This window comes from Rousettus aegyptiacus, unplaced genomic scaffold, assembly GCF_014176215.1.
Source record: "Rousettus aegyptiacus isolate mRouAeg1 unplaced genomic scaffold, mRouAeg1.p scaffold_m13_p_2, whole genome shotgun sequence".
Classification (NCBI taxonomy): Eukaryota; Metazoa; Chordata; class Mammalia; order Chiroptera; family Pteropodidae; genus Rousettus; species Rousettus aegyptiacus.
This window is the reverse complement of record NW_023416295.1, coordinates 161,083,304-161,145,818: the sequence shown is the minus strand read 5'-3', so window position 1 is coordinate 161,145,818 and position 62,515 is coordinate 161,083,304. Positions and strand designations below refer to the sequence as shown.

Below are 62,515 nucleotides of genomic sequence, written 5' to 3'. Positions count from 1 at the left end.
TCAGGGAAAATGATAAGTTTATAGTATTGGAAAAGTCTGAGTTGTTTTGTAGGCATTTGCATAAATGGGTCTAAACTTCATGAAGCAGATCTTTTGAGTGGGATGACTAACATAACTGATTAACCATCCATGACCATTCCTCCCATCTTCCTTGCTAACAGAACTCCAATTTTATTACAGCAGTGATGAACCCAATTCAGGGAATGAATAAAAATTTGTTAATTCAACGATGGTAACCCCATTTTTCTTTGCCACTGGTTAGTCAAAGTTGCTTATATGGCCCATTTAAGGCAAGTGAAATCTGTGGGGGAACTTCTAGGAAAGATTTTTCTCCTTGATAAAATACAGAGGAGCAAAATCTCCCTAAATAGTACAGGTATCATCTGCACATTCCTGGTAATTGCAGCCACTGGAGTGGATGAGACCAGCAGTAAAAGCCTTGGGTAGAAGTTTGAAAAATACCAATGTGGAAAGGATGGAGGAGAGGGGAGTTTGCAAAGAGGTGTGAGAAGGACCAGCCAAGAGATGTTCATAGTCCCATATAACAAAAGTAACAGTATCATAATCTAGCAGCATCACAAGGAAATAAATAGATTACAAGAAATGTAACTGAAAACTGTTGATTAACTTTTTAATTGCAAATCTGTTCAAATATTTGGCCAAAGATACAGTGAAAAACAGGAGCCATAGGTTTTTATTTAAATAAAAGTTTGAGATCTTTTTTTAAATTCTGGAAGCTTTGTTTTTTTTTTTTTTTTCAACCTATTATTTCAATCGATAATTAGTTTGGAGTCATTCATTGATTGATTAATTGAAAATCTTCAAATTCCATGCTTAAGAGTTTTCGATGGGTTTTGGGTCACGAAATTCACTTGGCCCTAAGAAATTATTGCTTGTCGGATTGAAGCCAGGCTGATGAATAATTTTGAAAACACCACACACCAAATCAGTAAACTGGCCAACTTCAAATTTCTCCTCTAGCTAGTGTTTTTGCCCAGTTTTTCAATCGTGAATGCACATAATAAGGTTTTCACTTTTCCTTCACTTAGAATAAATATTCATAGACTCGCTGACATTACACTATCCATATAATGCCTTTATTCTTTCATTTTGCCATTCGTGATTTAAGGAGGATACTACCCTGCTGGGCTATAGCATAAAAGATGGGGTTAGGGAATACTTCATTTGAGATAATAGTGCAATTTTAGTAATGTTCAAGGTAAACTAATTTAGCACTAGGAAGAGGAGAGGACGTGGGAAATAGCTCTGGGGGTCAGACAGAGCTGGTTTTGGATTTTGGCACCACCGCTTAGCAACTGTGAGAAATTAAGCAAGTTGCTTACACTTTCTGAATCTGAGTTTTTCCTCTGCCAGATAAGATTAATAACGTCAACTCCATAGGGTTGTTCTGAGGACTAAATCACATCTGCAAACAGCTAGCACAGAGCTTAGCTTATTTGATAAATGACTGAAAGTTCTAAATCAGCACATTTATAGACCGTTTTTACTATTTAAAAGGTTATTGAGGCTACATATCTATTAACTATGTTGCAAAAACATTCTCCCAAGTAGTCATATATTTCTTAACTTTGTCATTCTTTAGGTTACATATATATATATGTAACCTAACGCATTCAAGTCTGTCCATTTCTTTTCTTAATGATTTCTGTATTTCTGTTTTGTTTAGGAAAATCTTTCGCATTTTTCAAGATTTAACTATGTTGTCATATTTTTTCTTAATACTGTCTTAGTTAAGTGGATGCAATTAATCTAAGAGTTAGTATAGATTGTAAATAAGCTTTTTTTCACCCTCCAAATCAATATCCAATAATCTCTCTTTTTCAATAATCTCTCTTTTCTCTTTTATTCTATTGGAATCATCTCTACCATAGATTAAATTCCATAAATGTATGTCTAATGTGTTTCTAAACTTGTCCTCTGTTTCATTAATTATCTATTTTTCATAAGTACCAACTTTGTTGTAATTAATATTGACATAGTACATTTCGACCTCTGGTAAGGCAAGATCCTCATTATTCTTTCTTAAAACAGTTATTATTCTTGCCCATTTTTTAAATCAGCGCAACTTTAGAATCAGTTTGTTAGGTTTCCTTGGAAAATCCAGCTGTAATAGTTTTTAGAATTGGACTGAATTGGCATTTTTATGAAATTCCATTCAGATCTATTTATTCAAAAGTTCTTTTGTATTCTTTAACTTTCTGTACATTTCTTGTTAAATTAATTCATGTATATATCATATATTTTATAGTTTTTATTGCTCAGTACAATTCTTCTTAAATCTTTTGATATACATTTCATAGTTTTATTGCTAATATAGAAAAATAGTTTTATTTTATATTTTCTAATTGATGATGATCAATTAGCTTTCCAAATATTGAAGCACCCTTGTACTCCTGGGATAAGCCCTACTATGGTGTAATATATTATTTTTCTACATCACTGGATTTAATATGCTAATGTTTTATTTAAGATTTTTAAAATACATTGATATATAGGAAAGTTATGGTTTCTAGCTTCTTGTGTGATCATGTATGCGATCCTCTGAATTTTCATATTAGTCTTGCTAGTTTTCCACTGTTTTCCTTAGATTTTAAAAAATAGAACATCGGGTTTTTATCAAAAGTGACAATTTTATCTCTCCCACTCAGATATTTACACTTCTTTTTTCTTGTTAAATTGTGTTTTTTAAGCCTATGACTGTTAAATGGTAACAGTCATGATAAATCTCCTTGTCTTGTTTTGTGACATTAGTAGAATTTTTTTCTGATGATTCACCACTAAGTACAATGATTTTTTTCTAACTCTAGTTTTGCTAAGAGATTTTATCAGGAACAGGCCCCGAATTTCATCACATGCTTCTTCAGTATCTACCTCATTCCATCTGTTAATAAATAGCTTTCCAAATATTGAAGCATCCTTGTACTCCTGGGATAAACCCTACTATGGTGTGATATATTATTTTTCTACATCACTGGATTTAATATGCTAGTGTTTTATTTACGATTTTTAAAATACATTTATAAATGGGGTGGACATAAATTTTCCTTGGTGTGTGTGTTCTCTGTACCAGTTGTTAGGTTATTGGCTCAGCTCCAAGCCCACCCTTCTGTACTTCGATTTGTGATGCTGGGGCTGGAACCTTGCAAACCACATATCTGCTCCTGGCAATACTTCTTCACCCAGGCAGCAGCAGTGTCTTCCCATGGCAACAGCTGAATCCAGTTTGTGGTTTTTCCAGGACTTGTAGAATCAGCCTCTGTGTGCTCCAGACCCACCTCCACCCCCTCGGACACCAGCACCGGTGGGCAGCAGCCTCTCTTTGGGGATCTGAGTTTCAGTTCATGGGGACCCTTCTCCAAACTTCTAATTTTTAATAAATTCAACTTCTTCTCTTTACTTCTTTATTCCTAACAACCCGAGGTGGAGACTTCTTTCTGCAGCTACTACCATTGTGACACCTTAGAGTTCTCTTTTTATCCTTTTGGTTACCCAGGTAACGACATTATATCTTTCCATTATTTTATCAATTTTTAATAACTGATGAGGTTTTTCTCTTACTAAACCATCATGGTTCACTATCCTTTTCTGGCTTTGATAACAGAGTCCTTTTCTAACAGAGTTAGAAAGCTTTCCATATTTTTTCCTCTATTAAGTTCATTAAAACTCATCTATGCATACTTGTAGGCCTGGTGCTTTCTCATAGGTATATAATAAAATTAATTTTCAATTTCTTCCATGAAGATAGGTCTTTTCAATTTTTCTATATCTTCTTGAGTCAATTTTGGTAATCTTGCTATATTTTCAAAAACAAAATATCCATACCAACTTTATTTTCAAATTTGTTCCTATTAAGCTGTTCACAGTGTTTTCTTAAAATTTACTATCACTCATATTCTAATTTTCCTGGTTACACAATTTTAGATTCAAAATCACATTCTTTCGGGCCTCTGAAACTTTGGTCTACTGTCCTTTAATATTCTGCCAATGAGAAGTTGTGTCTACTCAGCTTCCCTTTCCCTTTTCTTTTTTCTCCCTCTGTAGAATTTTTCTAATTTTTTTCTTTATTCTTTCAGAGTTTAGAATTTTTACAGGGTGGATGTGTTGTATTCACTTGGCTTGTAATTTGTTAAGCTCTTTCAATGTAAGAGTGAGTTGTCTATTCAGTTCCAGAATTTTTTTTTATTGCTTCAATAATGTTTGATAATTTTCTGTGTCTGGAAATCTTGTCAGATAAATATTAGATCAACTTCCACTTCTACTCAAAGATGGAGTGAGTAACAGGGACTAAATTTAAGCTCTTGCCTTAAACCACTAGAAAATGGGGCAAAAAAAAATGATACAATGGTTTTCAGATATTGGATGATAGAGTTTAGGACTGTCATCTCTGAGAAGAGTGAAACAGTTGAGTGAGCGTTATGACGGCTCAGCTCACCACTGAGAGGCAATTTCCCCGCCTCAGTGCAGGAGGGATGCAGCCTAATAGGACCCACTGGGTAATCTTGCTGAGTTGAGGAGACAGAAGTCGGAGTTTGGGGAGGTACCATTGCTCGGCTTTTGGATTGACAAAAATTTAAAAAATATGACCACAATTTCTATTGACAAGAACTATGGAGAAACAGGCATCCTCAGACATGCTGATGGGAATGCAAACTGATAAAACTCTTCAGGAAGGAAATTTGGCAATATGTATAGAACTACATATATATTTAACTTTTGAACCAGTAATCCCACTTCTGGAAATCTACCCTGAAGTACACCTTCAACTATATATATATAATATGGTTATTTGTTGCATCATTATTTGCAAATGAAAAATATTGAACCTAAATACCTAAATGGAGGAGACTGGTTGGATAAGCTATGATACATCCATACAATGAAACATCATGCTACTGTTGAAAGAAAGAAAGAAAGAAAGAAAGAAAGAAAGAAAGAAAGAAAGAAAGAAAGAAATAAAGAAAGAAAGAAAGAAAGAAAGAGGGAGGGAGGGAGGGAGGGAGGGAGGGAGGGAAGATGGATTTCTATGAGCTGATAGAGTAGTCTCGAGGATATAGTGCCAACTGAAAAGAAAGCAAAGTGCAAAAGAGTATACATAGTATGCTATCCTTCCTGTAGAAAAGAAGGGTATGTAGAAGATATGTACGTTTCTGCTCATCTGTGCAAAAGAAATGCAAGAAAAATAAACCAGGAACTAATGAGATAATATTATCTGTGAGGAGTGGGTGGGAACGAAGTGGGAAGAAAGTGGGAAGGGCGATGTAGTAGTAGGGATGGAGCGAGTAGTAACATTTCTCTGAATATGCCTTTTGGATAGCCTTGACTTTTAGAATCATGGTAACGTTTTATTTGCCAAAAAAGAATCGGTCGATTAACACCAACTAAAAGGGGTATATGCATGGAAGCATAGGGGTGGTGGCGGGCGGTGGGGGGGGGGTAAATGAAGTACAAAACAGTAATAAGTGAACTTAACTATATTACCAGTAAATAATACAGCCTCACTACACAGCAAAGACTGACTAGTCAGGCCTGCCAGGGCCTAACTTTGTTCTCATGCTCTTCCAGGCCTGCACATCTGGAGCCCTCCACTTGTTTTTACTGGGTTTTGGTTATTTGTCATCACCCTGACTGACATCCTTAGTTAGCAGCTAGAGAAGCCAAAAGCTTGGGAAAATATATAATTTTTATATTTGCTTCTTAGTTTTAGAAATATCTACTCCTGGGCCCACCACCATATCTTGCGAAACAACGAGCAGAGAATGAACGAGGCTGGCACGGTGGTGGTAGAATAGGAAATTCTTCTATTATGAAATAAAGGGCACTATGCTGGATGAAAAGATTTCATAATCATCAGTTTCTACATGACTTTCAAATGACCTTCGAATGCTCTTCATGCTCATTAACACAGAGTAAGCATAAGTTAGCCCTTTCGGTTTAATCAAAGTCAGAGGAGAAGCCACTAGTTTTAAAAGCCTGGTGAGAAACCGAATGAGCAAGTGCTTACACATTAAATTCTCAGCTGATCCTCATCATGTGTTAGGTATGACGCCCAAGAAATGATCAATAATCAAGGTCTTTTTTTACCTTTAAAAATATTGACCTGCTGATTTCACATTCAGCAATTTCTCATGAGGAAATCACAGAGACGCACACAAGCATTTACGTACAAAGACTGCAGCATTATTTTTCATAGTATGAAAATGGAGCACACCTAGATGTCCACAGTAAAAGCAATGGCTAAAAGACATTATGTTAGAACTGTTAAAGATATTTTTCAAAACCAGTTAACAACATGGGGAAACAATCAGAAGATTAGAAAATAATGCTACAGTTGCCTGTATTATGCTGCCTGCAAACAGAAAAATGTTGAGTAACGATAGCTCAGAAGTATTTTAATTTTTTTACAAAATTCAATAAAAATGTGTTGTGTGCAGTTAAAGCAAAATATGTATATGTTTATATGTATACATATATTGTTTTGTATATGTATTTTCATATTTTTGAATATATGTATGTGGACACACACACACACATACACAGGAAAGCCTAGAACAAATAACAAGGAAGAGAAAATGACTAGATACACATCAAACTGTTAACAGTGATTATCTTTATGTAATAGGAACTGTAGATAATTATTGTTTTCTTATTTATAGTTTAGACATTTTCTAGATGTTCTGCATTAAACATGAGTTACTTTTATTAAATATATTTTTCTTGTTGCTCAAGACAATAATCTTGACGTCATCTCAACCATTTTTCTCTAAAACCTCATACCCAATCCATCAGTAAATGTATTAACTTTACCTTCAAAAATGTCCTGAATCCATTTACTCACTTACTATGTCCCCATATTATTATGGTCCAAGTCCCCATCATCAGTTGCCTGGATTTCTGCCACAGCCTTCTTTCTGATCTGTGTCCACGTTGGCCCTCCCACACCCATCCTAGTCTCTAGAAGGACCAAAAGGAAAGATTATAAAAGAAAATTATGAGGTATAAAACAGAGTCTCACTTAGACAGCAACAAGCCAAAACCCAAAGAGGAGCATTTCTAAAGGGGGAATTGAAGAAATGAAAACGTTTGGGAAAACTTAACATGCCAGATGTATTTCAAGAAAAACTGAAATCTGACATTACATTTGAAGTTGTGTTTCTACCTATGTTTAAATAACACACTTCACCCACCATTATTCATGCAAAACGCACAGCGAAAATCTCTTGTCTGTAGTGACCTTGAGTTACTAGTGCTTTGGGTTGTTCGTGGTAAATCAATTCACATCTAGCACAGAGAAAGTAGAAGACAAGATGGCAAATGAAGAACAGGAAAGAAACCGGAACAAGAAGTGACCAACAGGAAGCCTCAGAAAGCTGAGGGTGGGGCACTGAGTTTCCCACAGTACATGCGATGCAGGCTTGAGCCGTTTTATTCTCATAGGACGAGAGAAGGGGACATCAGATGTCTGGGGAACTTCAGGACACCCACTCAGGCATTTATGTTACATTAATACAATGTCAGGAAAAAGGTGGGTTGGACAGATGCCATTTCCACATTTGTTTTCTAATTGGCTTCATGTGAATATCTTATGAGCGAGCAGAGGCAGTGTCTCGTTCACCTTCGTATGCCCTACACCTACCGCAGGACCTGCCACAAAATAGGTGGCAGAAAACAGTCATAAAATGGATTAGTGAATTAGGAAGAAGAAGAAAGGGAGGGAGAAAAATGAATGAATGAATGACTAAATTTACAGATAACAATACAAATAGCTACTGCTTCTGGAACATTTACTATACCAGGGCTTTCCTATATTAACTCATCAACTTGAGATTAGAATTTAATTCTCCCTGGCTTTATGTGCCTTGTGTATTTCCATTATCAGCTTCACCAGTGATCAGATTTACGGTTCAAAGAAATTCTTTAATGAGACTGATTAAAAAAGCAGATGTCCTTAATTAAAAAGAGGACGCTCATCAAAGTTGTTCTTATATAAGTTGTCCAGGTGTTGTTGTTGTCTTATGAAAATGCATGTGAGTACCAGAGGCCAGAAACTCTGAGGAGATGTCCTCAATATCCCATTATATGAACAACTAGAAATGACAGGCTGAGTTGAAGCAAAGTAATTATCTTGTTAATTCAGGCCTCCCTAAAAGCTGCCTGCCTCAGCAGTTGTCTTAGTTCACTAATAATAAACCTAAAAGAAAAATAATAAACTAAAACTAAAAATATTTTTATGTATTTTCCCCAAAGGTCTTTGAGTGCAATTCTCTTTCATTTAGTCATTTGACAAGTATTTATTGAACACCTACTATGTGCCAGGCACCATCTTAAGTCACTGTTCCATGGACTTCACATTACCTCACAATTAAGGCAGCAGAACAGTAATTCCCATTTTACAGAAAAGGTTGGGATTCGGAAAAAATAAGTGACTCTGACTATGATCAAAAAAAGAGATAGTGTTTTGTTTTCTCCTCAGACTGCAAAATATTTTGCCATGCGTCACATATACATTATAAAGGTTCTTGAGCACTACATTTCCTTTGTGTTGCTTAGGGAATTCAAAGGGGAGATTCCTGGTAGGAAAGCTATAGGCACTTTTGATTCTTTTCTTCCTCTCGAACCCCTCAGTAAATCCTATGGAGAACCCAACCTCTTCCCTCGATCTCCATTGCTACCACCCTGGTCTAAGCCATCATCTCTTATCTAGATTATTGAATTAAACTCCCGTCTGGTGACACCATTGTTCTCTCCTTTACTTGTCCCAACACAACAGTCAGAAGGAGCCTTTTAATATTGAAGTCAGATCTTGTCACTCCTTGGCCCCAAACCCTAGAAAGACTCTGTTTTACTGAGTAAAAGCCAATCGGCATTTTTACAGAGGCCTACAAGGCCCTGCGCTATCGGCCTCCGTTTCGTCTGACCCGCTCTCCTCCGCTCTCCTTTTCAACTTCCGCCATTCCTGTCACCCTGACCTTCTCACTGTGTCTCAAATCCAGGGCCTGTTTCTGCCTCAGGGCCTTTCCCCTAGCTCTTCTGTCTGCCTCAAACATTCCATCCCAAATATCTTCATCTTCAACTTCTTCAAGTTTTTTCTCAAGTAGTACCTTTTTAGTGAATACCCCAACCGCTCTCTTTGAACTTGGCACACTCTCAGATGTTTCCAATCCCCCTTGCCTTGCTCTATTTATTTTTCACGTCACTTACCACCTTCTAGAAAACTATATAAATTGTTTGTATATTATGTCATCTTTCTTCCCCCTACAAGTGCAGGAATTTCTCTTCCTTTTATTTATTTATGTATTTCCAGAAGCTAGAATAATGTCTGATACATGGTAGGCACCCAGTAAATATGCATTATCATTATTATTATTTGTGAATGTCAATGGGCAAGAACTACGAGGCCTTCAGGTTTTCTCACTTTAAGACACCAGACTTTAGAGAAAGATTAAGGATTTTCATCATCCAAGATAACTAGATGTGAATCCTAGCTCTGCCATTTACTTGGGACCCTGGGCGAGTAAGTTACTCGGCCTCTGTAGGTCTCAAGTCTCTTGAATGTAAAAATGGGAAAAGTAATACATATCTCACTAGGTTCCAGTACTGGTAAAATGATGTAATATATCAAACCTATCTGGTACAATCAGAGAACAATTAGTATTAATGCTCTCAAATTAGTAGCTTTGTTTTATTTGGCCAGATTCCTATTTAAGAGTGTGGTTTTGAACACATTACTTTCCCTTCTAGAGGCTCAGTTCACACAGCTCTCTCATGAACGTGTTCGTTGAGATGTTCTCTCTTGAGGGAGCCCATGACCCCACCGGCCTGGAGGGTTGCAGCGGGGCTGGTGGAAACCCGGGCCTCACAAGGCATTGCTTCACTCTTTCCCATGGGTTAGCTAATCTGCTGCTGTGCTGTTCGTTACTGAGCCCTTTAAAAGTCAACAGATAATAACATGAGATAAATAAAACCTTTGTCACTTACTGCTGCCTCAGTTTTACACAGTGCTGCCAAAATAAGTTGCAACAAGAACCTTTGAACACAAGACCAGTCAAATGGTATGTGCTGATAAACGTTTGTTTAGAAGGCAGGCTTTTCCTTTCCTGGAAATTCTCAGTAATTAACCAACTGCACTCAACAAGACCCCTTCAGACAGCTGTTTAGAGTACTTGATCCCAAACTTCCTACCACTACGCACCCCCTTTCCCCCCACAATCTCTCCCACATAAACCCAGTTTTCTGAAGTTTCTTCTGTCAAACAAACTATATACATCAAGTGATAATTCTGAATTTTTTACATTAGTCAAACTAATGAATAGTCAAAGACTTACACTCATTAGAACTTCCAGTGAGCATGAGTTGACATACTTTCACACTGCATGACTATTCTTCCAGCCAAAAACAAAGAAACTGATGTTTTAGATAGCCTGAGTGGCCTAACTGGAAGTATATTCATTTACGCATTTGGCACTTATATAATGAACACCTATTATCTGCCAGGCATGGTTCGAGGTACTAGGGATATAGCAGTGAACAAAACACACAAAAATTCCCACCCTGATGGAGCTTACATTTTAATGAAGATAGACAATAAGCAAGTATATAAAATATGCAGACAGAATAAGTTCTACGGGAAATATAGAGCAGGAAGAGAGATGGGATGTGCAAGACACGGTGGGGGTGCAGGGTGTTCTTTTCAATAGTGAGGTGACAGAGCGATCCACTGAGATCTCTGGGAGAAGAGGGAGCAAATAAGGGAACTAGCCCTTGACGCAGAAGCAAGCCCAGTATGTTTGAGGTTAAGCTAGAAGGTTAGGGCACCTGAGACAAAGAACAGAACCAGGAGACACAGGAGAACAGACTGAACAAAGTCTTGAGATTTGTGCTTTTACCATGGATTAGCTGTTACCAGGATGTGAAGGAAGACTTTGGAGGGTTTTGAGAAAGAGAATGGCATGAGCTTCCATTTTAACGGCATCATTCTCACAGCTGTGTGAGCCAATCAGATGTTTCTAGTAGTAGTCTTGAAATGTTGCAAAGTGCTCATGAAAGTAGTAAAGGTTGTCTCAAAAATTCAAGACTTCAGCATATTCATAACAGCCCCAAAGTAGAAACAACCCAAATGTCCATCAACTGATGACAGATAGACAAAATACGGTATATCCATACAATGAGATTTATTCAGCCATAAAGAGACGAAGTGCTGATACATACTACAATGTGGATGATCCTTGAAAACGTTACGCTAAGTGAAAGAAGCCAGTCACAAAAGACCATATATTATATGATCCCATTTATGAAATGTTCACAATAGGCAAATCCATAGAGACAGAAAGAGTAGTGGTTGCCAAGAGATGGGGAGAAGCGGAATGAGGAGTGACTGCTAATGGGTACACAGTCCTTTTGGAAGTGATAAAAATGTTACAAATTAGTGATGGTGGTTGTACAACTTTGTAAATATACTAAAAGCCACTGAATTGCATACTCTAAAGGGTAAATTTTATGGCATGTGAGTTATATCTTAATTTAAAAAATGGAGGATTTAGGCTCTTGGAAACTGCCAGGAAAATGGCTTCTCCCTATTCTTTGCCTTGTCATTCTCCTCCCCTCAGGTAACATATAACGCTAAGTCAAGTCTGTGAAACTGATCGATATAAACGTGCACCCAGAATAGTTTAACACAGGAGAGTAAGGGCACCCTTTTCTTCTCTCTGTGACAGTACTGGCCCAAGTCATGGGTTGTGACTTGCTTCCTTCTTCCAAACACCTCTTGCATCTTGGCTTTGTCCTCATCACAAGACCCTTTTCCACTTCACATAGGTAGATATGCCAGTGTGGCTGTGGTACCTACCCTTTTTCTTTTGCTGTCTCTAATCCTCAATCTTTTCTCACAAAACAATCATAAAGCACCCCTTTCATCACACCTGTGCCTCACTTAAGACTCTAAACTGGCTTCCTCGAGGCATTTCTCATATCACAGAATATATAGTCTGGAGAAAAAAGAGATCTAACTATGATTTTTATCTTGCTTCTGCCTTAGAAGTGGAGTTTGGATGCTGAAATGTTAAAAGATGTTTTGTTGGTTTATGTGGAAAATGGAATAAAAAGTTTAAAATCACAGCTAGCTTGGGAAATCCAGGAAGAAGAGACAATGCATCTACCAATTGCTTACTGAGTCCAGTTCACAAGCCAATTCTTAGTATTCATTCTATCACACTCGTCTCCTTCTCACCTTGCTCTTCCTATGTCCACTCTGACAGAGACAGCTTCTCCTTTCCCCCACCCCTCTAACTCTTACCTTCTCTTTAAGACCCAGCCCTGGTTCCAGCTCTTCTATGACACTTCCAGGTGAGGCCAGTGGCCATTCACTTTGGCTGCTCTTTGTGATCATTGGCATGACCAGTTAGTTGTCTGGTGTTCAGCCTGGGCATTCCTGCCCCCCTTGTAATGGTTCTAAAGGGTAGCTGAGCTTGAGAACCATTATTGTAGGCATACTTTCCTCCCTGTACACGTAGCAATAAACAAGACAGACAAAGCCCTACAAGTTCTTAGAGGACTTATATTCTACTTGGAAAATAAGCAATACCCATACTTTTAAAAAACTTAAGGTAATTTCAGACAGTGATAAATAAAATAGATAAAAAGCATGCATAGTAATAAAGGACAGCTAAGAAAGAGGAAGAAGCAACTTTAAATATTCTGAGGACTCTCACTTACGTGTGGAATCAAATATAGTCAAACTCATAGAAGCAAAGAGTAGAATGGTGGTTACCAAAAGCTGGTGGGGGGTGGCGGGGATGAGCAGGTGATGGCCAAAGGTGCAGTTTCAGTTACGCAAGATAAATAAATTCTGGAGATCTAGTGCACAGTGTAGTGCCTATAGTTAACAATACTGAGTTCTGTGCTTAAAGTTTGCTAAGAAGGTAAATCTTATGTTAGGTGCTCTTATCATACACTAATAATTAATAATTAATAATAATAATAATAATAATAAGGGTGTGAGCAAACTTTGGGAGGTGATAGAAATATCTATGGCCTTGATGGCAATGATGGTTTCACAGGTATATACTATCCCCAAACTCGTCAAATTGTATATATTAAATATCCACAGATTTTCACATGTCAATCATACCTTAATAAAGTGGTTTAAAAATTTTTTCAGTGATATTTAACTGAGACCTGAATGACAAGAAGGAGCCAAGATATGAGCAAGGAGCACTTCAGATGCAGGTTATAACAAGGTGGGGAAGTTTGAATGGCATAAAGGAGGGCAATGATCAAAGGGAAGAATGAACGATACAAGATTAAAAAGGGAGGCAGATGATGTCGGGAATTGTAGACCATGGTAAATATTTGGTTTTTATTCGAATTGTGATGAGAAGCTGTAGTAAATGGTTTGCAAAGATGACCACTACTCTCCTCGCTTCCCAATATGAATGTCTCTTTGCAATGTGACGTTAAAGCTCTTCCCATCAAGACGTAAAGTCTATCTTCCTTCTCCTTGAGCTGAGCTGGGAACCAAGAAAAGGTGGAAGAAGTGACATCGTGCGACATCTGAGATTTTGCCTCAAGAGCCCCTGAAGCTTCCACTTATGATGCTGCCCTGAGCCCACCATGTAAAGAAGCTCCCTCTAGCCAAGTGGAGGATGAGAGGCCACGTGGCAGAGAACCAGCGCACGCAGTCAACAGCCAACACCAACTGCCACGAGGCCATCTAGACCACCTAAACCCAGTCAAACACGAGACAACTGCAGTCATAAGAGCAAACCCAGGGGAGCCCAGCCCAAATTGCTGACCCATTGGCTATGAGCCAATAGTTTTGTGTTTAAAAAACAACAATTTAGTGGTAGCTTGTTATTCAGTGAGAAATGAGTAATGTAAAAATCTTTGGAGTTTTAAATAAGGAGTAAAATAACGTCTTTATTTTTTTTAAAAGGCCAATTTCATCCCAAATACATTGACAGTTCTCTCCATAAAAGTCATGGTCTGCAACCTTTCTTAAAAAGATAAAAATATGATGGTCTTCATCAGAGAGAGAATATCGCTCACAGGGCTATGTCAAACTACTTGGGCTTAAATTCTTCTCTTCAAAATGAAATCTTATCTATGAGCATATTAGAACTATGCAAAACCACAAACACTAGACAACAAAGAGATGAAAGTCATTTGACTCTTTACCCGATTTCGATTAAGAACAGAATGAGAAAAACTGATGAAAACCAAGATCGCATTTTAGAGGAGAATTCATTTTGAAATGTGTTCTGAAGAAGAGTAGAAGTATCCATGAACTCTAAACTGTGGAGTTTCGATTCCATGTTATGCTGAAATAATCAAGGAAGCATTACATCATTCTTAAAAACGATCTTTGAATACAGTCTTGGAAACAACTTGAAAACACCCAGCACTCTTAAATTATAAAAAGCTATTTTGTGAAAAAATTCTGTAATTAGTAAAAGCCAAGATGCTTTCTCTTGCTGTGCATAATTATTTGATCTGCAGAGAAATGGGATACATTTGGTTCTATAAATAGCATTATTTTTAAATGGTTCTGTAAGTGATGGTTATTTATTCACAGTACTCCATAGTATTTTCCATTAATTTCTCAAGGATGTTAATGTTATCTTCCTGGAGTGTTCATCATCATGCTTTATTATATATTACGGTTAGATATTATATGCCTTGAAAGGAAACTACAAAGGTACTTCCTAAATGAATTTATTTCATTCTAATTATCTTGCAGTCACTACTAAAAATTATGGGAAAATATGGCAGAGAGATAGATTGGAGAAGTTCTCACCTACCCGACCACCCCACCACTCCAAGCCAGGGGCCCTCAGTCAGTCTATAAAGAAGATATCTACTATAGTAGATGAAGAAGAAAGGTGACATGGAAAAGGACAAGAAAAAAGAGAAAAAAAAATCCAAACGAAGGAAGGAGATGAGGGAAATATGGTAGAGAAAAACAAAAGAAATTAGGTGAGGAAAAAAGGGGTGATGAGAAGGCCAGATGCCCGAGCCAGAGAATCAGCCTTCCACGAAAGGCATCTCAAGCAATGACTACAAAGCTGTCACATAATTAAAAAGTTTCCTTCAATTTAGCACACACCTGTAGCTCATTCTGGGCACATCTTAGCCTCTTTAGGATCATTGACAACTTAGAGAATATGACAAAAGCAAAAGCAATAAAAAAAGCGGAGATAGACTCTCTCTCCAGGTAAAAGTCACCACATACACTTACCGTTTAGTTCATATTTCCTGGAGTGTTCCAAGGACTTCAAATTGAGAAATTTGATGGTCTTGCCTCAAGGTGCCCAGGCAGCCACTCCCACACCGAAACTACCCAGAAAAAAGTGGCTTCAACCAGCTTTAGGATATGACTATAATTGTTTCTCATTCTTTGTGTTACTCTCTTCACATGAAATGTGTGGCATAGTTAGAACTTGACCAAAAAAAAAAAAAAAAATCTCAGCCTCCTGGCCTAGTTTAGCTCAGAGAGGTTAGTTCTGCTTTGCCCCAAGTGCTAGCTGAAACGTGGTTCTATCCACCCCACCGGAGAAAGTCGAGAAGGAAAAACAAGTGGATCCACCTGGCAGCAACTCTCAGGCGAGTTCACCATGATTCTAGAAATGCTACCAGACAAATGGCCAGAAAAGTCCAATGTCTCTCAAGTTAACAGTATGTCTTAGTGATTTGACTTAACTTGAACTTTATTTCAGAATCCAGACCTTAGAAGTAGATATGTAATGTGGAGTGATAAAGTTAACCTGTATGTCAGAACCCCAAAAATGAAGGCTGCCTCAGTGGCCTGGCCCACATCACAAATCTAAACCTAGGTCAGCCTGCACTTACTGGAAACACCTGTCAAGGAAACCAGATATACCCAATCACAATCTAATGGCTCAACTTTAGCTAGCTAGCTTAACTTATCTTAGAAAACAGGGCCTGCTTACCTTATAAAACAGTGGTGCCCAACCTTTCTGGTAACAGGGACCAGTGCTCCTATGAGAATCTAATGCCTGATGATCTGAGGTGGAGCTGAGGCAGTGATGCTAGCGCTGGGGAGCGGCTGCAAAGTGAAGGTTCGCTCACTTGGCTGCCTCTTGCCTCCTGCTGTGCGGCCTAGTTCCTAACAGGCCCCAGATTGGTACCGGTCTGCAGCTCTGGGGTTGGAGACTCTATTATAAGGAATTCCCCCACCTACCACACTACCATGCCCTGTTTCCACCTGTCCTCTTCTAATATTCCATAAACTGATTCTTGCCTAAAATCCCTCAGGAAGAGTGGGCCACTGCCAGTGAAACGTTGTACTCCCCCAATTCATGATTGTTTTCCCTTGACTAAAGGACACTGACTTCATTACTAAATTGTTTTAGTTTTGTCATTTGATAGAAGAGAGATATAGGGACAAGAGGGGAGTGGAGAGAGAAGAGAGACAACCTAGTACCTTGTGCTAGTTCTGTGTTTGAAGCACAGTTGATCCTTGAACAACACGACTTTGAACTGCACAGGTTTACTTACACGGGAATTTTTTTCAATAAATAAAATCAGCTCTTCCTATCCATGTGCTTCACATCTGCAGATTCAACCCACTGAGGATTTAAAACAGTATTTTCACATTCCTGACAGCCGATTCCCTTCCCCAGATGAAAAATACTGTTTATGTGTGTGGTTGGTTGAATCCGAGAATGCAAAGGGCCAAGTGCAGTTAAGTTTTGGGGGAGTCAAAAATTATACTTGGATTTTCCACCGAATAGATGGTCGGCATCCCTAACCCTCTGTTATTCAAGGGTCAACTGTACTTTAAGCCGTGAAATTTTAGTCATCTATCCACTTTAAATGTAACTATTTGAAGAATTGCATTTCAAAGCCACCTTGAAATTACTTTTAAAACAGCTGTGTTTCTGCATTACCTGTTCTGTTATTTTTGCTAATAAATATAACTAACCAGTTACTTATTGAACAATAAATACTATAGAAATGGAAAGCCATGTTAATTTCCTCTTGAAAATAAAATTTTCTCTCAGAAATAAAATCAATGTTCATAATCAATTTTCATAATAGTGAAAATTTAGAAACTGCCTGAAACATCTCACTGGTCTAGACACATAATATGAAATAATACCGTTCATCCATTTAAAGAAGCATGTTCTCATTGGCAATGATATGGAACACTGAGCACTCATATTCATTGATGGTAGAAAAGTAAAATGGCACAAGCGTTATATAGAAAGTGTTCAACAGCTTCCCACAAAGTTACACATATAAACCTACCGTATGATCCGGCAATTCCACTTCAAGAGAAATAAAAACATCTGTCCACAAAAAAACCAAGAATGCTCATAGCAGCTTTATAATACCCTCTCCCCCCAAGTCAAAGTGGTCATAAATAGAATGGATGAACAAATTTTGATATGGCCATACAATGTAATATTAGACAACAATAAAAAAAAAGGAATTACCACTAAACACAATAACATAGATCAATTTTTTAAAATATACGAGGGAAAGGAGTAGAATTCAAGAGTCAATTCTGTATGATCCCATTTATGTGAGGCTCAAAAGTAGGCAAAATTGACTCACGAGATTAGAAATCAAAATAGTAGGTACAGGAGGGAGTGGTACACAGGCGTACGTATACATAAGTAAAAATCAATTGATCTGTAAACCTAAGATTTGTGCTTTTTTCTGTATGTAAATTATATCTCAGTGATAATTTTAAAATCATGTTCTTAAAGAATATTTAAAGGCGTGAGAATTTATTATATAAGGTTATGTGCAAAGAGCAGGTTATAAAACTATATATTACAGTACGATCCCAAATTGTTCAAGAATATATATGTGTAGAGAAAAGACTGGAGGTACATGTACCTGAATGTGAAGAGTAATTAAATCTGCTGTAATATTAGGATAATTTTATTCCTTTTAATATATATTTTCTATATTTCAAAATTTCTATAAGAAGTGTATTTAATTTTTAGAAAAAAAAAGACTTTTATGAGTTTTCTATAACTACCCTCTCTTCCCCATTTCCATTGCTTGAATCCTGACTGTGGCCCTCATTTCTAAGTTATTGTAATAGCTCCTCATTGACTCCCCAGACTCAAATTTCTGTCTAGCCCAATTTGCTTCTCTGGATATTTCTTCCATTTTTAAAAATAGAATTCTATTTTTTATATCACACATGAAACATCTTTCCTTCTCTCTTAAAGTTTATTCTACTCTGTGTCCTCTGGTTTCTTTCAGGTACCTTCCTTCCTGTCTGTAATGCTCTTTGTCTTTCATGGGGGAAATCTCCTGAACTCTAGGCAATCCTTGGCTATCTACTCATATATAAAAGCAAGACAATTAACCCCTTATTGAATCATATCATGCCCTAAACTTAACCCTAACTCTAACCCCTCCACCAAGCCTTTTTTTCCACTTGGCCACAGGTCACCATTCTCTCTGGATCCCTCCTTTATTTAACCTTCCCTCACCTCTCCCCATCACTTTTCCATGTCTTCTATTGATTTCTTCTTATCTTCCTGATCTGTCTATGTTGGAGTGCCCTTAGGGCTCAGTCATGTTCAATCTTGACAATCTCATCTGGTCTCATGGTTTCAACTACCATCTATATGATGTGATGATGACTCACAAATCTACAACTTCAAATCTGACCTTTCCCCTGAGTCCCAGACTGTATTTCTACTGCCTACCTGATATTATTGCCACTTAGATATCCACAGGCAAGTAAAACCAAAATCAAACATATCTCAAATTCCTGAGTTCTTCCCCCCACAAATCCTGATCCTCCCCAATCTTCTGTCTCTCAGTAAATGTTCCATCGTCCTTCAAAATATGTGCAGAACCTGACCACTTTAAGGGATTTGGCATTCTTTAAATGTGCCAAGTGTGTTCCCACTTCGGGACCTTTGTAGTTGCTTTATTCTGTTCCTGACACTCTTTGCCCAAATATGCTCTTGATTTGTTCCGTCGCTGCCTTCCGTTCTCTACTCAAAGTTGCCTTTATCACTAAATACTTAACACAGCACACCAGTCCCCACATACCCTATCCCCTTTACCCTGTTTTACGTTTATTCTTAGCACTCATCACTCTCTGACATTCTATGTACTGGATTTACTCCTCGACTTGCTCATTTTTTGTGTCTGGGCTCTAGAATGTAAGCTCCGTAAGAGCAGAGACTTATTTTATTCACGTATTTTCTATCCCTAGTGCCTGACCCATTATAGGTGTTCAATCACTGAGGTGCTCATTTAAGGTGTTAAATAATTGTAGAATGAATGAATAATGAAATTTCTATTCCCATGGGCAGGGCTTGGTGGAAGGCCTCCAGAGGGAACAATCTGGCAGAAATCCATTTATTTTGATGAGGAAACCCCCGAATGTCAATGGCTATAAGCCTTACTCTTAGTGAGTCCCTACCCCTCACCCCACGAATCCTCCAATCCTCAGCCCAAGGAATAAGAGCCCAACTGCCAGCACTTTGGAAGCTCAGCCATGAAGGCAGCTGGAAGTTTCCAGTGTTCTGTATGCAAACTTTTCATTTCCCTGTGTTTAGTAAGGTTCATTTATTCATTTGACAAATATTTACCAAGTGACTATTAAATTCCAGGCACTGATCTAGGTACTTGAGATACATCAGTGATCAAAATAGACTACAATCTCAAAATTTTGGAAGTCATATTCATCATTGACAGGTATTCTTGAATCCAGAGACCCCCTTGTCCAGAAAATAAACCTTCTATTTTCTACTAGGTATGGGGAGGGACACTTTCTTAGTTGAGCAGGGTGGGGAGAGACCCTGGGGTTATAACTGATCCTTAGATGCATCTTCAGCAGGGTTGCTAATCTGGCAACTCTAACTTTCAACCATTCCTTGTGTTTTCAGCTCCCGTTCTCTAACCTCTGTCCTCCACTGGTACCTGGTGATGATGCCTTCAATTCTGTAGCTTCCCTGGGTTGCAGTAACACAAAACAGCTTTCTTCTTTTCTTACTCGGTTCTGCTGAAGTCAGTGAAGACTGATGTATCCTCCTTCCTCTTTGTCCTGGAAAGTTTATGTATTCTTTTATTCCTTTATTATAATTGTAGAAAGCAGATATAACTAACTACATTTAATCTCCATATTTAAGCAGCTAACCTAAATGTCATCTCCAGCATCATCTTCCTTAAACACAATAATATATTTTAAAGAACATACCCATTGAGCACCTATTCTGTGCAGGACATGTGCTGAGCATCCAGACAGTGTTCGTACCTCCCAATCTGTTGTGCCTGGGAGAATTTCAGTCCTCTGGCAACCCCCCCACGCATACTCACCAACATACACACACCCAAGAAACATTGGATTCAGCCTTCCTATCTTACTTAGTCTGTGTAGCCAGGGAAAAAGGAAAAATATAGAGGTCTTTGGTTCTTATGTCTCATTCAAGTCCGGCAGTTGATGAAGAGAGGTTCATTTGGTTTTTCACCTGTCCCTATACTTGGTTCTGTACCAAACTGCTATGGCTCATTCCATCAGTTCATTCACACTTTATTGAAAAGACTAGGACATTCTCCTAATTTTAAGAAATACATTTGTCTGGAATTATTGCAGCCAGAAGAAACAGTGAACATATTAAGAATTAAGAATTAAGATTAAGATTTAACTAAGAAATATTTGAAAAGATGCTCAACATCACTATTACAAAAATGCAAATCAAAACCACAATGAGATATTATCTCACACCTGTTAGAATAGCTATAATCAACAGGACAAGTAATAACAAATGCTGGAGAAGATGCGGAGAAAAAAGAAACCTCATACACTGCTGGTGGGACTGCAAACTGGAACAGCCATTATGGAAAACAGTATGGAGGTTCCTTAAAAAACTAAGAATTGATCTACCATATGATCCAGCAATCCCTCTATTGGGCATTTGCCCCAAAGACCTGAAAACCCATATCCAAAAAGGTATTTGCACACCTATGTTCATAGCAGCATTATTCATAGTGGCCAGGACATGGAAGCAACCAAAGTGTCCTACAATAGATGATTGGCTAAAAAAGCTGTGGTACATATACATAATGGAATATTACTCAGCCATAAGAAGAGATGAAATACTGCCATTTGTGACAACTTGGGTGGACCTCTAGATAATCATGTTAAGTGAAATAAGCCAGACAGAAAAGGTTGAAAATTACGTGATATCACTTATATGTGAGATATAAACCCAGAAGCAACAAATGAACAGGACAAATAGAGACTCATGGACATGGATTATAAACTAGTGGTTACCAGAGGGTAGGGGGTGGAGGAGGAGGGGAGAGGTAGATGGGATAAAGGGGGTCAAATATAGAGGGGTAGGGGGACGGTGAAGTGGGTAAAAGAGATCAAATATATGGTGGCTGAAGGAAACTGGATTTTGTGTAGTAAACACACAATAGAATATACAGATGTCAAATTATAATATACACCTGAAAATTATATAATTGTATTAGCAAATGTTACCCCAATAAACTTAATTTAAAAAAAAAGAATTAAAATTTAAAATGGCCATGAGAATCTTGAGTTTTAGTTCTGCTCTGAAACACCATTTATTTATTTCAGAAATACTTGGGAATACATAGCTGAACCTTTCTCATTGGGTTGCCATGAGAATTAAATGAGATCACATATGGAAAGGGCTTAGCATAAGATCTGGAACAAAGTAATACATGAAATCTAAAGAAAAGTTCAGCTTTCCTGGCCCTTCAAATTGGTCCATGTGGTTATTAACTCACATTTGAATCAGGCCAGAATCTATTCTGCTCTACTGAATTGATTTCTTTGTGGTCAAGCCTTTCTTGTCTCAAGAATCCAGCACCCTCAGGCCTCTCTCACTTTACTAGAATCCATGGTTTGCCTCCAAGGGTTGATCTACAAATGGATATTTGCAAAAAGTATACAATGACTTGCAAAGTGCCTATGCCTGGTGTTCAACTGTAATTATCTGTTCAATACCCATCAAAACAAAATAATGTGCTTTTTAGTTTTTAACACCATCATCTAAGACTCCGTTTTTGTTTGTTTGTTTGTTGTTTGTTTGTTTGTTTTTAATACTATAAGGGCAAGTTACAGGTACTCTAAATGCTTTGATTTACCAAAATGTGGAATTTCTGCATATCACACTGACTTTAAATGTTGGAGTAAATAAAACTCAACGTCACAATCTAGAATATTACCTGAGGGATTATCATAAGGATATTTTTTAATAGTTATTTGACTTTATTAACAGAAGGAAAAATAAAACACTGGCTATGATAAATTTCTCATTTTTTTACTTAGTAAACAGCACGACTTTCACAATAAATTCTGTGACTATTAGAAGAAAATAACATAGCATGCTTTCTTTTCAACTGAAAAGGTCCCAAAAGGCTAAAAGATGATAATGATGATGGTAACTAATGTTTACTGACCACTTTCTACATGCCAGAAACTGTTCTAAGGGACTTAAATAAATTCACTCATTAAAGAGATTCAAAGATATATGATAACATAAACTATATACCAATGACATAAAAATATTATTTAATGGAGAATCAGGCAATTCTTTTTTTTCTCCTGATAATTTTTCTTTTTATAAAATACACTACAACTCTGCTGGTACAATTAGGGATCAGAAGTATATATATATATTTATAAATATATATATATTTATGGGAGAAATTAGGAAAAAACACTTTACAATAATAAACTACAAGTAAATCTATAATTTTTCCCCCACAATATTATATTATTCTCCTGAAAGTAAAAATAAAATTTTCAGAAATAATAAACAGGAAAATAATTTCATTTTCAAACAACTCCTTACATGCCAACATTAAACTTTTAATTATTAAATTTTAAAATATATATTAAGTGTATCCATGTTATTGCCTTATGCAATCAAATTTTTCAACAGTATGAGTCTAATTGTCCCAGACATTTCACTCTAGTATTTTTCTGTAGAACTACTGCTATATTATTGTGATTTCCCTATATATCATTCCAAACACAGTCATTAGGAATACTTCAACCACAATTTTGTATGACTTAATCAAGCTTCCTAATATCACCAGCTGAAACAGCTAAAGACTTTATTTTTTTTTTAAACAGAAGACTCAGAAGAATTTTGCCTAATAAAATGCATAAACCAACTTCTTAAATTATCAAATGTCTTCAAGATTTTTAAGTAATGTGGGACATTATTTAACAACATTCTTGATATTCTGAAGAACTGAAATTTAATAGCCAAACCTTTGTCTGCTTCTTAGCCATTCTGATTATTCAGATATCTGAAAATTTGCTATCCTGCTTAGCTTTTTCTTTTTTTAACCTCTGAATGTCTCATGCAGTCTGTGACCCTTATGATTTAAAAACTGGGAATTCACAGAATCATTTGACTCTTCAGATCATATAGGAACCTAGTGGTCTTTGAATCCAGCCCTTCATACAATGTTTGAATGCTCTCTGCCACATCAACCCAAATGTTTCCCATTTCTCCATGCCTGCCAAAAGAGGGAATTATCTAAAGATAACCCACTCTGTTTTCAGTTTTCACTATTAAAACTGTCTTCCCTATCCTGAGGTGACACTGTCTTCACCAAAACTACTCCCTCATTTGGATCCCACCCATCTCCTCACTGGCCCCAAGAGAATGACTTCGGGTGAATCCATCTCTTCTTGCTTTACTTTCCTTAGTTGTAAAATGGAGATAAGGAATGTATATCATATGGGCGTGGAGATTAAATGAGCGTGTTTATAAAGCGCCTGGTGCAACATGGGGCTTCTGCAAGCAGTAGCCTTTATTAGGAGTAGGAAACCTTCCTCTGCGTGGCTATTCTCAGAGATGTAATGGCAGCCGTTGTCTTCTCTCCTCCAGGCCAAATAGCCCCATGTTCTCCCACTTTCTTTGAAAACCATGGTATTTTCTCTCTTATTTTTCTAGTCATTCCTTTCTGAATAAGTTTAGTTCTTTGAGAGAAGAATCAACTGCTAATCAAAAAAAATTATATATATATATATATAATGTCAACTTAAGACAAGTCTCATACCCAGACGTGTCATTGCAAGACAATATTTCTCTCTTCTCTATTGCTGATGAAATCTCTTCTCCCCCTCTCCCACCCTCAGTGTCTCCATATATGACCCCCTGGCAAGCTGGGCTATGGGGAAGGCAATAGGTATGGGTACTTTCTGATTCAAAGGTGGCAAGAAGACAGAAGTGCCCCTAAGACGTTAAGATGTATCTGGGAAGTCTCCCTCTTCATTCTGGTAGGATGTCAGCTCTTCCTCATCGAGGGTCACTCCTCTCTGTCCTCTCCATTCCTTCTTCCGGACTTCACAATTCTGGGTGGTGGCTCCATATGACATCTTCTTTTGGGGACTTGCAAAACTCTCGTGGTTGAGTTCTGTTTCCTCAGCTAATTCATCTTGGTCAATGATGCCACACTTCTCCTCGGAGAGATTCTCGGGGTCAGCCCACTCCTGTTTCTCCCCAGAAGCAAAGACCCCATAGAAGATGACACCACTGTAGTGGACCAGGGCAGCTATGAGGAACACATTCTGCCATTCCTCACGGGTCTACAGGAGGAAACACAGTACCAGTTAATATTTTAACCAAAACCAGAGATCAACAGCATGTTCTGGCACACAAAAAAGCACCAGGTTCACCCCGAAGGCAGCACTCTGCTTCTTGGGAACACGTGTCAGAAGAGTGCTGGGAATCCAAACAGAATTTGAATGTTTAAAAAATGAAAGTTAAGACTACGATGAATATGCATTTTTTAATTTAGAGAGATATTTTACAAAATAAACATCACGTAAAACACATACAGCACCATTTCATAGCTCTTCTAAATACACTAACGGGGTTTCCACTCACCTATTGGGTTAAATTAAACTTGCTTTAGGAACTCATCATTTTAAATATTAGTGGTCCCCTTCTTGCTTGCTGTTGGATACATAACAATTCGAGCCATGAAAATGCTCAATCTTGACTGTCAGTAGCTTATTTACAATCACGTTTTCTGTGTAAAATATAGTATCACAAAATAATGGCACGTGTGTTTAAGGTTAAGGGAAGATAGTATCTGAGATTTAATAGTCATGTTACCAATCCTATCATCTCATGAACGGAGAGGGGAAAACATCGATCGTCTGCCTATAAAAACCCCCAAATCCCATCTTTCTTTTCTATCAAAAAACATGAAAAGTTGTCCCACATTTTCTTCTCCAGGAAGTCATATTTGTAATAGGCAATCCAATTTAAAAAACAATAGTTAGTTAAAAACACCAAAATATCAAAAAATTTGTATTTGCAGAAAGCAGCGTCCTGAAACTTTATCAATCACAGAGATGAAGAAACCAGAGATCAAGCATCCTGTGGTTGAATGCTGGATGGAGTTGGGATCCTCTTCTTCCACCCACCCTCATCTAAATGCATAAAGGTTCAATAACAACTAAGTGCCACACCCTGGTAGGTTCTTATGGAGGGTCACTGATGACTTGTTTATTTCTTCATAATACGGAAGTGTAACAGCACTAATATTTTTATGCCGGAACATCTAACCAATAGATTGAAATGGGTTATAAAGCTTAATTACTTAGAATTATAAAATGATTTTGAGTACTTTTTTATTTCTCCTGAGTTGATTGCCTCAGTTTCTTACTGTGTCTCGAAATGGTGATAAATTGTTTGCCCCCACTATACACACATTTTATTTCTTGGTTGAGGAAGTATGAAACCCAAATTAATCAGCCCTGTTGCTATCAATAAATGTTAATTTAAAAAAAGAAGAAGAAGAAGAAATAGAAAAGAGAAATAGAAGAAGCTCAAATGATTTAGCCAAGGTCAAGGACGTACCTATATACAGGCTGGGGCAGGGCCTTGAGATTTCAAGTTTATAGAGTATTTCAGTCCTTTGATGCTGTAACCCACAGCCCCAGAGGAGACCATTACCTTGTGCTTGGTCATTGCACCGACAATGAGGGGACAGACCATTCCAGAGAGGGTCCCCACTCCATTTGAGATGCCCATGAGAATGCTCGCATAGCGGGGAGCAATATCCAGGTGATTGACATTAAAACCTGCAGTGAAGCCAAAACCTCAAAATCAGAGTCAAGAACAGAATTCCAAATACAGTTTGGAAAATACTTAGCTTCCCCCCAATGCTCATCAATCTATGTAGCTTCTTCTAGCACATGACTAATGGATACCTCTACCGAGAGGGCCGGGTTGAGGATTGCCAGGCTGTGATTGATTAGCAGTGTCTACTCTGGATTTTCTGTGGGGTTCAGAACTTGGGGCAATACTGAAAAGCTAAAAGTCTGGATCACATTTATTCAGAATAAATAATCGCACAATCACATTTAGTGTGATTAGGACCAAACCCTGTCTCATTATATTATCCCTCCCAGCCCTCGACTTACCCCTAAAAGGCGACCACAGGTTAAGTGTGCCTTAGTGGCCACGTGGCATAGGGGACAGGGTGCTTTTTTGATAATAAACATTTGCACTAACATTGGCAGAATCCTCTGTAATTTACAAAATACTTTCACACACATACCTGATTTAGAATTTGTAAATCTAGATTTGAATCTTATTTCCACCACTTAAGTCATTGTTAGGCCTTTGTTTCCTCATCTCTAATATGGGGATAATATTACCTAAGCCATAAAGATGCTATAATATGAGAACCAGGGGAAGTACATAAGCAAGAGTTCTTGGCAAATAGCTAGACTCTACTAACTACTAACTACCACGACTACCACTAGCTACCACTATTACCAGTACTACCTACTCCTGCTGCTTCTGCTGCTGCTCTAAGCAAGCATCTTCTCTCTCAGAAGTCTTTTACCAAAAGATAATGCTGCTGGGAGTGGTAAAATAATAAGTCAGCAACACCTCACTATTCACCTGTTTATCTGGAAAAAAGAATGAGTGGAATGAAGGGGGAAGCTCTGAGAACCACCTGTTCAAGTCAATATTGCCCAGGGGTGATTTTAGAGTCAGGCGGACCTGCCTCTGGCAGCTTAATTGAGATGCAAATCTGGACAAAGGATTTGAACTTTCTGAACCTCCTGTTCTTTATCTATAAACTGGAATAATCATTCTTATAAAATTGTTGTAAGAATTAAGTTAAATGATGTATGTCCATTACATGATATACAGGGGTGAAAACCAGTATGTTCTTTTCTAGGTTATCCGTCTGTCTTATTTACCACTATCTCCCCTGAACTGTCAGTGTCTGGTACACAGTAGGCACTTGGTAAGTAATTGATTAGTTAATTACAAATTTGAGCTACGAAATTACAGCAGAGGGTTGTAACTTTTATTTATTCATATTTTTGTTTTCCTTTGTCTTGCTCTTTAATGCTCCATTCTGTGAAAAGAACATGAAAATAGGATGAAAAAAATTTTTTTTTCCAATTTGGCACATTGGCTGGTTGTTTTTTCCTACTTCCATTCAGGGAGAATTTAAAAAAAAAAAAACCCCTCTTTTATAATAAACATGCTGTCAAAGTGGCAGATAATCAGAATATGAAACAGCTGCAAAATTAATTAATCTTACTGTTGATTCAAATGCAATAAACACTTTATTAGAAAAGAACCCAGAGATAAGAAGCGATTAATATGATTGTTGAGTACTATATTCTGATACAAAGCTCAGGCATCTGCATTCAGCTAAAGATAATGTAAGAAAAGCCACTTAGGTTTCTAGCTGCACAATTCTAGTGTTCAGGGGGGAAAATCTATGAGAAACTGAGATATTGATGAATTATTTTTTGCAGCAGATACAAAAACAACAACAAAAAAAGAATTGCGTAACAGCTGGGAGAGTCTGTGTTCTCTTCATAGGACATTCTCAAAATAGGCATCACCTAACTGTTGTTACTTTCTAATTTCACCATTGTCAGCTTTCTTGTCGACTATCAGTTCCTAAATTGTGACCATCTTCTCTGGCCCCCCTACTAACTATTTATAAAGTTGGCAGATATTAGATCTGAGTTATTATTGTCCCGAAATCAATAGTATCACTGTTGGGTCGGACAAACTTGAATTCCAGTCCCAACCACTTAACTTACCAGAGCAAATTAAGTCACCTTTCCAAGCCTCAGGGTCCTTAATGGTAAAATATATATAGCAATACCCTTCTCACAGTTTACTACAGGGATTAAATTAGATCATGTCTGAAGAATAGTTAGCTTGGAGTAAGTGCTAATAAAAATAATGGCTGCCATTGTGATTTGGGGTATTGGATTTCTTTCCTCCTGATTGTCTTAATTGGCAATCTCAGGGAAATATGAACCTGAATATTTCAGGATCTTTGGGGACAAGATATGAATCTCTTTTGCCTAACAGAGCTATCAAAGAAAGGTAATCCTTAGCATCCTACTGGAAATAAGTTGTGATTGTTCTCTCCTCACTACTCAAAGTGTGGACCACTGGACAGCCGCAGCAGCATCGTTGGGGAGCTTGTTAGCAATACGGAAAGTCAGGCCCCACTCTGGACCTGCTGAATCTGAATCTGTATTTTGCAGAATCCTAGGATGATTTGTATGTACGCTGAAGTATGAGAAGCACTGGGCCAGAGTAAATAGTAATTGAACAATAATAGTGAATACTTATCAATTTTGCTATGCATCAGGTACTGGGCTAAGAGCTTCCAATGCTTTGTTTCCACTAGAATGTAAACTTTAGGAGGACAGAATCTTTGATTTTTTTTTCATTACCATATCCCCCACGCCAAGAACAATGCCTGGCTCATGGGAAGTGTGAGTGAATGCATGCATTATCTTAATTCATCGAGATTCCCAACAGTGCTATGAGGCTGCCATTGTATCTCTCTAGTCTCTAGTAGAAGATATTGAGGCTTGAGGATTTAAATAATGTAGTAATTGTTTTGTATAAATAGTAGGTAGCAAAGAGAGATCTCAAACCCAGGTCTAGGTACCTCCAAACCCAAGTCCTTAGCTGCAAGCTACTTTTACAGTCGACATTCCCCCCTCCCCATTTTTTCCTATTCATCAGGTCTACTGATAAGATCAAGCCCCTATTTTATGGTAGCTTAAGCCAGAGATTTCTATTCTGAGATGGGACCACTCTGTTTGATCTTTTAGGCAGCCTGGAATGGTGAAGAGAGCTCAGGGTTAGAGCCAGGCAGAATGGCCCTTTAGTTCTTCCTCTGCCACCAATTGTGTGACCATAGGAAAGTATCCAATTTTTATAAGTTTTATGTACCTCGTCAGTAAAATAGTGATATTACTACTTACTTCACAATGTCGTAAGATAGATGTAATGTATGTAAAGTGTTCTTTAAGTGATAATTTTCGTATTACAGTGTGTTTTGAAGGTAGAAAAACAACTGGGTTCCACTTTTTCACCCAGTTTTGCAAGGGAGCTTTTGAAGACTATAAGACATGATAGCGCTCTGGCCTCTCACACATAGTGGGGTTCTTTCTGCTCCTCTAATATGGAGATACTGATAGTACCTAGAGGAGCTGTGAGGATTACAGGGGTTCATACAGCCACAGGACATAGAGTCTGTGCTTGATCAACATTAGCTCTCGCCATCCCCATTATTACTCTTACTTCCTGTTCTAGCTTGTGCAGAACGTCACTTCCCTTCTCTGGACCTGCATTTCCTTGTTTGGAAAATGAGGGCCATGGAAGAGACAAAGTCTAAAGAAGCTTTCCACTCTAGAAAGCTTCTGATGCCACGACTATATGTCAAAGGACCTGATATTAGCTGTTCTCTCGTAGGTGAAGATTGAAAAGGTCGCAAAAGACTCGGTTAGGTAGGGTGATCTGGTGCCGCAGTGTGAAAGTGCCCCTTCACCCCAGACGCATGCTTGGGCCTCTGCCTGTGCCTCAGAGGGGTCACCCACACTTAGTGTCTATTTCCGAGGTGGAGAAATAAGGGGCAAGTCCAGCTTGACTGGGTTGAGGAACCCAGTGATCTTACAAAGCCATACCCCCTAAGTGACATTCTCTAGTCAGTGGCACTGCTCCGTGGGAATGACCTGGATACTACAGGAAGGGGATGCAATATCCTTTTCCTTCCTGCCTCGTAAGACTTGCTGGATCTATAGAAAAGATTTGGGAACCCAAAGGACATTTTACCTGAAATAGCAAAGCCACTAAATCCTACGGCAAGGATTAGAAAGGAGATAGCCACCCCCTTGGTATGGGAAAAGCCAACCACCAGGAGTAAGGTTGCCTCCATGCCAAAACCTGCAAACAAAACAGCAGGGGGGAGAAATGTCATTTTCATGTCAGTCACCCCAAGGTCATGAATTTTTCAAATAAGAATCGATTAATATTTCCATGGACCTAAGTTTTTTAGTACACACATTCTGGAACGGTGCTTATAAGGCATTCCAGGTGTTTCTTGACTACATGACTCTGCTACTGTTACCCAGGTGTTCTGTGAGTCTTCTGACACTCCCCTGGTGTACCTTGAACACAGAATGGTCCCAATAGGTTCCAGCAATGTTCCTGGGGTGAAGGATGTTTGCTATCAGTTGCTTCATGGGTGTTTGCTCTGTCGTTTCTAAATATTAAAACTCTCCTATATACTGTCAGCAAGTGCTCTTAGTTTACATAAGTTATGGCTTCTCACAGAAAAATAAAATGATGACACTCTTAATATTTATTGCCAAAAGTGACCTGAAAGCGATAAATGAATATCTGAAGCAAAAAGCAGCTCCTTACTGCTTGTAAAACATAAAGAAAAATTCTTCCTTTTCAGAAATTCACCAAGCTCTCAGGCCTTTTTATAAAAGCCATGAGATATTTACACAGAAAATACAGCAGGACAAATGTCCTTTCTGTTCCTTTCATTCAGAATAAGTGACTCCAATACAACAAAAAAGGACGAGGAAATTAGAAAGATGTTCTTTCTCACAAAAACAAAACAAAATACAAACATACATGCAGCCAACATTAGACAGAATGATGACATAAATACCATTTCCAGGTATAAAAGTGCCTTGGGAAATGGAAGATAACGATGCTTCATTCTGGAGACAGCTGATTCCAGACATCTCCACACGAATGTCCCATAGTTACCTCAAAGACAACATGCCCAAATCAAGTCTCTGTCCCCCTATTTTTTACTCCTAAACAAAGCAAATCACCGCTACCATCCTCTTTCTTCTTCAGCAAATTAATCTTTTATCCTCCTGTGTTTAGAAACTCGACTTTAGAGTCAGACAGACTTAGGTTCAGATTCTACCTCAGCATCACTAATTGTGTGACCTTGGATGAATCGCTTCACCTCTTAGATTCCTCCTCCTCAAAAATGAATCTAATAATACAACGTTATAGGGCGTCAGACGAACGAATGAAATTGGGCGTCCCTAGCACAGGAGAACGGCTCAACAAATGATAACAAAGATCCAACACAGAAATCTCAAAACCTCCCTCTTTCTCAGCTTATGCGTCAGAATCTGTGTTTCGACCTCAAAAATATCTGTCAAAACTGACCTTGCTCTCCCCAGAGGTGTTTTTTAAACTGTGGGTTTTATATCATTGCTACTTATTATTAATTCTGTTTCAACAATTTAAATTATACATGGGGCTAAATTGCTAGTGTTTTATATACTAACTATATTTTAGAAGTGGCCTGTCTTAAATAACAAGGCACATGGCTGATACTTCTTTTCTCTTAACATTCTCAACAAAGTTAATTCCCCTAAAGACTTAGAATGAAGACATTGTGTGAAGAATAATAATAAATACATTGGTTCATTTATGAGAAAAATATCTTTGCCAAACAGATTTCCAAAGAAGGAAAAAGCATTTAAGAGCCTAAATGATTCCTGTCTAAAGTGAAAATGCTAGAAATAGGATTGTGTATTTCAGGAGCTAAAGACAAAATTTGAACTTCAGCAGCAATCAAGAGATCTTTGAAAGTAAACCTATTCAGAGCCAACAAGAAAAACAAAACTAGGATTGAAAGGCCTGAGAAATTTTTTCATTTCATATTAAAACAACCTGAAGGCACGCAGACAACCAATTAAGCCAGGCTAGAATTTTTGACTTTAGTCACACTTTACACATACCACAGAGGGAGGAACAATAATTTGACAATTGTCCTTGAGGATCTTGGAAATGTGCCCTGATTTAGAATTAACTAGAATAGGTGATCTGTTTGCTTTTAATGATTCTAACTGTAAATATCCCTTACCTATGAAAGAAAAAGGAGGTGACAGACTCTAAGAAATGTGTGATCTTTCTCAGATGATAAATGTCCTCTACATTTCTTCCTAGAAAGTACAAAACCAACTAAAATCCTCTAGATGATCATAGATCTTACTAGTGTTTCATCATATCCAATTCAATCTGGCTTATCAGCAATGGCACAAAACTCTGTCTTCATGTATTTATCTCTAGTCTAGCATCTCTGCATTTAAGCAAAGTGAAATGACGATGGCCTTTTTTTTTTTTAATTTTCTAGGTAAAGCTCACTTTTTCTGTTGTGTCAAAATATAAAATGACATGAAAAGACATGTGAAGAGTTTTCTTGTTTTTTTGTTTTGTTCGTTTGTGTGTTTGTTTGTTTGTTCTAAGATGGGATTGAGGCTGAGGAGAGTCTATATATGCATTCTAGTTTCTGTGAAAAAAAAAAAGTTACTGTCAACAGGCACTTTACTAGCATTTAAAAATGTTTGAGAGTTCTCTCCACCGCCACCAAACACCAAAATTACCAATTATGGAGAAACAATGGCCACAGTGATTGGGGCAAAATTAAATATAAACAAGACATTCTTATAAAAATATGTTTAGTGTCTTCGAGGCATCTGTCTTCAGAAAAAAATTATGCACGTAACGTTTAAAACCAGAATTTTCCTTCAAGTTCCAGATTTAGAGGTTGCATATTTGGGGCCATGGGAAATATGATTGAACAGCAGATATTTATTGAATGCCTCCTTTGGAAAACTTCTGTTTTGTCAATGTTTCAACACAGAAAAAGAAAAAGCATTAACATGTGTTGGCCCCCTGCTGGGTGCATGTATATGGTGTCTCATTTTACCTTTATAACAACCATCTGAGGTAAATGTTATTAAAAACATTCGATTTAAAATAAGAAGAAATTTAAGATCAAAGAACTTACAAATCCATCCGCTCCCCTCCACCGCCATGGATACCACTTTGGTTCAAGTCACCATCTTCTCTTGACAGAAAAACTGAAACAGCCTCTTAGCTTGTCTCCCTGCTTTTACTCTTGTGTTCTGTGTTCAATTATCCAGATTTAAAAACATACGTCCGATCATATCCCTTTCCCTGCTTTAACCCCTCCATTTGCTTCCCAGTGCACTTCAAACAAAACCCAGGCTCTGCGTATGTCCACGAGGCTTCCCGAGACCCAGCCCCAGCTGTGCATTCTGATCACACCTCCTGTTACATTGTCTCGCTCACTAAGCTCCCACCACTCTGACTTTTCTTCCTTGTTCTCGAACATGCCACACTCATGCCTACCCCAGGGCCATCACATGTGCTACTCCCTCTGCCTAAAACACTTTCTTGCAAGAGCTGTAATGAGGTAGTACATGACGAGTTGCTAACCAAGTGTACGGATCGGAAGGAGCAAGCACTGGAAGCTGATGTAGCCTTAACAAAACACAAGAGGAAAGACGAGCCAATGCAGAAGGATATGTGGAGAGGACTGGGAAGCGAGTTGAAGGTGAGCAGGACTCACAGTAAAGAGAAAGGGAGTAAGCACAGACAGAGATGAAGAGATATTCAGGGTCTGGTGTGGGGGGCTATTCAGCTGGAACAGAATTTGATCATTAGAAGAGTGGGACTTGGTTACTGTATTAGTTTCCTATTGCTGCTGTAACAAATTACCACAGACTTAGTAGCTTAAAAACAACACATATTTATTATTGCCCAGTTCTGGAAGTCAGAAATGCGAAATGGGTCCCACAGAGCTAAAACCAGGGTGTCATCAGGCTATGTTCCTTTTGGAGGTTCTGGGGGAAAGTCTATTCTTGCCTTTTCCAGGATCTTTACATGATCTGCCACTTGAGCAAGTCCCCTTATTATCCCATAGTTTCCTTACTGCATTTGGATTTAATAACAGTACTTGCTCTGCAGGGTGGTTATGAGGAAAGAACACAATAATATGTGTAAAGAACTGAGCTTCATGTCTGGCACCGAAAGTAGTTAAGAAATGCTCAATATAAAAGCAAAAGAAAAGAGATAAGAAAGTGTAGAGTTTTTAAAAGGTAAGTAGTCAAACACCGTAGGGATTCACAATTAGTTTTATCTACCTCTTCTGAAAAATCACCCAACTTCCATTTCATCCTTGCAAAATCAAAATATAAGGCAGGAACTAAATAAAGCAGGAAAGAAGACGGTGTGTGTGTGTATGTGTGTGTGTACACCCCTATGCACAAGCATGCGTTTGGAGGAAAGAAGACCATTCGGAGAAAATGTTTTTCTTATGTTTCTTACTAAAATGTATATATGTAGAAAGGGAAGATGAAGACAAGGGAATAAACTGCATAAGCAAAGGATTATGTGTGTAGAAGGATATATGGGAAAGATAAATAATAAAAAGATTTGTAACAGGAAATCATGTTGCTTTGGCTTAAGAGCAGGTGAGTATAGATTTATCAACTAAGTTGTCATATCTCAGTTTGCACAAGTACAGGCTGGATGACTACTTGACAGGGATGTGACAGACACTCAAGTATTTGCTGGAGGATGGTCTTAGGGGCCTTTAAGACCCTTTCCAGTGATTAGACACAACCTCCAAGTACACTCTGCAATTCAATTTCATCTCTTTCTATACAAGCTACTCAAGCCACCTATGAAACCCACAGTACCTCCACAGTTCATGATCTTTCTGACAGCAGTTGTGGTCAAAATTTGTCTGCTTCTTAAATAATCAGCCAGCTGTCCTCCAATAGGTACAATGATGGTCATAACCATGTGTGGGAGTGCTGACAAGAGACCCACCTGGATGGAAAGAAACAATGAGCTATTTTTAGCTGTATTTCCCTAATTTCCTGCTCCCACCACCTACACTGCCACCACCAACCACATCACTAAATTTTATTATCTAACTGTATAGGAACCAGGTAGGACTGAGTTTTGTAATAAATAATGAATGAGTGAACGATTTTAAGGATAGACCTAATTGTCTCCTCCACCAGATTGGAAGCCTTTTTTTTTTTTTTTTAAGATATTTATGTAGTTCATAAAACAATCCCCCTAATTGCTCTCTCTCTCCTCTGGCTCTCCACACAGCCATTACATTAATGCTGACTGCATTCCCTGTGCCGTACTCCCCATTCCCAGTGGCCATCTATCAACTACTAATTTGTACTTCTTTAACCCTTCAGGTCATTCTTCCAGCCCCCCAACACCTTCTTCCCTCTGGCTGTCACCAGATTGTCTTCTATATTTGTGAGTCTCTTTTTGATTAGTTTGTTCTTTTTGTTCCTTAGATTCCACATGTAAGTGAAATCATAGGGTATTTATCTTTCTCTGTCTCACTTATTACACTCAGCATAATAGCCTCTAGCTCCATCCATGTTATTGCAAATGGTAGGATTTCATTTTTTTAATGGCTGAGTAAAATTCCATTGTATATATGAACTATAACTTCATCCAATCATCTGTTGATGGGAAATTGGAAGCTTAAGGGCAAAAATGACTTTTAGTCATCTTAAGGCCTGGCTCGTGGTAGTTAAACACTTGGCACAAAGTGAATGTTCGTTAATGGCAGCCACAGCCACCGTTACTTGACTGCATTAGCTCTTGCATGGTCACTTCGGAGAGTGCCTAGAGCTATGCAGACATCAACCTCTACTAGGCTTCTGTTCTTCCTCTTGGAGGAAGGAGGTTTAATTCTTTTATGATAATGGCTTACATTTTACCTCCACACCCTTTTCCCCTGAAATACAGGCAATCTAATGACAATGGCTGGGGACATTGATAGAGGCTCTTATACAAGGCAATGATCATTGGTGTTATAACCACCATTATGGAGAGTGGGGTGATCTGCAAAGTAAGCTTTAGGGTTATTATTGCTATCCACTGAGTAATTTATAGAGGGGAAAAAAAACCTCTCACTGTTAAATCTTTCTGTCCTTGTCTAATATGCCGTCCTCGAGTTAGCTTCAAAAACACTTTGGGTTCAGGTGGAACATAAATCTTTAAAAGCAACTTAACACAGCTCTGATCCTTACTAAGAAGAAATTAAATAACTATGTATACTATACACAGAATGTATGACTTGTCTGACCTACAGGATATTAGGTGTCATAACACTGTTATGAATTATGATCAGCAATTTAATTATTTTATCATAAAGAATTTTCTCAGTAGAAGTAAGAGACTTAAAGTTTGAGAACATTTGAAGCATCTATGTGTTTACCTTACTTATTGCAAATCCAAAGACCTCTTCAAAATAAGCAGGCTGACTTATTAACAGCAAATAAAAGGTCCAGCTTCTGCAAAAATTTGCCACAATGATTGCATAAACCGGCAGTGATGTAAAAAATCTTTTCCACGGTGTATTAAATTTCTAGAGAGTGAAAATACCGTGAGATTTTTAGTGAATATATTGACAAGTTATTTTTCTTAAGAGGACAACACAATCACTAAGAGAAATACTCATAAAAAAAGAGGCGAATCTTCATCTATCCATTGATACTTACACTTAGACTAACCAAGTTAGCTCCTTCTCCTATACTTGTCTCTATATAGGTCTTCTCCTCGAGGGATATTGTCGGGTGAGCTGCTGGGCACTCATAGGCCTGCAATAGCCAAAAGATGTACCAAATGATGCCGAACATACCTGCAGTTAAAAAAGAAGGGGCCAAATATGTGGTGACAGAAAGAAATTTAACTATGAGAGGTAAGCACCCAGTGTAAATATAGATATATAACTCACTATTAAAATGTACAGCTGAAACTTATTAGACTTCATTAACCGATGTCACCATAAAAATTTTTAATTAATTAAAAAATAAAGAAATAATTAAAAATTTAAACAAACAAACAAACAAAAAAGTCTTGATGATATGATCTCATTTCCTTTCATCTCTAAATTTTTCAATTTTCAAAATATTCCCAAACAGTACTATGTTCAGCTAGGAGAAAGTATTTTGTTGTTATTGCCCGGTATTTAAAGAAAGATAATGTTGTGCTTGTTAAGAAACTCAACTTTAATATAATTGTTAACTGAATCATAGGTAGACAAGTATTCCACTCATATGATAAACTTGTGTTAATAATTGCTATTTTCATATAGTAAATGCTTAGCTGAGTCCGTGAGTTACCCCTGGGAACTCACGAAGTCAAATCACTCACCATAAATATAAAAGACTGAGGCCCATCCTATGTACTGCACCAACACCCCCGCCAGGGGCATAGCAATCACGGCCCCCGCGTAGGAACCTAGAACAAGAAAAGATGGAGGGAAGTTTAGCAACAGTCAGGCAAGCCCTTCCAGCCCATTCAGAATGCATGTAGTAGAGCAGAGGATGAATCAGACAGCGCAGAAGTCAGAAAGTTCCCGAGCAGGACAGGCAGACTCCCAGTGTGCCTTAGTGCAGGGTTTCCAGGAGGAAAAGGTTACCAGGATGCCCTTGAACTTCATCCAGGTACTATGGAAGGATTCAACAGAGATTTCTCAGGCACAGCAATTTGAAGTTAATGACAAATTAGAATAAAAGGTGAGAATAATCTGGGAGAAAGTTGAAACATTCACAGCAAGAAAAGAAACGCATGGCCCTGCTTTTCAGATCTCACAGTTCAGAAGGCTTATCACCTAGGTTTTAAATGAAAGACTATTAAAAGCTCATGCTCGATTTTTTTTTTTAAATTAGGAAATGGTTAAATGACATTTAATTAAATGGCAGGATGACCAGGATGGCTGTTGTCTCTATCTACCTCCTAAATGGGTACATTTTTAAGTTTATTTCTTGCTTTGTAAATACTTAACCTTGTAAATACTTACCTATGTGTGGATGTTTATCTTGTCGAGACAAGATAACGAGGCAGAGGCAGTGACCTGGCCTCGCCTGTCTCCTGCAGCTCTATAATATCTACTGGAGAAACATAAGCCCTGCAAATTCCCAAGAAACTTGAACTGAATCGAGAAAATAACTAACTGAAATTCCCTCTGGCCTGTGAATAAAAAAATTCTTGCTTCAGAGAAAGTGAGCAGCCAAAGGAACTACTGTATCCCAGAATCCCATGTTAAGGAAGGCCTTTGGGAAGCAGGAGTTTGGGGATCTTCCAGAAAGAGAGATTAAACCCCATCTTTCCAAGCTCAGCCTGACTATGAAAGGCCCCACCGGGAATCCCAAATCCGAACATCATGACACCTGAGGAAGCCTCTCGCTCTCTCCAAACCATTTTTCTCAGCTGGAAGATGGGAATGAAATCTCTATCTCATAGGGTTGTTTTAAGGATCAAATAAATGACATCTGTGCTACATAAATGACAACTGTTACTGCTACTGCCTTGTGCAGAATAACAGCACACAATTTTTTTTTTTTTTTTTTACCTCAGATTTTCTCAAACTAATAAGGCAAGAATTCCAGGGCATATCATTTAGAAAGAGCTACACTCGACTCCACTGTGGGTGTGGAGAAGGTGGTCTTCTTCCCCAGGCCAGAGACCCCAGGAGTAGAGGGGAGAAGGCTCACTTTTAGGTGATGCAAAGGACTGCCCAGGACAGGGAAAGTAAGGGGATAACCCACCACAACTATGGTGTATTGGGGGCTTCCTGTGACCCCAGCACTATGCCGAGCATTCTGGATGCATAATTTTATTTAACCCTACTTTCAACCTGATGACGTTGGTACCAATATCATTCCCATTTTATGAAGAAACCAAAGCTGAGGGAGAGGAGATAAATTGCCTAAGGTCACACAGCTATGAGTGACGGGAACCCAGGTCTGTCTGTAGGGATCCAAAGGCTTTACCCTTACCTTTTAATAATTCAGGCCTGCCCCCTCCACTTGGAAACGCCCTATAGTTCCTCATAGTAGGAGGCATTCTTTCTCTGAGGAAATTTTATGACTTGAAACTGTCTTTCTTCCCTATTCAACAAATTCTTTATTATCCTCCACACACAGCTGAATATAATCTCTTATTGCACCCACCCACATTCCCTTAGCATTCGCCTACAGGCACTTCGTGACCAAATGGCCCTGGGACTGTCAGAGCCTCAGTCCCTCTGTGTGCTCACCACAGAGGAAAGAGGGGGCCCTCTGATGCTTGTTGAATGGCGTGGAGACTGGGGCATAGGTGAATTGGGGGTGGGAAGGTTCATAGTTCTGTCCTCACTAGCTGTGAGAATTTATTTATCTTTTGCCTCCCTCAGCTTCCATTTCCTCTGTAAAACGATGACTATAGCCAGATAGTTTCCAAAGTTCCCTGCAACTCCATTATTTTTGAAGTATAAGAACTGGTTAGCCCCAAGCCTGGGTTTCCTTCTAATGAGTTTCCCTTGGCTGTTCTTTGAAACCGAGGCCACATCTTAGCTGGGACATGTAATAAAGCCGGTGACTTTGATCGGGTAACTTCCCCTGAGAGTCAAACCATTTCTTGAATCAGCCCTTTGAGGGCTCTCAAGACACTAAGGATGGGGAGTGGAACTAGTCATTCTTGTTTTGCTGGCAAATTAAAATGAAAGGCCTTATAAATAAACCATCCAAGGAAAATAAGGTCAAGGATCTGACAATTCACAAGATCAGCTGGGGCAGAATATCATATTCTTCTAGAGTGGGTAGAAGGTCAGGAGTGGGGGTGGAGATGATCTTGAACTGCAAACACGAGGATACGAATGGTTTCTGAGGACGAGAGGCACTAAAGATGTGAAGACCTCTCAGCTGTGTGTGCAGTTCTGGACTACGTACAGAACAGGCACATTGGAGAATAGTACACACCAAATTCCCGTGGATGGTATTATTATTATTATTATTATTATTGATTATTAAAGGAGGTAGAGAGACTGAGGGAGAAATAAATGAAAGTATTCACAGAAATAAAGAGGCAGCTTTATTTCTTCCTTTAGCTAGGAATACAGGTTAGCTTCTCTTAGGAAAGGCATGCATTAGCTTCAAAAACTAGACAGATCTGAATTCTGATCCTAATTCTGCCCAAGCCCCATTGTGACTTTTGCAGCCTAAGGCACTTTATCTTCCTGGGCCTCTTCCCCCATTAAAAAAAAAACAAAACAAAAACAAAAAAACAAAAAAACAAAAAACTAGTTTCAACTGTGTTGATGGTGGCAGCATGTGCTGTCCTTGTTCAGTTTTTGACTGACACCTAGGTAAACCCTTCAGAACGCTGTTTACTCCTAGAGATATATAGGGATCGGTGCCAAAGGCATAGCTTTGAGTGAGGCAGCCTTAGCAAAGGTAAAGTTGGGAGACCCAGGAGTTAAAGTTACATCAGTATCTTAAGGGCCACTAATTTACTTTTAGGTAAACTGGATGATCTCCCCTTCGTTTTCACCCGGAATACAATGGGGAAAAGGAATGCAAAGGGCTGGATGACAATGTGCACATCGTAGTGTGTGGTGAGGAAAGGTCTGAGTCGAGCATCAGGTGATCTGGCCCCAGCTCCGAAACTTAGCAGCTGTGTGTGTGACCTTGGGCAAGTTTTTGGACTTTATTTCAGTTCAATGAAACTAAACTTTAAAGTTTCTCCATCTGTAGAAAGAAGAGGAGTAGGGGTCTCGACTCTCTCTCTTCTGTTTTTGACTTTGGGCAAATATCATTTGCTGGCTAATCCAACAACCCCTTTCACGCTCTCGTTTCTTACCTTTCTCTCCTAACAGCGCTTTGCTAGACTCTTGCTTTCCTAGCGTCCTCTGCAGTTAGGAAAGCACATGACACAATTAGGGCTAATGAAATATAAGTGGACGCCTGCTGGGGCGTTTTGGGCAAGTTTTTGCTTTCCTGATGAAAGGAACGGAAATGGCTAGGACGACCCATTCCCAAGTCTTCCTGCCTTGGATGTGGACTTGAAGCCTGGAGCTGTGACAGCCATCTTGCGAACAAGCATGAGAGTTAAAAACAATCCCTCTGAGAACAGTGGAGTAGAAGGTCGGAACACGTTGAGCCCCTGGATGGATCATTGAGCAGCAGAACCAGTACAGGCAACCACTCACCTGTGGACTTCTGTTAGGTGAAAAAATAAATGCTATGGTCTTTGGAAACCAAAAGCATTCCTAAATAAAACTCGTTATGATTATAATACACTTACCACAAAAAGAGGTTGTGGCCAGTCGGCTTCTCTCTAAAGGTGGTGCCCACTTACTCCACATCCCGTGGCAGGCTGGGTAGGTCACGCCCTGGCAAATGGTTGCAAATAGGTTATTTAATTTGACTCCAGTTTTTTTGTGTGTGTTTAAAAACACGTGGATCCTGATTCTTTAACACAGGTTACAATATAAAAGCTCAATTCAGATACTAAGTAGCACGTGTCAGCTATTTTGACTGACAGCACAGATGCTGAAACTTAAAGACCAGTTCCAACGTGAGCATAGCAGGGGATGGGGAAAGGGTTTATATTTCACATTATTACAAGGTATCGCTGTAGAAAGGGACTTCTGCAATCAGCGGGTCCATCCTCTCATCTAAGGCACAGAACCTGAGGCTCAGAGACACTAAGTAGCTAGACTCTATAGTCTTCACAGCCACTAATAGCATGTTCTTTCTACCACATCAGCATTGTCCAAAATGTGGTGTATGTCCCTCTAGAGTTGGACTTGAGATGCTACAACAACCTGCAGATTTTATTATAATCACGACAGATATATACTAATACGCTTTAGAAAAAAAAAAAATGTAACTAGCACATAAAACCCATGATTTCAAAGATGTTTTTGCTTATGATGAGGTTCTTTGGGTTTTTCTGGTTTTTTGTGTTTGAAGTGAATTAATCTAGGGGGAAATTGTCATTAAACAATAGTACGAATTGTACACGGACATGACAGAAGTGACAAAGTTTAGCAGTGAATGACTGTGTTTGGGAAATACTTGTCTACATCGGGGTTTGGAAAACTATGGCCTGATTTGGCTCACTATTGGTTTTTGTACAGCCCTCGAGCAAAGAATAGTTTTCACATTTTTAAGTGGTAAGCAAAATCATTGAAAAAAAATTCTGTAGTATGTGAAAGTCACATGAAATTAAAATTTCAGTATCCGAAATGTTTTATTGGAACATAGCCATGTCCATTTGTTTACATATTGTCTCTGGCTGCTTTTGCAAGGCAATAGCAGAGTTGACTAGTTGTCTATGGCCAGCAAAATCCAAATATTCACCCTTTGGTTCTATATCATGCTACTTCCTTCTTCGAATTCAATCTCTGTGTAAGACTACACTCTTGAAAATTTACAGATTTATTAAATCCCTTTAAGTTGTTTCAATGGACAAAGCTCTTGCTATGTGAACTGTAGATTTTGGGCTTTAGTTTCATCATTTATTAAATGAAAGGAGTTGGATTAAAGTATCTCCAAGGTCATTCCCGGCTCATCTGAAATTCTGTGCTGTATGAAGTGGTCCTCCACTGTGTTTAAATTTGGAAACACGCAAGGTTTTTAAATTAAAGTATTCATAATTGTAGCCATAATCATATAGCTAAGACAGCAAGACAAGGTAGAAGACAGGAAAACTGAGTCAAAGGGGTTTTCTTAAGCTGAATTTTCTAAAGGACCGCGATGTCTCCAATGATATCAAAAACTGGTAAGGAAAGAATCTCCTACCTCCACTAGACCTTGCAAAATTCTGACACACATGACACAGCCGTAATGCACTCTGGCTGCAGAAGGAATGAACATGTTCAAGGTCGATGTTAAGAAGATGGCAGCTCCAAAAACCCTGAGAGACCAAAACACTGTGTTATTAGGCAGGCCCGCTCACGGATGTGGCACGTCAGTTAAATATCAGAAATGGCCCTGACGGTTCATGAGAGATCACTATGCAAGTTCATAGAAAGAGAAATAGATGTTGTGTTAAGAGTCCAATGGGTCCCAAGCTAGAGTGTTAGGCTGTTTTGATTCCCGAGCTCCAGGGCCTGGACCAAATTACGGGCAGGTTTTTGGCAGTACAGGGGTGTCTGCTTAGATGAGGTCCTAAAGCTGGAGACTGACCAGCATGAGGTGAGCTTGCTGTCGACCCACCATTCTGCTTGGTTCTACCTAATTGATCCATTCTTTCTGACTATTACCTCATGACTTGTGCACACTCGGGTCGAGTCTCCTCCTTCACAGTTCTGCTGTCACTTTACCAGAAGGGGTTACTGGTAAAGTGAGAAGCATGCTCTGTCCTGGACCAGCCAAGCACAAGACAGGCCGTAGACCTGCCTCAGCCCCCAACTCTCTGTCCAGTGCCTCTTGCCTTCTCCTCCCTGCCTGGACAGAAGTGTCCTAGGAAAAGAGAATAGCCAGTATTTCCTTCCTTTCTCACATGCGTTAATGATGCTTTGGCCCATTTTCCATGCTGTGAAGTCATATTATGTGTGATTTCTTTTTAGGGCAGAAGCGTAAGCAATAACTCCAGAGACCATAGAAGCCAATATTTTATCACTTGTTAAAAAGAATGCAATGGGTAAGTGACAATAAATAAAGAACACAAATTAGATAAGAACATAAAGAAATACTATCTTGCTTATACATATTTATATCTTATGGTAGTGATTTTCAAACTTTTTTGAACTTGACCTAGAAAATAAAATATATTTTATACTGAAACCCAATACATACTCATATACACAAAAATAATCAAAAAGGTTTCAAAAACCAATACTTAAATGTGCAATGGACTGAGACATTTTCTATTCTTTTATTCTGTTTGATCATCTTCTATTTCTCTCTCTTTTTTTAGAAAATGTTCATTGGTAAATCATTATATTGGTTTCATTATCATCTAATGGATTGTGTTTTAGAGCTTGAAAAAACCTGCTTTATAAATGCACACTTCACAAAATCCATATATGTGAAGTCCCACAGGAAAGTCCCACAATTGTAAGGGACCTTGAGATACTTAGCACACTCCTTTTCTAGTGCATATATACCATACATCTCCTCCAAGTGGCCATCATCTTCTGCTTGAATACTTCTAGTGACAGAGAACTCATTGCTTCTTGAGGCAGTTCATTCTGTCTTGACCACTTTTAATTGTCCAAACATCTTATAGAATATCAAGGGCATTAAAGATACCTTGTAATCTAGAAGCAAGTCCCTACTACTCACATGACAAAAACCTGCACTGTACTGGATGATATTAACATAGTACAAAAGATCACAGAATGTCACTGGTCAAAGGGAGCTCAAACACAATCTAATCCATGCTTCATTTCACAGATGAGGAAACTGAGGTTTAGAGCAGGAAGAAAAGTGACTCAATAAAGGTCACCAAGTGAGTTACTTAGAGTCCAGAAGCTGCTTCTCCTGATTCTCAGTTAATTGCTTTTTATAGTACATAATCATTGAAGGAATTGCAAGATAAATTAGATTAAACAAAAAGGTAAATAAAAAAGAGACTCTTAAGAACAGGATCATATAGGATCATATGGGATCTGTGAATCACATCTATTGGAATGGCTCTTATCTTTCATTCTGTACCCCCAAATTGAGAGCCAACTATACAGACTTGGTAAAAGTAAAAAGCCATGTTATAATTTATACAGTGCTCATGTTCTATCAGTTTACCTTACCTGTTAGCAGCGAACTTGTTTGAAATGAAACCACCTGGAATTTGTGTCACAATATAACCCCAGAAAAAAGATCCATGGATAAGGCCCACCGTCTCTGGATCCCAGTTAAACTGTGCTGTCTGAAAATGAGAAGTTGGATACAGTTGTGTTTGTACAATAAATACTTGACTGCCATTTTTTACTAATGATCCTACATAATAACCGAAAAGTTCCTTCTTTCCTTCCTTTATGCAACAAATATTTATGGAATGCTTCTTATGTGCTTGGGATATAGCAATGAATACAACAAAGTGCCTACTCTCATGGAGCTCACTTTCCAGTGAAAAAAAGGAGAGATTATGCACAAATTTAAATACACACACACACACACACACACACACACACACACATCCCCCTAATAATGATGAGCACTAAGAAGATATAAAAAAAACTTGTGAAGAAAACAAAAAATTAGTTCTAGGTTATTCAGATAACCAGTTTAGTGAAAGTGCAAAAAGAATGAGAGTCTTAAAAGTCTCTCGTTTCTTAACAAGGATAATAAAACCTATTCTACCTACCCATAGCATGTATGGGGATAAACAGCATGAATATTTCTAGTTGGTTATTCCTCTGCTTAGAGATTTTGCATTTAACACATTAGGATAATGCCTGGAGCATTGTGTAGACTCAAAAATGTTAGCGGCAATTGTTGTTATGATGATGACAATAGCAATAAAATAGTCTTCCACAACTCTTAAGTCACTGAAAATGTGATTTTCTACGACTGGAGCCCCTCTCCTCACTTTCTTCTCTAGGCAAAGTGATTCACTTTATTTTGGACTTCCTGCAAATGTCCCTTCCTCTGAGGAAGTCCCCCCACTCCCCAGAATTGATGTGGTCACTTCCTCCTGTGCTCGTCCCATGGACCCCTGTTCTTACAGCCATGACACCCACACCGTGCTGTTCTCAAACTAGTCATCCACCTGTCCACTTCCCACCCTGGGTGGCAAGCAACGCTAAGGTGGCATTCGTGTACTTTTGACTTTATAGTCTCCATACCTAAAACAAAGACCCGGAACAAGAAGGTACAAGGAAATATTTGCCAAATAAATAAATGGCTTTGGAAAGCATTGTTATCAAAATGCAAGGTGCGCCTATTATGGAGTAAGGGTTCGTAATTAGCAACATACTCTGTCAGTTTATTTTCCTCTCACAAATTAGTGTGCCGGTCAGGCGCCAGACAGTGTAAATACAAGCTCACATGCAAATTGCCTTTGCCTTCTTGATCATCACAGTCCAGGTAACGTTGGCCTGTACTCTGGGCGGTATTTCCCATTTTGCAGATTAGGAAGTTGAAGCTCAAGAATAAAATGGAACTAACAACCAGTAATTCGAATCAGCTCGTCAAATTTTTATTTCATGCTACTGTGTGCCACACATTGTTCCAGGCACTAGGGATGCAGCAGTGAATGACAATAGTCGTTGCTGTCCTCACGAAGATGCCAGCAGGGATGGCGGATAATAAACAAGTACAGAATGTGTTAGACGGTGATCAGTGATGAAAAGGAAAAATAAAACAGGGAGGAGTATAGGAAGTGTTGGGTAGGACTGTGGTAGGGTTTGATTTTAGATTAGAATGGCCAGGAAAGGCTTCACTGAGGAGATGAATTTTGAGTAAAGCCCTTAAAGGAAGGAAGGGAACAAGTTGTGTATTCATTATTTAAGAGGAGAGCTTTTCAGACAGAGAAATAACACGTGCAAAGGCCCTGAGGTAGGAATGTATCTTGCGTATTAGAGGAACAGCAGGATGTCAGTATAGCTGGAGAATACTGAGTGAGGGAGAGGAGAGTAGGAGTTAAAGTCAGAGGTTCAAATGATGAAGGGTGCTTTAAGTCATTATGAGAACCTTAGCTTTGGCTGAAAGAGAGATAGAAACCCTGGAAGCTTTGAGCAGAAAACGGACATGATTTTGTTAAGACACTTTCCACATATTTCCTCCTTTAATTCTTAGAACATCGAGAGGTAATTATTATTAACTCTTTTATTGTAAATGAGGAAATTGAGGTTTAGAGAGATAAATTTACTTGCCCAAGTTATACTAGTTACAAATAACTAGTTACAACTAGTTACAAGGAGAGCTGAGATCAAGACCTCTTACCTGCCTGACCCAAAACACTACATTCTTTCCATTGCTTGCAAAGACTTGAGTTTCTTACTAAGAAGTAGAGACTAGACTTCTTTGCCTTGAGTCACAGTATGATCCAAAGAACCAAGGATCAAAAGCAGAGGAACCTACTTCATCCAGTAGCTGATTGTCCATCACATTGTACCTTGCTCATGCCTTTCTCTCAGAGAGGATGGTGCTTCTGTTCATTTTCTGAAGGAAAAGTTATATGAAGAAGAGCACTTGGTCCTGCTAAGAACTGACTTTCAACATTACTTGAGCCCCATTAGAATCATAAACGGCCCCATGTACAAATTATCACAGTAAGCCAAGCACTGTGCCAGATACTGTGTTAGGCTGAAAAATGGCCCCCAAAAGTTATGCACACAAAATCCCTGGAATCTGTAAATGCTGCCCTTTTTGAGGAAAGGGTTTTGCTGATATGATGAAGTCAAGGATCTTGAGATGAGTTATTCTGAATTATCCAGCTGTGCCCTAAAATCCTATGACAAGTGTCCTCATAAAAAAAAAAAAAAAAAAAGGCAGAAGGAAGTTTGAGACAGAGGAAGAGGCCACGTGAAAACCAAGGCAGAGATTAGAGTTATGTGGCCACAGCCAAGCAATGCCTGGAGCCACCAGAAACTGGAAGAGGCAAGGAAGGATTCTCCCCTAGAGCCTCCAGAGGGAGTGTGGACAGGCTCACACCTTGATTTTGGACTTTTGGGCTCCACAATTGTAACAGGATACATTTCAGTTGTTTTAAGCCACTATGTTTGTGATAATTTGTCATGGTAGCCTTAGGAAACTAACAGAGGCGCTAAATATATTTGTACTAAATTATCTCATTTGATCTTCAAAGCAGCCTTTCATTCCCATTTCACAATAAGGACAATGAGGGTTAGCGAAGAATTTCTAGAAATGCTGATTCCTGCCTCCCTGCTCACATTTCCTTCTGAGAAGATTCCCCCCTCCCCTCAGCACCTAGGGTCTCTCCCCTGCTGACTGAACATCTCAATAGAGAACCAAGGCTGGTGTCTCTCTCTCTTATCTGTCTGTCTGTCTCTCTCCATCTCATGTGAACCCAGAGACTCTAGTTAAACAATACTGAACACTGGAATTGACACAAGTCATATCTGAGTCCGGGCCAGGGAAGTCAGCTCCCTGGCAAGGCAAAGGCTCAAAGATCTTCAGCAATGGAGGGCAGTGAGAACCCATGGAAAAAGAAAGACGGCAGTCCCTGGGGAGCCCAGGAGAATGAAGCCCACTCAGATGGAAGCAGAGGAGAAGCTACGAGGAGCGAGCAAGCTGGAGAGCTGAGCTAAACATTTCCCAGCTCCCGCAGGGTCAGGCTCCACTCTGCCCTTCCTGGCAGGCAGGGCCTCTGTTCATGCCTTGGAAACAGTTGCGTAAAGATTCCTTTTTTCCTCTCTGTGGTGAACAATGTAGATTTCAGGCCCATCTCCGGCTGTCTGCCCACCACCTGTCCAAGGCACAGACTGCACAAACTCCACAGCAGATCTGCTTCCTGCCCCTCACTTTCGTGAGGTCCCCAACAACCTTAACATAATCCCCTTTTTAACTCGAACTGGTTTCAGTGAATTTCTATTCTTTTGCAACCAGGAATCCTTTACCAGAATAGAAGAGCCAATAAATAAGAGACAAATTTGGAACCAGGTCTGGCCAAATCCAAAGCCTGTCCAGTTAGCCCTAAGGGCCCGCGACTCATGGGAAGGAGTCTCGGCGTTTCCTGAGGGTAATGAGAAACTATTGCCAAGTTCCTCAAACTTCGGTCTTTTATTGCTTACCATACGCCAGAAACTGTTCAAAGTGAGTCAAATGTTTTAAAACTCATATTACCCTGCAAACAATCATTCACACATCAGCTAAAATTACCCTTTATACCACCAGTAGAATATATGCCATATATTTGCAAGACCTACCTATTCATACTGCTAACTTTCCTCGTTCTTTAGAAAATGAGGGTTTAAAATTTTCTCAGTGCAAAATAGTTTTTTCCTCCCCGCCATAGAATGAAAAATCAAACAAACAAAATTACCAGCCATTCAGAGCCTTTCTTTGCCACCGGTTTGAACATGCTCAACTGATAGGTATGCTTTGTTCTGTTTGGATAAGAAAGAAATGGCCCGCTATAAATTAGAGCTGTGTTAGAGCTTCCGACACACTGAAATGACGTTAAGTTTCTCTAAGACTCCAGAGGGCAGGACCATAGAAACTAGAGAGCACACACTAGCATTGTTCCTCAGGTTTATCATAATGTCCTTTCCATATGACTCAAAGCAGACTCCGCCTCTTTTCAAGCAACAAGCAAATGCAAACCAGCATCCCATTTTGACGTGGGCCTCAGCAGACAAGTTTTAATTAGCTGGACTTGCTCACACAAGGCTGGAAGAACTCATGTGATACGCATCTGAAACCTCGCTAGTATACATCATTCTTTATTTTAAAAATGCATGACATGCCCCCCACTCCTCAACTGCCCCCCCCAAAAATAAACAATCAGGATACCCTTTAAAATATATTCAGCATCAAGAAGAGACTAGTTAGAAGAACCTCCATGCAAATCAGCCCTTGGCAGGAATTGCTCCAAGTAATGCTAATAGATAGATGTAGCATGAAAGAAAGCATTCTGCAATTGATTGCAGAAAATACTGCATATCGCAGCCTCCTCTCGGAGCTTCTCATAGGACAAAGCATGGCAAAGCCCCCCGTTTCACGCCATCGTCACAGCACAACCTACAGAACGGTGATGCGCCAGACCCCCACTTGGCAAACTCTGGTCTGAACGTTTCTGCCACAGTGGGCAGGGACCAGAGACGATCAGATGCCTCTCTGCGAATGGATGGATTTCATTCCAGTGCGTGTGTTCAATACAATGAAACACGTATTTCTTGGGGGATCTACAGGGCATATATTTTTGTTTTTTTCCACCATAACCTCAATACTTCTTTAGGCCTACCATTTAAGAAACAAACCAGATTTTCTTTTTCCAGCAATTCATAAAAACAATACCATTTAAGTCACATCAGAGGATGCTTGCTTATGACTACAACAACCTCTGAACTGGGAGTCTGGCTTGATTCCACTCACGTCAGTCCCAACCCATATGGAGATCACTGGCCAGACAATGATGAGTCTGGAGCACAGAACTGATCATATCACCTCCATCCTTAAAGCCCACCTGTGATTCTTGACGTGGTTTACCAGCCTTTACGTGACCTGACCTCTCTATACCTTGCTGCTCGATCCTCACTCCCATGCTCTACTGTTCTTTTATCGGGGTTCCTGACCTGCAGTCTGTGGATGGAATCCTGTAGCTCTGTGAACTCAGATGAAAAAAAAAAATCGGCATTTTTGTTTCTACTAACTGCTAACCAAAATGTTGCATTTTCTGCAATTATGAATGTAGGCAACAGATCACAGTTACATTATCAGGACCTATTACTCTATTACTAGAAGACAATATAAACACATTCATATCACATGACAGTTGTTGCCACTATTTCAAACTATGGTTTATAGTTCAAAATTCAAAATTATGGTAACTTTTAGATCCATCGCTACATTTTTTTTTATCACATTGATGAATGAAATGCAGTGCTTTCTCTCTTTCTTGCACGTAATGAAGTATTTACCCAGCTGTGGCCACGATAGACTGATACTGACCTGAATTTCCGGTTTTCCATCAACATAGACAGTGCTGTTATTGACCATTTCCACAATGGCAACTCCAAGATTACACCGGATCCCAAAGGAAATGCAGAAGCCCAGCCCACTCATGATGGCAATGATGTAACGCTTGGGGACGCCACAGCAGGGGCAGTCCCAGCGTGTGGGGCTCTGCCCGGACGCCCGCACCGGCCGTCCTTCCTCGTTCAGCTCAATATTGTTTTCCTCCTCATTGGTCCCATCAATTTTTCTGCAGCGGAAAAAAAGAATGCACAAAGAAGAAAGGCCAGGATTGGGGGGGGGAGGGAGGGGAAAAAGCACTAGCCAGAAAGAAAAAGTGTATCAACAAAAAAGAAAGGAAAACACAAAAGATAAGGCAGCCTGCATTTTTTAAAGTTATTATTACCATCAGCATCATTATTACTAAACTAAGTTATAGTGGCTAAAATCACTGTTGCTTCTCGGCCTTTGGGCTAAGATCAAGTGTAGTAAAATTACTGGTATTCTGGATTTTGTGTTGTACTTTTATAGGCATTTAGTCTTTTCAACCTCATAACAACCCCTTGAGGTGCACAGTGTTATCTTGCCACTTTACAGATGAGGAAACAAAGCCCAGGACCAGAGGCTGCATCTCGAACAATGAGCTTTACTGCATTTCCTCCCAAAGGGGACCAACCGACTTCATCCACATTGCGTCACCCAGATGGCTGTTACATTTGACCTTAATTTTAATGTCATTGGAAGCGTGCTAAAAAGATACACAGTGGGAAATTAATTTGTAGACTTTTTTTTTTCTCCCTCTTTTTCTAAGTCTTAACGAAACGCGGGGTGAAGGTCGGGAGGTGCGTTTTCTGTCACAGAACACACGCGGTTGGTGGTGCGGCCTTTCTTTCCTCCTCAGGTGTTTCTTCTCAGCAGGTGATCCTCTGGCATCTTTTAACCAGACGACAGGATTTTTTCATTGACTTCCGTAGGTTCAGATTACGATGTGTCCATTGCAGGGAATTCACTCTCTTCTTTTAAAAAAAGTAATTGAGCAAACTGAACATTATCTGTCAATTAGAAAAGGAACTGTTTACATCCACTCACAGAGTGTAACCCTTTGGATTATTTCAAAAAATCTGAAGATCTGGAATTATTAGGCCCACATTCTTTCATGGCTATAATTGGCTCTCCCGTTTTCAAAAGTCCCTATCACTCCCTATTGTCACCCCCAACACTGAACTCAGTTGCCATTTAACATTACAATTGCACTGCTGCTTTTCTTGTAGTTAAAATGAGAAGGAAAGGAAACATTTTTTGTACACATATTTCTATCAGGAGTAGAAAAACAAAAATTAGACTAGGAGCAACTACGCATAGCCAACCACCATTTATGGATGCTCAGTATCGTAACTGCCCTTGACCCTTTGGGTCCTCCCTTACCAGCAGAGAAAATTAGCTTTTCTATGGCGGCCATGATGTTGCTACAGGATGTGGACAAATCAGAAGCACTTGAGTGAGATTCAGAAGCTGAAGGAAGCAGTAAGAGGAGAATGCAGTATGAAGGGGGAAATGGCAATGCAAATGGTGGCAGAGGCATTGGCGGAGGCAACTGGTCCTCCCGTAGCTGTTGTGGCAGGGTTGCTGGACTGTATCATAATCAGTACTTAGAGGCACGCAGTGGTGGTGGCTGTGTTTGATCTAGAATCGTCTAGCGGTATGATAGAATATGTTCTCTCCTGCCTTTTTCCTAGTGGTAGATAGAGCATCCAGATCTGGTCCTCCCAGAGAGTCTGAGAGCTTCTCAACATGTTTCACTGGAAGTGGGGACTATTTCTATGTGTTAACATGTAAAGTGTGTCTTTGTCAAAAAAATAATACCATATGGCCCGCTTTGCACTCTAGGTATCAAGTCTATGGTCCCTGTGCTAAGCTTTAAGAAGCACAGAGAGGTTTGGTTATTGTAAAGGTATTTGGGGGAAATTGGAGAAAGAGAGAAAACAAAACACAGATAAGAAAATAGACTGCTAGACTAAGAGAAGACAAGAGATGGTTAGGAGAGAGAAGACTGAAAATCTAAAGCTGAGGGGTTCTGTGCCCTAGTTCTTAGGCAGAATCTCTGAGGTGGGGAGTTCTTAAGAGAGAGTTCTGGGAAGCAGATCCTACAAGTGAAATTTTAAATTTTATTTCTCACTAGCTGGCTGGCGATGAGGACTGTAGCACAGGTGGAGTGTTGACAGTTTCTAGCATGTGGCACCAGTGCAAATGCTTCCACCTGTGGTGAGCCAGGATGGACTGCAGGTGGAAGGGGATGCACCGGTTCATGCAGTATCTCTGGTTATCGGGGAGGCACGGGAGAAACAGTAATTTCTCCATGGAGTTGAGTGGCTTTTATTAAATGCCATTGATGCTTTGAAGAGAGAAAAATGTCAAGATTCAAGCAATCGATCGCCAATTTAAAGGAAAGTGGGATAATCAGTTGCTTCCTTGACACCAGCTAACGAGACCTTCTCTCCCGAAGTTAAGACAGCAGGCAGAACTGAAGATCATTGTAAAAACGGCAGAATTCCCTCTGAGTGTGGGCTGGACTTAATGACTTGATTCCCAAAAATGCAGTACAGGAAGTGGAGGAACCTGGCAAACACTTCCTTAACCAAGCAATCAAGGTTAGCATCACTAGTAATAAGTCATGTTGAGAGCATGTACCCCCAATAAGATGTAACAAGACAGACGTTTTGCCTTTGTAGTATTTCTCACAACCCTAGTCTAATCATAAGAGAAATATCAGACAAATACAAACTGAGGGACGTTCTGCAAAATCCCCAACCAGTAGTCCTTAAAACTGACTGAGTCATGAAAAATAAGAGAAGGCTGAGAAACAGTCACAGAGGAGAGGAGACTAAAGAGACATGACGACTAAATGCAATGTGGTATCCTAAACTGGACCCTGGAACAGAAAAAAATGACATTAGTGGAAAAAGCAATGAAAGATTAAAAAAGTGTCGAATTTGATTAGTAAGGTACCAATGCTGCTGTCTTAGTCTTGATAAATGTATCGTAGTAATCTAAAACGTTGACATGAGAGGAAATCGAATCAGGAGTATATAGAAAATCTCTGTACTACAACATTTCTGCAAGTCTAAAAATATTCCAAAACAAAAACTTAGCTTTGGAAACAGCAACGCTCCAGAGAAGCTAGAATTCTGAGCTTAGGTATGTCTCTTACACCAAATCCGAGATCCTGATAAAAGACAGGATCCTTAAAATTTAGGGTGGGAAGATATCTGAGACTTGGATTAGGGGATAGGTGCACTTGAACACCTAACGCCCTACATTCCTCGGAACCCCTGGACCTGCAGAAGTGGCCACTCCCCTTTGTTGGAAGATAGAGGTTTCTCCCCCTCTTACTTGAAAACTATGCAAAAGCCTCAAATATAGCAGGTGACGTACAGAACAATGCTGACACGCTTCGGGATCTGCTCCCACCTCCCTTTCTGACCAATAATTAGAACCAAATCCCAGATTGGGCACATGCGGGGGCCTGCCAATGGAAGAGAAGGGTGTACACCAAAAAAGCTGGATCTGATGGATATTTACCAGCAGGAAGCGTGAGTGCGTACCTGGGAACAGATCCTGAATGGGCTAGATGTGAGGGAGATGGAGGGGTGGTAAAGTTGAATGAGGGAGACTTTGTAGCTTGGATTTTGTCCCCCAAGAAGATATAGTCAAGTCCTAACCTCCGGTAATGTGACTGTGACCTTATTTGGAAATGGGATATTTGCAGATGCAATCAGGTTAAAATACAGTCATGTCGGATTAGGGTTCACCTAATCCAATGACTGGTGTCCCTATAAAAAGAGGGGGATTTGAATACACAGACACAGAAACTCAGGGGAGAAGGACATGTGACAACAGAGGCAGAGACTGGAGTAACGTGTCTCCAAGGAAGGCCAAGGGTTGCCAGCAACCACCAGAAGTGAGAAAGAGGCAAAGATGAACCTTCCTTCTGAGCCTTTGGAGACACGACACCTTGATTTCAGATTTCTGGCCTCCAGCGTTGCCAGAGAATAAATAAATTTAAGCCACCCAGTTTGTGGCCCTTTGTTGCAGCAGCCCTAGGAAACTGATGCAGGGGACATTCTCCCGTGACACAGGATTTAACACACTGGCAACGGCCAAGGAAATGGTTCTAATGAGCTGCTGGTGTGGCTCTTGGAAGCTTCGACGAAGTAGAGATACCAAGAGGAGCACGATGACTTCTTTTTTAAAAAACAATAATAATAATAATTGTGTACTAACTTCTGGTCATTATTGCATTAGGGCCAGATTATGGCACTATCACTTTTTTCTTTTTTAAAATAACTTGAGAGTTTCTCGTGGTTCAGTAACTGAGCAGAGCACATCTTTAAAGTGGATTCGACTATCGGTGACTTCTGCTTTTCAAATTGACCACGAGTGACTTCTGCCTTCAAATAAGGACCTGAAGATGTGGACCTAGTGAAGCTGTTTTGGTTTAATAAGCATATCCCAATATCATCCGTCTTGCTAGTCATATTTGTTTTGGAGAGAGAATACCACAACAGTATACTTCCTTGGGTCCAAGGGTCCACTTACTCTATTTTCCTTCATTGTCCAAAACACCTAAATTATAGGCCTATTTGTTTTTGAACACCCGTTGTAACAACTGCTGAATTTGAATTAGTGAGGATTAAATTAGTGAGGATTAAATTAAATTTCAATATCTGTTATTTAGAAGATAAAAATTCATGACATATTTTCAGTGTTGATCATACCCTTCAATAAAGAGGTCTCTCTTTAACTGTCTTGTTTTTTAAGAGAGATGCCAGAATTAGTACAGTAGGTAAGGCCCTAAGCAATGCAGTGGTGACAGGGCCACCGGAACCATTGAAGAGCTCAGCACTGGCTGTCGTCTGAAGGTGGCATCCGACAGTAGGAGGTGCTGTTCCAGAACTGGGTTCTCCAGTGGCAACTGGAATGAAAGAATCCTGGAGTAGCAGAGGCCGGCAGTGGCCTTTTAAGAATCAGAGACAAGGGCAGCAAAGCCAGAATTGCCAGTTGAGGGATCTGACTCACAGAAATCGAAAGACATGTGGATGAACCTCTGAGAGTGGACACAAGTGTGAGGTCTTCGGGTCGCACAGGAACACACACCAGAGAGCTTCCCCTTGGAGGGATCGCTCAACAGCCAATGCACGGGCTGACTTGGCTGATCGACGTTCGCCAGCTTCTGTCTTCAGACACCCAGTTCCAGAGCAGTGGGCTAGTGGAGTAACCATGGTAGCAGAGATGGAGGCTCTGCTTGGGCTCCCGCTCGCCAGGACTGACTTAGCTACTACTGTTGTCAGCAACAAAACCAATGCTGAGCCCTGATGTGGCACAATCCCTCGGGAGACACACCAGCCTCTTGGCGGCCAATTGTTTACATAACACTCCTTTCGTCCTAAAAAGGGTAGCAGTTCATCCCGACTGGGGGTGACATATATTCCACATACGAATTTGTCTTTTTAGTCTGCAAGTCTCAGGCAGCATCACTATCTGAGGATTAACAGAATCCTGAGTAGCCGACATGGGATCCCACACACCATCACCTAAGATGAAGACACACAGTTTATGACAAAGGAGGTACAGGACGGGCACGTGACACTGGGGTCCACCGGCCCTACCACATGCCATACCACCCAGAGCCTGGCAGCCTGCCAGAGCTAAGGAAGCATTTCAAAGATGCAGCTGAGGCATCAGCTTAAGGATGAATCCCGTGATAACAGGGTTCTATCCTTCAGGAAGGGATGGAAGTAGGAGGGGCCGCACTCCCCAGCACTCCTAGCAATCCACCGGAGGAATGTCGCATCTCTGCAACTATAGGTCTTGTGGCTCTAGAAGTGCTGACTCCCAAGGAAGAATTCTTCCACTTTGGGAAAAAAAAAATAGAAATCCCATTGGATATATGGCTATGACCGCTGCCTGGTCACTTTGGAGTCCTCATGCCAAGACCAAAAGGTAAAGTCAGGAGTCACCGGGATGGTGATCTTCGGGAGGGATAAGGACTGTGGCTTCATCATGGGAGCTCCCGGGAAGACATGTGTTTGGACCTCAGGTGATCCACCGGGACAACTCCTGATACTGCCTTGTCTAGTCTAACTCAAATACAGCAACCGCGACCTGCTAAGGATATATTAACTGGGGATTTAGACCCCTCAGGCATGAAGGTCTAGGTCAATGCAGCCGTCAAGCCAACAGAAGTGAGGGGACTTGAGAATGAGTGGAGAGGAGGGACCAGCCAGAGCAGTGGGAACTGGAGCCCATCCCTCCAACCCTTCTCTTGAAGGTTCCTCAGGAATCAGGACCACAGAGTCTTAGAACAGCTACACCTGGGTGGAGTGAGCTTAATGTGAGAAGCGAGGAGTCCTGAGTGGTACGATGAATGGGCTGCCACGGCCACTGTAATGCGCTCCCCTCTCATCAGGCCAGCTCACTTCTGGAGCTGGCAAGAGCTTACAACTGCTCCCTTCCTAGGAGAACTGCCAACTACTAAGTGGCCTCGATTATGAACCCCCATCCCTGCTGGGCATCCCACAGTCAATGACTGACTGATAACAGTGACATGCAAGGTTGGCCCCTTGGCTCAAAGGGATGGGTCAGTAACACCCCAGAGCCGCCCGTTGTGATTGGCCCCTCTGCGTTACCTGAGATCATGTCCTTGCTTGGCTTGTTCCTTTCCTATCCTGCTTTACTTCCTCCTTCACAATTCTTTCAGGAAGAGCTCCCCCCCAGTAAGTCACACTCTAGGCTCATCCAAATCCCTGTCTGGGTTTCTGCATTTAGGGAACCCTCCCTAAGATAGGGAATGAGTAAAAGGAGATGGGAAGGTCAGGAACATCCCTCCTGGGATAGTGACCTTTGAGAAGTGACTTGAAGAAAGTGAGGGACAAGCCAGCGAGCTATTTGGGAGAAAAACTTTCAGGGTGCAAAAGCTGGCCCAGGCGTGGGCCCGATAAGCATACAGCATGGGGCCGGAGCGGGGTAAGGCAGGAAAAGAATGTCACAGGTGGAGCCAGTGAGACTTCTCAAGGTTCTACAGATCACTAGGGTCTTGAGGGCCATTGAAAGGACACTGGCTTTAACTCTGAGTGAGGGAGAAAACCGTGGGGAAATTTTGAGCAAGGACGAGATGAGATTGACTTTGTTTTAATAACGTCGCCCTGGCTACAAGGGCAGGAGACAAGTCGCCTGAGGTTGTGCAGCAGGAAAGTACATGCTGTCGTAGCGATTGGAACCTCGGGGTCCCCTGATCTCAGAGCCCACGTGCACACCTCTGCCTTTGGTGGAGCAGACAGCGCACACACATCTGGCACAGTTTCAAACACAGTCGCTGAGTGCTGAGGATGGGCACAACACAGCTTCCACCTCCTTAGAGGGAAGATATAAACACTTATGAGACCAGATTCTCCCTCAATCTCTCTTTGGGAAAGTCTTCAATACTACAATAGATTAAGAGAAAAGCCCACATTTGCCTTAAGATCCAGAGGTTGCTGGCTACACTGCAGCCCAAGTAACTCCCAAACCTAAGTGTGTGGTTAAATTTCAAGGCAGAAAGTGGGAAGAACAAAGACACCTGATTAGGGAGGTAGCATAGTGTAATGATTGAGAATGGCAGGCAGAGAATGTCTGATCTAAAACCCAGCTCTGCCACTTACAAGCTGTGTGACGTTGGGCCACTCACTTAACCTCTCTGTCCTTCGGCCTCCACATCTGTAAAACTGTGATCATAATCGGCCTCACCTCACAGGGTTGTTAACAGGGTTAAATTGGTTTATGGTACATGGAGCAGTGTGTTTGTTACCACTTAATACACATTAAAAATTAGAGGATACTCATATTGTCATTTAAATTGGACAAATCTTTATATCAATTTCTGGACATTAATTTCCAAATTCCATGTCATCTGTTCCAGTACTGGACAATAAGTGAGTGCATCATCTTTCTTCCTAGACTTCTAAAATTATTATTGTATTTTTAGCTCATGCAATTGTTCAGCTGCTTTTTATCAATGACTTTGGAAGGAAGTCAAGTAACGCCTGACTGTAACCAGGGTCCAGTGGGAGCTTCAAACGCTTCCCTGTGCAGTTGCCACGCCCCTTCCCTCCAGGAATATTTGCTCTGCAATGAAAAAGCATCTTGAGAATTCTGTTCGCATGATGATCTCAGTCTCAGACATTATCAGATATCGATGATTGACACTGCCTGCTAAGGTAGAAAGTCAGGATTTCTAACTTCCAAATGTTCTTGTCCTTGTCCCTTACAGAACAGAAAACAGTGTTTTGTGACTTTTTTTCATACTGGATTCTGTCAACCTGCTTAATGTGAAACATCAACAAGGGGAGAGGAGGATGCCCATTACGCGCCAGGCTCTGGGCGAGGCACTGTGTACAGGATTATCTTGTAGACTTGAGGTTTCACACCACGCGTGTGGCAGAACTGGTCTCGCAGGAGGAGACCTGATTCTGGAGCTCTGCACAAGGACCCCCAGAGCTGAGGATCGACTTAGCTCGCTGGTCAGTTAACCCGTTTTTTCCCTTCCTCTGCTAATAATTTCCCTCTAGGGATCACTGAACGAAGGGGTTTAAGTTTAGCTTTATTTTTTCTAGAGTCATTCTACAATTGTGATGACAAGGATAACACCTAGCATTTTAGTGCATTCTCTGTCTCAGGTACTGTTGTTACCCGTTCTATTGTTCCATTTTTTAATCCTGAGGAACCTGCTCAGAGTCCTAAACACTGAGCTCAGTTTTGGGTTGAGGCTGCATCACTTGGATATGACTAATTTTGTTCTATCCCTAAGTAAACCAATCAGTAAATAAGAGAACTTTCAAGTGGGTCCACCAATCAAATATAACAAAACCAGCTCTCAGGATAAGTCTCTTATCTTATTTATTTTTTAAAATTAAATTTGAAAAAGCAAAATTTAACGTTGGAAATTTAAAGTTGGAAAATTTCTAAGCACTTTTTTTGTCAAGTATTTTATAAACTAAGGCACAGAGTTTGGGGATTATAATGGTGACCATGGTCTAAAGTCATAGTTTTTATCCCTGACTTTGTCAGGTTTCTTTGTCATCACTTAAAAATGCCAGTGAAGCCATTGTGCTTTCCTTTTGCATCTTTAATCAAATGAACACCACCATAATAAGACGTTACCCAGGGAGAGCTCAGCGGAAGGATGAAACACTCTTAAGAGAGTACATTATTATAACCACGTCCTGTGTTTGGCTGGCTTACCCTGCTTTCACCGAGCTATGTTTTCATATCTATACATGATAATTCACTGTAGGTCTGGTTCAAACCTTTTTGGTTTTAATCACTAAATTAATAAGGTGCCCAACCCAGTTCTCTCACTATTAAAGCTCATCGAGAGTGATACAATAAAAAATTAACACCGACAGGAGCCCCTGTGTCACAAAACACAAGAAATGGAATAAATCTCAGTCTGCCTAGAAATTGTCGTTTAAATGCTGAAGTTTTTCAATTTAAGAGATAACATGGAAAATTTAAAAGGAGATGATAACGGGTGGCATCTTCACTCATCATGATTAGAAATAATCATTCAAACACATAAAAATCTCATCAAGGACATTTCCCACATTTATTTATACCAGAAAGATTAAGGGAGTCATTTTACCTTGTACATAAGGACCAGTTATTAACTAATCTAGAAAACCTAGGGAGGCATTCACTATGTCTATAAAAAATCGCAAATTAAAATGTCACATCAATTCATTCATTTATGGCAAACTCTCCTTCCAATAACAGCATATTTTACTTCTAAAAAAAGATTTGTTTTTTGGTTTGGATAAAAACATTCAATTCAATAATAGTGCTAAACATTTTCCCACTGTAATCATGTCAAATTTTCTGCTTTAAAGAATACTAATTTTTTAAGTTATCTTCTTCAAACTATGGTGTAACTACCCTTCTGTTTATAAACCACACAATGAGGAACCACTTGTATAGTTTATGTAATAAGCTATACAATTTGCAAATATCTAATTTTCATTTATAGTGAAAAATGATGTAAAAAATTCTTTAAAAATTCAGCTCAAAGCATAACCATATTTTGTCATTCCTATTGTATTAACATGAACTATTATATTTCTAAATCTTTTCTAATTCAATGCCAAACACACAATAATGCAATATCACCATCTCTAGTTAAGTGGTAATCCTGCTGTATAAGCAGAATGCTTGTCTTGGTATTTTCTTAATTCAACTCTGTACTTCTGATGCACCTTCCCCCCCCCCCCCCCCGCCCCCAGGCATAGCCTGGAAGGGGCTCCACAAGCCACCTAATCTGACCCACCTTCTTATTATTAAAAGATGACTTTAAAAGCATTAAGCAGATTCTCTCAAACACAGGCAACGTGAAGTTACTCAGAAATAAACCTAAAGTTTGCATTCAAACTTTACCTTTGTAAAATCCCCAACGAATCTCCCACGGCGCTCTTCACTCCTTCCTTTCCAGGTTTCAAAATATTTTCCTTGAAGGTATTGAATGCTTTAAAAGGCATCTTGAATGGGGGGGCACCTCCGAGCTGTTAACAGTCAGTCTCAGAAACTGTCATCCTTTCTCATTTCCAGCATGGGGACCACTCTGCTTTCCTTGATGAACACCTTGAAGTCAGTTCTCATGAAGGGAACTCCTTAAAATCAAAAAGGAGATGAAACCCAGCCAAGATCTTTCAAGTTGAGACAACAACCCCCGCCCCCTCCAAAAAAAGAAAAAAAAAAAAGAGAGAGAGAGGCCAAGGAAGGTCTGGCTGGGAAATCGGCCCCTTGAAAAGCTACAAGCTCAGCAGCAGCTTGTGTTGCTGCTTCAGGCAGTCACTTTCAGGCTGAGAGCAGCCTCACTCCCTCCCTGGGGCTGCAGCTGGAGAAGCTGAAGTGGGCTCCAGCCCACAAGGTGCCCTGAGACCAGCGACAGCATCTGCGGCCTATCTCCAGCCCCTCCTGCTGCTTCTGACCACATCCCCCTCCTGCCTCACTCAGCTGGGCTGTGGCTCTCACTGAGTGATCCTTTCCAAGGTGATGCTATAGTAACCAGCACAATACCTGCCCCTCAGCCACTGGGGCTTATTAATAGGCTCTCAGCCCAAGTGGGCGCCCAGGATGGGGTATATGAAACATTTACGAGTCCTCTGTTTTTTTGAAGTCTGGCCCTGCAGTCAGGCTCTCAGCCACCACATTATGCCTCTTATATCCCTCATGGGAGCCACAAAACAGTTGTTCAGTCAGACACTAGGATGGTTGTGGTCTTTGGAGGAACACTTACTTGCACCTGAGGAGGCTAAATGCAAAACCCGAGCCACAAACATCCAGGAGGACAGTTATTTGCTCCCAATCAATGGAGCAAGACTTCTCTACATGAGGTACATAGGTGCCACTGGGACCATTTAATCCGAGCAGGTCTTGGACCTGCTTAAAACTCTTCACTGGTCCTCAATGAACTCAGGATAAATCCAAGTTCTATATCATGGCACACAAGGCCCTCCATGGAACCCCAGACTTGTTTCTTGTCACTTCCCTGAATTCGGCCAGTTCTCTATCTATTACCCTTGGGGTTTACTCTGTACCCTCCGCCTGGGTAACTTTCCTCACCCTTCATCTGGGTAACCTCAAGGGATTCTTAAGTCTCCCTGAGACATCACTTCCTCTAGAAGTGATGTCTCAAATCACCTGTCCTCTGCCCCACAGAACCTGGCATGCAGCAGTATAACATACATCTTTTTTGGACAGAGGATGAAATATTACATATTGCTTCCACATTTATGGACAGCAGGACGATACCTCCATAAATGATGCTGCCATGAGCAAACAGCCTCCGTCTCGAGGCTCTGGGGCTCCAATTCCCTGCCTCCACATGACTAGCAGACTCCAAGCTTTGAGCTCTCAGATTCCCCTAGAGGCATATGCCCACGCAACCAG

At 39.9% G+C, this 62,515-nt stretch overlaps 1 protein-coding gene across 1 annotated transcript; it reads right to left on the bottom strand.

The window, feature by feature from the left end:
• Window positions 1-22,849: 22,849 nt before the first annotated feature.
• Window positions 22,850-62,243, bottom strand: SLC17A8 (solute carrier family 17 member 8). The gene is made up of 12 exons (XM_016120349.2): window positions 61,001-62,243; window positions 50,537-50,789; window positions 44,710-44,828; window positions 42,758-42,872; window positions 41,256-41,343; window positions 37,344-37,430; window positions 36,689-36,828; window positions 36,406-36,555; window positions 34,850-34,982; window positions 30,138-30,248; window positions 25,974-26,101; window positions 22,850-24,595 (listed from the first exon to the last, which is right to left on the bottom strand). The coding sequence occupies exons 1-12, from the start codon at window positions 61,099-61,101 to the stop codon at window positions 24,251-24,253; spliced, it is 1,770 nt and encodes a 589-aa protein (XP_015975835.1). The 5' UTR covers window positions 61,102-62,243; the 3' UTR covers window positions 22,850-24,250.
• Window positions 62,244-62,515: the final 272 nt, after the last annotated feature.

What these genes read in the sequence shown, in the direction of transcription:
- SLC17A8 (XM_016120349.2), bottom strand. Translation starts at nt 61,101, where the DNA reads ATGCCTTTTAAAGCATTCAATACCTTCAAGGAAAATATTTTGAAACCT. An exon ending in ATGGAAAACCGGAAATTCAG is followed by an intron (nt 44,829 to 50,536) that starts GTCAGTATCAGT and finishes TCTCATTTTCAG; the next exon opens with ACAGCACAGTTTAACTGGGA. An exon ending in CTCAGTCTTTTATATTTATG is followed by an intron (nt 36,829 to 37,343) that starts GTGAGTGATTTG and finishes TTTTAACTGCAG; the next exon opens with GTATGTTCGGCATCATTTGG.